The 72,089-nt window shown below is 43.9% G+C and overlaps 1 protein-coding gene across 1 annotated transcript; it reads left to right on the top strand.

Annotated features, from left to right (window-relative positions):
* The first annotated feature begins 21,156 nt into the window (after positions 1–21,156).
* Positions 21,157–43,912, top strand: PSAT1 (phosphoserine aminotransferase 1). The gene is made up of 9 exons (XM_077474888.1): positions 21,157–21,334; positions 24,400–24,460; positions 24,554–24,623; positions 28,435–28,640; positions 29,306–29,478; positions 30,572–30,741; positions 33,409–33,537; positions 35,958–36,095; positions 42,373–43,912. Exons 1-9 carry the CDS (start codon positions 21,275–21,277, stop codon positions 42,473–42,475), a joined length of 1,110 nt encoding a protein of 369 aa, XP_077331014.1. The 5' UTR covers positions 21,157–21,274; the 3' UTR covers positions 42,476–43,912.
* Positions 43,913–72,089: the final 28,177 nt, after the last annotated feature.

Genomic DNA, 72,089 nt, shown 5'->3' with positions numbered 1-72,089 from the left:
TAGCCATACAGGGGTATACATAAAAACTAAAGTTATCCTCTATGTTGTGTTCAGAAGGCAGTACTGCAGTTCAACCTATTAAAATGAATGGAGCTGTGCTGTAACAGTGAGACACACATTAGGATTGTGGTTGTGCAAGTGGTGGAAATTCCAGGGTCGTAAAGGTCACACTTGTGACCAGATCCTGGAGTTCCACCACTGTGGGGGATCCAAGAGCCCAGGCAGTGGCTCCCCAGCAGCTGAAGGAATCTGAGTTGCGAGTGTCTCTGTCTCACAGCCCAGAGCCAGCGCTGAAAGTTCCCCCCTCCCCTCCCCCAGGCACGGACAGGAGAGAGCTGATCAGCTTCTTCTCCTCCCGCCCTCTCCTGTGTCTCCCCCGCCCACATTTCCCAGCAGTGCTATGCCTCGGAGAAGGGGAAGTGTGGGCAGCCAGTTTGAAGCCCAGCAGCCGGAAGAGGAAAGGAGTCGACAGATGCTCACCATCCATCCACTGTGAGTGAAGTCTCCTCCTTCCTTCTCTCTCATGCCTCCCAGTGATTACTACTTTAAGAGGTACTCATATGTAAGGGGTGCTCTGTGGACTCTGATGAAAGGGGGGCTTTGGTGAGCAGAGACCCCTTTACATCAGAGTTCCCCTTTATACCAGTGTTCACAGCACCCCCCTTACATTGACCCCCTCCTTAAATCAGGGTTCCCCTTTACACTCCAGATTAAAAAAAGATCCCTGTTACAGCATAATGCCGCATACACACGATCTGAGTTTTCGTTGGAAAAATCTTGGATGATTTTTCTGTCGGAATTCTGCTCAAGCTTGGCTTGCATACACACGGTCACACAAAAGTTCTCTGAACTTTCGACTGCCAAGAACGCGGTGACATACAACACTATGACAAGCTGAGAAAATGTTTAAGTTCAATGCTTCTGAGCATGCGTAGAAATTTTGCGCGTCGGAATAACTACAGATGATTGGAATTTCTGAAAGGAACTTTTTCCGTCGGAAAAATAGAGAACCTGCTCTCAATCTTTTGCTGGCAGAAATTCTGCCAGCAAAAGTCCGATGGAGCATACCCACGGTCGAAATTTCTGACCAAAATCTCTCATCAGACTTTTGCTGGTGGGATTTCCAATTGTGTGTAAGGGGCTTAAGTGGAAATTCTACAAACTCTGATGTAAGGGGGGCTCTGCCAACTCTGATGTAAGGGGACTCTGCAGACTCTGATTTAAGGGGTGCTCTGCAAAGCATCACAGCCTCACCATGTGTGCAAAAATGTGGCTCAACCGTGTTTCTTACCACCCCCTCAAACTGCAAGTGTAAATAAGCCCCAAATAAACATGACAAATGCGCCAAAGAAATACACGCACCTTTTTGGGTGCAGAGTTTGGTGCTTTTTTATCGTGTGTTTTTAGCACAATTGCTGTGTGTTTGGGGTGTCATTGACAAATAATGGCACTGAAAGTGTGATGCATGTTTGTAGTGCATTTCTTTATGCGTTTCCGCAACACATAGGTGTTAAAGGGGTCTAAGGCTAGGTTCACATCTATGCACCTTTTAATGCATTTGCAGATCCACAGAAATGGACTACAGTCCATTTACCCTTATTTCTTATGGGTCCCATTCACATATTTGCAGTTTCTAGCAATGCATTTTTCTGAAATGTTACAAAAGTATATAATATGTAAAAAGAAAAAGAAAATTTTCAAAACGAATAACAGATTGCAAAAAAAAGTAGGACAAACCCGCCAATAATCTTCAAATATTATATATATGTGTGTGTGTTTTTTTTTTTTTTAAATATCTTGATTGATAGTCTTTTCTACATATATTTATATACATATATAAAATAATGTCCCTGTGTTGTAATTAAGAATGAACACTGTTCATCTTCAAAAAGGTGAGTATGTGTAACATTTAAGAATGGATGCATTTCAACTTCAAGAGAAAAAAAAAGGCATGTTATAATTAGGGATGAACTGTTCATCAACAATTCCTCAAATGTACAATGAAAATTCACTATAATCTGTTCATACTTCAAACATAATATAAGCTTACTACACTCAAGTGGTCTATATTTAGTACGTATTCCTTAACTTTAACAGCCCCTTTTAACTACTTCAATACCGAGCACTTACACCCCTTTTCTGCCCAAGCCAAATTTCAGCTTTCAGTGCTGTCGCTGTTTAAATTACAATTGCGCGGTCATGCTACACTGTAGCCAAACAGAATTTTTATAATTGTGTTCCCACAAACAGAGCTTTCTTTTGGTGGTATTGAAAGGCGGTACTTATGGGTGGCACTGATGGGCACTGATACACAAACAGAGCTTTCTTTTTGTGGTATTTGATCATATCTGCACTTTTTTTTTGCTAAACAAATAAAAAAAAGACCTAATTTTTTTTTTAAAAATACGTTTTTTTTGTTTCTGTTATAACATTTTGTAAATAAGTAAGTTTTCTCCTTCACCGATGGGCACTGATAAGGCGGCATCAATGGGGTGGCACTGATAGGCGGCACTAATAAGCAGCACTGATGGGCATTGATAGATGGCACTGATGGCCACTCGTGTGGCACTGATGGGCACTGATAAGCGACACTAATGGGCACTGAAAGGCTGCACAGATGGGTACTTATAGGTGACACTGATGGGCACTGAAAGGCTACACTGATGGGTACTAATGGGTGGCACTGATAGGTGACACTGCTGGGCACTGAAAGGTTACACTGATGGATACTTATGGGTGACACTGACAGGCGGCACTGCTAGGCGGCACAGCTGGGCACTGATACGTGGCACTGATGCACTGATAGATGGCACTGATAGGCATCACTGATGGTACTGGCACTGGTAGGCATTGGGGATAGGCACTGATTGGCAGCTGTCTGGACACTGATTGGCATTTCCCTGGTGGTCTAGGATGGCATACCTGGTGGTCCAGTGTGGGCATCCAGTAAAGAGTCAGAGGCTCTCTACCGAGATCAGTGTAGCAGTGTGTCAGACTGACACACCACAGATCATAGTAATGCCCGCTCCACAGGCGCGCGAGAGTGGACGTTCTGGAGGGCCATCATATGACGTTCACCCAGAACGAGAGACGCACCGCCCTCCATCATTTAACAGTGGGCGGGGTGGCAAGTGGGTGAGAAGAAATAAAACAAAAAAAAATTAATTCTCTGTCCCTTTCCCACCTCCCCTCCCTCTTTCATCTCCTCCCTCCCACCAGCTGCCCCTTCACTCTCCCTACCCTCCAACCTTTCCCATGTGGGTTATCTCATACTAAAATAAATTAACCATTAACTAATAACAGGGGCATCTAAGGGGAAAATCTACTGCCATATGTACTTATAAGGGGATCACTAGTAACCTTAGTCAGTCTCTTGAGTAATACATCTAACCTGCCCATACATCTTTAAATTTATCCTTTTGATCCTTAACAATAAATACCCATCGTTCCACCTCAATTATTGCATTAACCTCTTTTTTCTATTCCATTCTCCTGCTTCCAGAGCCTTGGTATTAATGATTTTGCTGCATTCAACAAATAAGGTGTAATGCTTTTTTTTTCACTTTTTCTTAACTTTTTAGAACACGGCATCCCATGAAACAGAAAATGTAAAGGAGTAACTTCTATGGGTCTAATTGTCAGTTGTTTAATCCATGGTGCAAATGAATCCCAAAATGGTTTAATCTTGGGGCACCCTATATGAATGTACGTGCCCCATTGTCCACAACCTTTCCAACATCGATCATCTCTTGTCGGGTATATCAGTGCTAGGCGTACGGGAGTCTAATACATGCTAGTTAAGAATTTAAATGACATTTCCCGGATTTAGGAATTTATAGGGAGGAGTGGTTCCCTTTAATCAATCTCTTAACTAAGGATGAGCTTGGTGTTCGCCCGTTCGGCGAAGCCAGAACTCTGTGGGCCGTTCGCGACATATTCGTGTGGCGCTCATGGCCCACAATGCACTGCGCCATCACAGTGTGCAATTAATTTGCCTCTAATCACAGCCTTGTGGGCTTTCCATACTACTTGGTTATGCACATCTCCAGTATAATTTTTCTCAAAATATGTTGTCAATTACTGTATTAAGACCTCTAAAATGTCCTTATTGTCTAACAGGACTTCATTCATCTGCCATATCTGCTCTCTGTTTATCTATAATTGGGCGAATCATTATTGTTATAGGGGAGTGATCTAAAATAGTAATAGATTCAATAGTAGCCGAGCAAACATTACTCAAAGAAAATTGATCAAATCACAGAAGATCAAGACAAGAGTATGAGTTATGTACATTTGAAAAGTAACTATAATCTTTCTTCCTAGTATGTAATACCTTCCAACTATCTACAAGATGCAGCGAATGTAAGGGTTGTTTGATGTGTTTTAAAGCCCTAAAGGAGATTGAAGTTTTACCCAAAGATGTGTCCAACCTAGAATCGAATGCCCTGTACACACGGTCGGAAATTCCGACAGAAATGGTCCAATCAGATTATATTGTCAGAGAATCCGATCGTGTGTGGACTCTATCGGACATTTTCCCTCCGGAAATTCAGACAGAAAAAATTTGAGAGCAGGATCTAAAATTTTCCGACAAAAAAATCTGATCAGACTTTTTCCGATCGTTTGTAGAGAATTCCGATCGGACAAAGTGCCACGCATGTTCAGATCAAATTACGAGACCAAAGCTATTGGCTAGTAGTCTCTACATAATCCCGTCGTACGCAATGAATGTCACCATGTTCCGAACGCACGGATTTTCCGACAACTTTGTCCGACCGTGTGTATGCAACACAAGTTTCGGACAAAATCCGTCTGAAAAAATCAGATGGATTTTGTGGTCTGAATGTCCGACTGTGTGTACAGGGCATAAGACTAAATCAAATTTCCCCCCCAATAACAGAAAACCCTCTCTAAACTTTTCCAACATCCCCAGTGTCTTGGAGAGGAATTTCACTGTATTTGCATTAGGAGCGTAGATGGAAGCAAAAGTGTAACAATGGTCCTGCAAGCTCCCCTTGATAAACAAGTAGCGACCTTCTGGGTCAATTTATACAGACACGAGAGACAGGGGGTACAATCTTCAAAAAGCGATTGTTACTCCCCCAGCCCTTGAATAAGGGGATGGTGCATGAAACCATTGATCATAAATCTCCAAAGGCAAATGGAGGGTCGACCCTGCCACGAAGTGCGTCTCCTGCAGAAAGATAACATTTGCCACAACACAACGCAGTTCGTGCCAGAGACAAACTCAAACCTCTCACGTTATATGACACAATTTTTAGTGTATCACTCTGATGGGTTTTGGGATTCCCTGCAAAGGTAAAGCATAATGGACTACTATGCATCGCATAGTAGTCCATTATGAGTCACTTACCTGACACAGGAGCCAGCGAAGTCACCGCTGTCCCCTGTAGTTCCGAGCGTCCATCTTCTTGGTGGGTCTCGCTGCTCCGGCACTGTGATTCGCCGGAGCAGCGATGATGTCACTCCCACGCCTGCGCACGGGAGCTGACACTCGCGGCATATCGCTGCGATCTGCGGCTTACCCAGTGCGCCTGCGTGCCGCTGTCTACCGCGCATGCGCCGTAGACAGCGGTGGCTGTCTTTAGGTAAATATCTCCTAAACCGTATAGGTATTTCTTGGACCTACAGGTAAGCCTTAATCTAGGCTTACCTGTAGGTCAAAGTGGTTTGTAAGGGTTTACAACCACTTTAAGTATATGTTCTATATTTGCTCTCCTATACCTAATGCCCCTCCCTTCCATAGTCCCAGGAGAAAAATGATCCCCATGTCATACTATGGCCCACTTTGAACCACCATCTCCCCCCCAAATGCACCTGTAAAACACAAAAACAAAAAAACAAAAAAACACACAATACCAAAATCTCCTACCATGTAGGATATACCAACTAAGAGTTATAAGAGTCTGCGAAAGGGCATATCGCCCGTACCCGGTGCCTCCCACCCATCTGCAATCTTGCAGAATATAAAGCTCCTTTTACTGGGACCGACCTATTTGAAAAGAAAAAAAAAATCAACTACATTCCTAAATACAACGTTTTCTTGCTCCCCCGGGAGATGATAAAAAAAGTCAAACAATATTTAGTTTCTTGCGATTGGGTATGTATCACTGCTTAGCACAGCCACTCTCTTTTACCTAAACTCCACAGAGTCAGCCTCTACCCTTTTTTTTTTAGATTCCTGCATATATCTCTTCTTGGAACCTGCTGGCAGCGTTCTGGGGGCTGTATATGTGGCATTGACCTATTCAGTCTCCAACCTGGAAAATCAATTGTTGGTAAATCCAGTGTTTACACAAAATGATGTAAATCATCTTAGTCTGTAACACCGTCTTCTTACCATTCCGAGAGGCCATTAAACAGAATGGAAATCCCCAATGATAGTTAACATTTGCTACACACAGTGCCTCTAGTAGAGGTCGGACCACTCTCCGTTGCATGAGAGTGCACCTTGATAAATCCATAAACAGGGAAATCTGACCCCCCTCAAAATCAATAGATTTACTACGCGCCGCCTTCATAATGGCCTCTTTCCTTTAATATTTATGTAACTTACAAATAATATCTCTTGACCTTTTGTGTTAAGGGGTGCTGACATCATCTAATTGGTCCAAAAACATAACCACCTCATGATTTTTTTTAATTGAAAAACAAACTTTATTGAAAGGAGCAGAAAACAGGGTAAAAAGCAGACATAGCAAACATGCCATCGGTACAGAGGGTAACATAGGCCAACATGGCCAAGACAGTATCGCCTATATGAGTACATTAGATTAGCTGTGCTGTAGAAAAATAAACACTAAACATTGGCAAAGTCATGATAGAGCCATTGTGTATCAGCCGGGGTAGGGGGGGTAAGCAGAGAGAAAGGAAAAAAATAAAGAAAAAGGGGAGAAGTTTGATACAAAAGTAACTGAAAAAAAGGGGGGGGGGAAGGAGGAGGAGGGGGAAATAATAAGAGGAGGCCCAATGGGTGGAAGATACACAGAAAGGGAGAGGCAGAGGGGGGAGGGGGGTAAGGGATCAATATAGCAGCAAATCAGGTACATGTCTCCCCATCTTCCAACCATCTACCCCAGATCTGCTCATATTTAAGTGGACATCCTCTATGTGCATAAATCAATTTCTTATATGGAAGGGTATCGTTAATCTCCTTCTTCCAGCACTGGACAGTGGGGGGGAGGGCCTGCATCCAGCCACGAGCAATCCCTTTTCTCGCCAGGAACAGCGTTTCATGTAAAAAGGTGCGAAGAGGTTTGTCAGCGTCTAACTCCGGCAACAGACCAAGCAGGCACATCTTCGGGTCAAGGCTAGCAGGAGAGCCCATCTGATCATGGAGAAAGCAGATCATCTGTATCCAGTATGTTTGGACAACCGGACAGGACCATATGAGGTGATAGAAGGTGCCTGGGGTGTGGTCGCATAAGCGGCATCCCGGATTATACATTGGTTTAAACCGTGCTATCCTCTGGGGAGTCAAGTATGTCCTATGAATGATGTACAACTGCGTAAGGCGGTCCGACAGCTTGGGGGAAACTCTCTTCACATCCCCCAAGACTTCATCCCACTCCTCATCCTCAATTATTCCAACATCCACCTCCCATCGGGTCTTAGCAGCATATGCCAATTTCACGGTGCCTGGGAGACGGATGGTGGAGTAGAGGGCGGAAATCAACCTGGTTGGCTCATCACCTTTAATGATATCAACTATAGGAGGGACTGTCAGGGTTGGGTTGGAGCCGGCGAATTGGGTCTGTAAAGCATGTCGGAGCTGTAAGTACCTGAAAAGGACATGATTAGGGAGTGAGAATTCTTCCTTCAACGTTTGAAATGATTTGAGCCCAGCGTTAGTCATAGTTTGGTGCACGTATAGGATCCCATAACGTATCCAGACCGCGGGGTCTGGAACGGACAACAGTTCGGGCAAATGAGTGTTAAACCAGAGAGGTGTATAGGAATGGACCTGCGGGGTCCCGATTTTTTTCAGGGCCGTCCGCCAGATCCTCCGGTGATGTGTGAGCATGTCTACTTTGTGATGGGGGGAATGTCCTGACAATGGGGCCCGAAGGACCGACTGAAGTGGGGTATGGGCCGGGTCGCCCGGACATGGGCAAAGTAGTGTCTGGTATCTTGGTAGCTCGCTCTTGTCAAAATGATAAAAGTGGGACAATTGGGAGGCAAGATAGTAATCCTGGAAATCTGGAAGAGCAGCCCCTCCCAATGTCGTTGGATTCTTCAGAATGTTCCAAGACAATTTGTGTCTGCTGTGACCCCATACGAATGAATTAAGAATTGACTCGATTGTTTTGAAAAACTTTTGTGGTATGTATAGGGGTGCATGCCACACCAAATAAAGTATCTTAGGTAGAAGTATCATTTTGACCAGACTGATGCGTCCCATAACACCTAGAGGTAGTCTGGCCCAGGTTTGTGTCTTGTTCTTGATCAGGGTATACAGGGGTTCAATGTTTAGAGGCACGTAGTCCGTCAGTGTTCTAGTGACCTGCACTCCTAGATACTTGATCACAGAGACTCTAGGGAGATTCAGAGGAGGGGAAGTGGGTACAGGGGGGAAATGATCAAGTGGGAGGATCTGCGATTTGGACCAGTTAATACTCAGACCCGAGTGACTACCAATACTGTCAATGGTGTGAAGGGCTGCAAGAAGGGAGGGACCCGAATCGGCTAAGTAGAGGAGTGTATCGTCAGCGTACATCCCGATCTTTTCCTCCAGACTCCCTATCTTAAGACCACGGATTCTGGTGTCTGCACGAACCATAATAGCAAGTGGTTCCACAGCCAAAGCATATAGCATGGGAGAGAGGGGGCAGCCTTGTCTGGTCCCTCTCTCCAGCGGGAACTGGTCAGAGAGCCAGCCATTTACTAACACCTTGGCCTTAGGGGATTGATACAGGAGCTGGACCCATCGAATAAAATTGGGGCCAAGTCCAAATCCCGAAAGGCACTCCCACAGGTAGTTCCACTCCACGGAGTCGAAGGCCTTGGCAGCATCTAGAGCCACCACGACCCGCGAGCCGACTTCATCATGGGATCCCTGAATATTCATGAGTAAACGGCGGATATTCATGGCAGTGTTTTTTCCTGGCATAAAGCCAGTCTGGTCTGGGTGGATCAGTGAAAGGATGACCTGGTTAAGGCAGGAGGCAAGAATCTTAGCCAATATTTTAATGTCAACCTGTAGTAGGGAGATGGGTCTATATGATTCCGGATAGTGTGGGTCCTTCCCGGGCTTGGGAATTACTACTATTTGAGCTTCTCTCATAGAGGGGGGTAGGATTCCCGTGTCAAATATCGATTCATATAGATTGTGAAGTTTAGGGGTCAAAATTTCAGAGTAGGTGGCATAAAATTCAAGCGGTACACCTCATGATTTTTAATTGTATCTTGTATCTGCCATCACTTGCCTTATATTATCCTTGCTATTTTCTATTATCTCCACTTTCTGCCCCATCGCCACTGTGTCTTCTTTGAGCCCCTCTACTGCTTGCTTGCAAGAATCTTCCACTGCAGCTAATCAATTGTCGAATGTCACTTTTTTGTAGGGAGGGCTTTTATATGTTTTCTTATGTCCCAATCCAAATCTCCATTATTTAATTCTGTTTGAGCCACAGGTCTATCATTATCCATATTAAACACATCTGAACTTGGATACTGCACCTTTAATGTAGACCCGCTCTCTTGATTAAAAGCCTTGGATCCCTCTTTAAGTAGGGGGCTGCCATAGGTTTCTACTAGAGCACCATTGTTCTGTGCTGGAGATCTCTCTTCTACTCGTCCAGGCGTCTGGGTACCTCCACTAACTGCCATTGGTTCCGTCACCGTGCCCCCCCCCCCCCGCCGGCTATAGAGGGTCCCCTCCACAGTACTGGAGAGCTGCGGCTGGACCCCTGTGGTCCCCGGTCAACAGCCAAGAATCCACATCCAGCCACTGGGGATCCACGACTATGAGCTCCAACGCCTCTTGCTTCCTCAGCACCACGGCCGACTTCCAGCGGGTGTCCGCCGGACTTTGCTGCACTCCCCTTTACTTTTCCTTCCTCACGGTCCAGTGCCATCTTGTCCGCTTGCTCAATGTCTGCCCTGCTATGTGTGTGGAGAGGTAAGCTCATATTCCTCCCCCTGTGCTCTTCTTGTAACTGGCTGGTTGTAAAGCTGCTCGGCGGCGTGTAGTCATGCTTTGGCCAGCAGGGGCTACTATTTGCCGCTACACTCTGCTTAGTGTCCCGGGGATCAGAGAGCTCTCAAACAGCACGTCTGCTGTCTAAAAAGTTCAGGTCTAAGCATGTAGGACCTTTACAAAATAATCTAGAGTGGGTGACTGGGGACAATGAGAAGACAAATGTCTTTAATACCTTCTTCAGCTTTGTGTATACAAAGGAGCATGGGGGAGCTCATGTCCATCATATGGATGGTATTGACACAGCCCCAAATGATGCACAATGGCTCAAAATTAGACATGATCCGAACAACCCCCAGTTCAGTTTGCTGCAGAACTTTCGAGCATCGCATTGTATTGTATTTGGCTCCATCCATCTTTTCATGAACTCTGACCTGCCTCCCTGCCCCTGCTTAAGAAAAGCTTGGTGTGTTCAGGGTGATGTGCACTGTTCGTTTTCCGCCACACATAGCGCTTTGCTTTTAGGTCAAAATTTTAAATTTTGGTCTCATCTAACCAGAGCACCTTCTTCCACATGTTTGCTGTGTCCCCCACATGGCTTCTCACAAATTGCAAAAGTGACTTCTTATGGGTTTCTTTCAACAATAGCTTTCTTCTTGCCACTCTTCTATAAAGGCCAGATTTGAGGAGTGCACGACTAATAGTTGTCCTATGGACATATCCTCCCACCTCAACGGTGTATCTCTGCAGCTCCTCCAGAGTTACCATGAGCCTCTTGGCTGCTTCTCTGATTAATGCTCTCCTTGCCCAGCCTGTCAGTTTAGGTGGACGGTCAGGTCTTGGTAGGTTTTTCAGTTGTGCCATACTCTTTCCATTTTGGGATGATGGATTGAACAGTGCTCTGTGAGATGTTCAAAGCTTGGGATTTTTTTTATAACTTGACCCTTCTTTAAACTTCTGCACAATGTTATCCCTGACCTGTCTGGTGTGTTCCTTGGCCTTCATGATGCTGTTTGTTCACTAAGGTTCTCTAGCCTCTAAACCTCTGAGGGCTTCATAGAACAGCTGTATTTATGCTGAGATTAAATTACACACAGACGGGCTCTATTTACTAATTAGGTGACTTATAAAGGCAATTGGTTCCACTACATTTTAGGTAGGGGTATCAGAGTAAAGGGGGCTGAATACAAATGCATGCCACACTTTTCAGATATTTATTTGTAAACAATTTTGAAAACCCATTTATCATTTTCCTTCCACTTCACAATTATGTGCCATTTTGTATTGGTCTATCACATAAAATCACAATGAAAAACATTTACGTTTTTGGTTGTAACATGACAAAATGTTGAAAATTTCAAGGCAAATTAATACTTTTTCAAGGCATTTTATTGACCTGTTAGTTTAACTTCTATAGTTAAGACCACATAAATGAGTTTTTGCTAAAAAAAAAAAACATTTCCTGGCGCATCATTGCAGCATACAATGGGTTATGGCTCTGCCCCCACAACCTGATAGAACCAATAAACTATAAATCAAAGACAGACTCAGCTCGCAGCATTCTCCTTTTTGCCCTCATCTGATCAGGACTGGAGTGGCATGGTATCCTTTACCCCTTGTTTCCCCAGCCAGGTTCAGCCATTCCTGGGTGGAAGTCCTTCCTGTACAGCTTCTAAATGAGCTATGAGTAGGAATATAGAGGTCCAAAAATGTTGAGTTTATATATATATATATATATATATATATATATATATATATATATATATATATATATGTATATATTAGAGAGAGAGAGAGACTGTCACTGAAACAAAACTTCAGAGCCTGCGATGACATGCACTGCTGATAAAACTAATTGACTGCTCGAAGAATAGACTTTCGGATCAAACCAGTTTGAACTGACCAAATACTGCTGAAATCTCTTTTTTTCTGTAAGTCACATGGTGTTAACACCAATTTAACTATTAGCTTGCTATTAAAAAGATATGGACACTAATTGGACTAAACTATACAGGCCCACCTAGATCACGCATAGACCTTATGCATATTCATGACTATAGCCTGTAGTTGTAACGGCAGAAAGACACTTTCACTCAGTTTATATGAGCTGGGTTACTCTGCACTGTATTTCTCCAGTGCAGTGAATAAACACACCTTTCTCTTTCATCAATTTGGACTTACTATCTGATCAAGAAGGTTTTGTTTTAAGACTCCCTAACCTGACTTAACAGCTATATGGTTGGAGCCCCATTCTGGTGGTCTGGGAACATGGTTCAGCCTCTCCTGGGTGGAAGTCCTTCCTGTACAGCTTCTAAATGAGCTATGAGTAGGAATATAGAGGTCCAAAAATGTTGAGTTTATATATATATATATATATGTATAATATGTATGTATATATGTGTATATATATATATATATATATATATATATATATATATATACACACAGTGCCTTGCGGAAGTATTCGGCCCCCTTGAACTTTTCAACCTTTTGCCACATTTCAGGCTTCAAACATAAAGATATAACATTTTTATTTTTTGTGAAGAATCACCAACAAGTGGGACACAATTGTGAAGTGGAATGAAATCTATTGGATTTTTGAAACTTTTTTAACTAATAAAAAAATGAAAAGTGGGGCGTGCAAAATTATTCGGCCCCCTTGCGTTAATACTTTGTAGAGCCACCTTTTGCTGCGATTACAGCTGCAAGTCGCTTGGGGTATGTCTCTATGAGTTTTGCACATCGAGAGATTGAAATTCTTGCCCATTCTTCCTTGCAAAACAGCTCAAGCTCAGTGAGGTTGGATGGAGAGCGTTTGTGAACAGCAGTTTCCAGCTCTTTCCACAGATTCTCGATTGGATTCAGGTCTGGACTTTGACTTGGCCATTCTAAGCCCCTGTACACACGGTCGGACATTCTGCCAACCAAATCCGTCGGATTTTGCCCGACGGATTTTGTCCGTCGGATCTTGTCTGAAACTATTGCATACACACGGTCGGACTAAGTTGTCGAAAAATCCGATCATTCAGAACGTGATGATGTAATTTCCTTACGATGGGACTACGTTCAGGCTAGTAGCCTATAGATTTGATGTAGGAATTTGATCTGAGCATGCGTGGCACTTGGTCCGATCAAAATTCTCTACACATGATCGGAGTATGTCCGATCAAACCAGTTGGTCGGAAACTATTTCCAACAAGTTTGAAAATTGGGTCCGACGGATATTCCGACGGAATCAGTCCAATGCATACCACACACAGTCGGATTATCCGACAACACGGTCCGATAGGACATATTCCGATGGATTCTCCGACCGTGTGTACAAGGGCTAACACATGGATACGTTTATTTGTGAACCATTCCTTTGTAGATTTTGCTGTATGTTTGGGATCATTGTCTTGTTGGAAGATAAATCTCCGTCCCAGTTTCAGGTCTTTTGCAGACTCCAACAGGTTTTCATCCAGAATGGTCCTGTATTTGGCTGCATCCATCTTCCCCTCAATTTTAACCATCTTCCCTGTCCCTGCTGAAGAAAAGCAGGCCCAAACCATGATGCTGCCACCACTATGTTTGACAGTGGGGATGGTGTGTTGAGGGTGATGAGATGTGTTGCTTTTACGCCAAACATATCGTTTTGCATTGTGTGCAAAAAGTTTGATTTTGGTTTCATCTGACCAGAGCACCTTCTTCCACATGTTTGGTGTGTCTCCCAGGTGGCTTGTGGCAAGCTTTAGACGAGACTTTTTATGGATATCTTTGAGAAATGGCTTTCTTCTTGCCACTCTTCCATAAAGGCCAGATTTGTGCAGTGTACGACTGATTGTTGTCCTATGGACAGACTCTCCCACCTCAGTCCGATCAAACCAGTTGGTCGGAAACTATTTCCAACAAGTTTGAAAATTGGGTCCGACGGATATTCCGACGGAATCAGTCCAATGCATACCACACACAGTCGGATTATCCGACAACACGGTCCGATAGGACATATTCCGATGGATTCTCCGACCGTGTGTACAAGGGCTAACACATGGATATGTTTATTTGTGAACCATTCCTTTGTAGATTTTGCTGTATGTTTGGGATCATTGTCTTGTTGGAAGATAAATCTCCGTCCCAGTTTCAGGTCTTTTGCAGACTCCAACAGGTTTTCATCCAGAATGGTCCTGTATTTGGCTGTATCCATCTTCCCCTCAATTTTAACCATCTTCCCTGTCCCTGCTGAAGAAAAGCAGGCCCAAACCATGATGCTGCCACCACTATGTTTGACAGTGGGGATGGTGTGTTGAGGGTGATGAGATGTGTTGCTTTTACGCCAAACATATCGTTTTGCATTGTGTGCAAAAAGTTTGATTTTGGTTTCATCTGACCAGAGCACCTTCTTCCACATGTTTGGTGTGTCTCCCAGGTGGCTTGTGGCAAGCTTTAGACGAGACTTTTTATGGATATCTTTGAGAAATGGCTTTCTTCTTGCCACTCTTCCATAAAGGCCAGATTTGTGCAGTGTACGACTGATTGTTGTCCTATGGACAGACTCTCCCACCTCAGCTGTAGTTCTCTGCAGTTCATCCAGAGTGATCATGGGCCTCTTGGCTGCATCTCTGATCAGTCTTCTCCTTGTCTGAGCTGAAAGTTTAGAGGGACGGCCAGGTCTTGGTAGATTTGCAGTGATCTGATACTCCTTCCATTTCAAAATGATCGCTTGCACAGTGCTCCTTGGGATGTTTAAAGCTTGGGAAATCTTTTTGTATCCAAATCCGGCTTTAAGCTTCTCCACAACAGTATTACGGACCTGCCTGGTGTGTTCCTTGGTCTTCATGATGCTCTCTGCGCTTTCAACAGAACCCTGAGACTATCACAGAGCAGGTGCATTTATACAGAGACTTGATTACACACAGGTGGATTCTATTTATCACCATCAGTCATTTAGGACAACATTGGATCATTCAGAGATCCTCGCTGAACTTCTGGAGTGAGTTTGCTGCACTGAAAGTAAAGGGGCTGAATAATTTTGCACGCACCACTTTTCAGTTTTTTATTTGCTAAAAAAGTTTAAATTATCCAATAGATTTCGTTCCACTTCACAATTGTGTCCCACTTGTTGGTGATTCTTCAGAAAAAATTAAAATTTTATATCTTTATGTTTGAAGCCTGAAATGTGGAAAAAGGTTGAAAAGTTCAAGGGGGCACTGTATATATATTAGAGAGAGAGAGAGAGAGCGAGACTGTCACTGAAACAAAACTTCAGAGCCTGCGATGACATGCACTGCTGATAAAACTAATTGACTGCTCAAAGAATAGACTTTCGGATCAAACCAGTTTGAACTGACCAAATACTGCTGAAATCTCTTTTTTTCTGTAAGTCACATGGTGTTAACACCAATTTAACCATTAGCTTGCTATTAAAAAGATATGGACACTAATTGGACTAAACTATACGGGCCCACCTAGATCACGCATAGACCTTATGCATATTCATGACTATAGCCTGTAGTTGTAATGGTAGAAAGACACTTTCACTCAGTTTATATGAGCTGGGTTACTCTGCACTGTATTTCTCCAGTGCAGTGAATAAACACACCTTTCTCTTTCATCAATTTGGACTTACTATCTGATCAAGAAGGTTTTGTTTTAAGACTCCCTAACCTGACTTAACAGCTATATGGTTGGAGCCCCATTCTGGTGGTCTGGGGAACATGGTTCAGCCTCTCCTGGGTGGAAGTCCTTCCTGTACAGCCTCTAAATGAGCTATATGTCTCGAACCCCATTCTGGTGGTCTGGGGGACATAGTTCATCCTCTCCTGAGTGGAAGCCCTTCCTGTACAGCCTCTAATTGAGCTATATGGTTGGAGCCCCATTCTGGGGGACATAGTTCAGCCTGTCCTGGGTGGAAGTCCTTGCTATACAGCTTCTAAATGAACTATATGGCTGGAGCCCCCTTCTGGCCGTGCAGGCCTCTCAAAGAAAGATTTAAATACGTTTTGCGTAAGTGGCAGTGTTTTCCCTTTGCTTTCCATATGTTTTTTCCTTTCCGTAATTTTCCTTTCCTGGTGCATCTTCATGTCAGCAATACAGATTTCCACCCAAATGATGTGAGTTACAGAGAATGCTGTGAGCCGGGTCTGTCTTTGATTTATAGTTAACCAGTCCTATCAGGTTGTGGGGGCGGAGCTACAATCCGTTGTATGCTTCTATAAAGCTGCACCATGAAAGGAAAATTTACAGAATGGTGAGTAAAAAATTTTCAATTTTTACGCAAAATTCAGCATGGATTTATGAAAGACAGAAGTTGTCAGACAAATCTCATTTCTATTCATAAGAAGGTCCAAACCTTGGACAGAGGGGTGGCTGTGGATGCGGTATACTTGGATTCTGCAAAAGCGTTTGACACAATGTGTAAGATAACGTCTACAGGCCTGCAAAGATAAGTTTGTAAATGGATAGAAAATTGACTATTCAGAGAGTAGTGGTTAATGATTCAAACTCAGAATGGTCTAGGGTTGTTAGTGGTGTACCCCAAGGTTCAATGTTGGGACCCTTACTTTTTAGATAAGCTTAAGAATAGCATGCAATGCCAAGTTGCCGTTTCCAAAGCAAGCAAAGTCCTTTCTTGTATTAAGAGAGGTATGGACTCCAGAGAGAGATATAATTTTGCCCCTGTACAAATCATTAGTAAGACCTCATCCGGGATATGCAGTTCAGTTTTGGGCACCAGTTCTCAAAAAGGATATTGGGGAATTGGAAAAAGTGCAAAGAAGAGCAACCAAACTGATAAGAGGCATAGAGGAGCTCAGCTATGAGGAAAGATTATAGGAACTGAATGTATTCTCTTTTGAGAAGAGGAGATTAAGGGGGGATATAATCAACATGTATAAATACATAAGTGGTCCATATAGTGAACTTGGTGTTGGGTTTATGCACTTTATGGTCATCACAGAGGACAAGAAGGAGGAAAAGAGATTTAATCTCCAAACATGGAAAGGTTTCTTCACAGTAAGAGCTGTGAAAATGACTCCCTCAAGAGTGCTCTGGCCAGCTCAGTAGATTGTTTTAACCACTTGGCTACAGGGCACTTTTACCCCCTTCCTGCTCAGGCCAATTTGAATGACAATTGCAAGGTCATGCTGCACTGTACCCTTATGACATTTTTATCACTTTTTTTTCACACATATAGATCTTTCTTATGGTGCCATTCAATAACCACTGTTTTTTTATTATTTGCTAAATAAACGAAAAAATATCTGAAATATTGAAAGAAAAAAAAACTTTTTTTCATAGTTTGTTATAAAATTTTGCAAACGGGTAATTTTTCTCCTTCACTGATGTGCACTTATGAGGCAGCACTGATAGGCGGCACTGGTGGGCACCGTTGGGACTGAACTGATAATCAGTGTCAATGTCCCTTTCATACAAGCTTGTTATCAGCTTTCCTCCCATCTCCTTCACTGATGTGCGTTGATGAGGCTGCACAGATGGGCAATGATGATGAGGCGGCACTGATTGGCAGCACTGGTGGGCACTGTTGGGACTGAACTGATAATCAGTGCCAATGTCCCTTTCACCCACGCTTGTTATCAGCTTTCCTCCCATCTCCTTCACTGATGTGCGATGATGAGGCGATGATGAGGCTGCAATGATAAGCGGCACTGATAGGAGACACTTGTGGGCGCTGATTGGCAACACTGGTGGGCACTGTTGGGACTGCACTGATAATCGGAGCCAATGTCCCTTTCACACAAGCCAATTATTGTCTCTCCTTTCCTCAAGCTGTCAGCATCCCTTCCTCTGAATCAACTGTGGGTATAGAATTGAGTATATAGGATTGTATACATTGTTTTCCATATTGTTTGAACCTGGGTGGACTTGTGTGTTTTGGTGCAGACTTTTTTTTACAGGCAGTTTTTGGCTCCCATAGCCTTCAATAGAATTACATGTTTTTAGTGCATTTTCATGCATGACAACAGACACTTCCTCCGAGCAACATCCACACTTCCCAAAAAATGCATTAAGGTGCACACCACAAACAGGCACTCCAGATCCGTCCTGGATGCATTTCTGCATCGCGCTTTTGGCATGTTCCAGTGAATTTTTGATGCGTTTCTTGATGCATTGCAGATGCTTTTTTTCTTCTTCTTTGTTTCTGCAGTTCAGTGCTTTTTTTTTCTGCCTCAAAAACGCATGGATAATAGGTAATATGGTTTTCAATGGCATAGTCCACACCAGTGCGTTCCAGAAAAAAAAGTAGAACGTGCTGCATTTTTCCTTCACTGGAGCACGTTCTACTTTTTTTTCTGGAACGCACTGGTGTGGACTATGCCATTGAAAACCATATTACCTATTATCCATGCGTTTTTGAGGCAGAAAAAAAAATCACCAAAAATGCACTGGAACACACATGTCCTTATTTAACCACTTAAAGAGGAAGTAAACCCTGATAGGTTTACTTCCTCTTTTTTTCCCTGCAAAGGTAAAGCATAATGGACTACTATGCATCGCATAGTAGCTCATTATGTGTCACTTACCTGACACAGGAGCCAGCGAAGTCGCCGCTGTCCACTGTAGTCCGCCGCATCCATGTTGCTTGTGGCGTCTCGCAGCTCCGACGAATCACAGCGGCGCAACCGCGATGACGTCACTCCCGCGCATGCGCACGGGAGTCGCGCCTCGCAGCTCCGCCGCTGTCATACGGCGAAGCCGCGATGACGTCACTCCCGCGCATGCGCACGGGAGTCGACAAATTTGGCAAATCCATTCTTGGATTTGCCGCATTTAGTGCGCCTGCGCGCCGCTGTCTATGGCGCATGCGCCGTAGACAGCGGTGCCCATTTTCGGGCAAATATCTCCTAAACCATATAGGTTTAGGAGATATTGCTTGGACCTACAGGTAAGCCTTAATCTAGGCTTACCTATAGGTCCAAGTTGTTTGGAAGGGTTTACTTCCTCTTTAAGGACTGGAAGGACTTACCTTCCTGATCAGGCCATTTTTTGCGATACGGCACTGCGTTACTTTAACTGACATTTGTGCGGTCGTGCGATGTTGTACCCAAATAACATTGATGTCCTTTTTTCCTACAAACAGAGCATTATTTTGGTGGTATTTGATAACATCTGCGGTTTTTATTTTTTTCAGCTATAGACAAAAAAATACCGTAAATTTTGAAAAAAAAAAAAAACATATTTTATTTTATGCTATAAAACATATCCAACAAAAAAAAAAACAAAAAAAAAAATTCTTCATCAATTTAGGCCAATAAGTATTCTGCTACATATTTTTGGTAAAAAAACAAAACAAAAAACCCCAATAAGCGTATATTGATTGGTTTGCGCAAAAGTTATAGTGTCTACAAAATAGGGGATAGATTTATGGCATTTTTATTTTATTTTATTTACTAGTAATGGCGGTGATCTGCGATTTTTAGTGGGACTGCGACATTGTGGCAGACAGATCAGACACCTAACATTTTTTACACTTTTTTGGGAATCCGTGACATTATTACAGTAATCAGTGCTAAAAATATATACTGACGTTGTACTAATGACTCTGGCAGGGAAGGGGTTAACATCAGGGGCGATTAACTGTGTTCCCTGGGTGTGTTTACTAGCTGTATAAGGGATGGGCTGCCTGGGACAACACACGGCTCTGTCTTCCTGCATAGCAGAAAGACAAGATCTCTAATCCCCTGACAGAACGGAGATCTGCCTTGTTTATTTCAGCAGATCCCTGTTCTGTCTCTGGGTGGGAACAGGCACCCGGACCCGCTGATTGGCTCCCCCACTAGCCAATCGGCATGCGTGCACGCCCACAGAACCTTGTGCACCTATGGCGATTCGCACAGCCGAGCCACCCTGCCATACTGTGGCAGCTGGTCGGCAAGAGGTTAAGGTGAAGAAAAAGAGAGAAAAAAAGGACCACTGGAACGCATCAAAAACTTGCATGCTGAAAAGCATCTGGGACACTGTACTGTGCTTCTATGGTGTGAACTGGCCCTTGCTGTACCAGGGTCTGGTGCGTTTTTGATCTGTTCCGGTGAATTTTTTATGTGTCTTAGGCTGGGTTCACACCGCTGCGGCAGCGAGAACCGGATGTGATTCGCACCGCACTGCAGTGCAAATCACATCCGATCTCTGTGCGATGCGAGTTCAGCCATACAGATAGTATGGCTGAATTCGCATCGCACCCGCCGCAAACTCGCAGGGGACCCTTTTTTTGGTCCGCAGCAGAATCGGATCACATGGGTGTTCACACCATGCGATCCGATTCCTGTCCGAGTTTGCAGATCGCACTGCGATATGCGGACTGATCTGGGGGTGTCATTAAGATTTCACTGACACTCCCAGCAGTCCGCATAGGGCAGTGTGAACTGCCGGCGGGAGGCATGTGATGCGGGAAAACGCCGTGGATTTGCGGCGTTCCCGCATCGCTCCGGTGTGAACCCAGCCTTACTGCGTTCCAGTGCCGAAAAAAAATGCAGCATGTTCTACTTTTTTTGTGGAATTGAGACGCAGTGGAACTGCAGGCACTGGTGTGAACTATGCTATTGAAAGCCATATAACCTTCTTTGCATGCGATTTTGATGCAGAAAAAAAACGCACTGGACTGCTTGTGGTGAACTGGCCCAAAAACGTACTGCTAAAACGCACCAACTGTCCGCACATGCATAGGTTTGAATGTGAAGACTTTGCACCTGGAATATATTTATGCAATGTAATTGCAATGGGCAGGAAAAGGCGCCGCAGTTTACAGCGGGTCGGATCCCCCCAGAAGACATTCCTGACTTCCGCCATCCATCTCCATGTTTTCAGGTAACACATCAGCCCGCCCCCTCCACATGGAGCTGTGTTCTGTGTTGTTGGATGGTGCAATCTCTTTCCAGCCTTGCATCGCTGCCGGGCGATCACGCGCCGAGCTCGTGGACACTCAGCCAATCAGAAGGCGCGCTGTCAGCGTTTAGCCAACCAAAGCGCGGCGCTGGAAATCACCATGTGAAAGCCTCCAATGAGAAGAAGCCCATCTGGTGGCTATTTAGGTAGGGATACAAGCGCTGGGAAATTACTGCAGAAGCATTTATTGTGAAGGGTGAAGATTTGTGATCCGATCCTCCAACGTTTGCTGCAAATATGGATATCGTCCCACAAGTGCTCAATTTTGGAGCTGGACCTGCCAAGCTGCCACCCTCGGTGAGTCCCCCACACATCTGTATTATTCACATTGCTTAGGATCAATTGATGCCAAATGCAGCCAATCAGAGCCACATCTCATAAGTGACACAACAGTGAGAAGGTGCAAGCTGTCTTTTGATTGGTTGCTATGTGTTAATGCATTTAGCTACCTTTCTCTGTGTCAATTTTGGGGGGGGGGGTTACTAAATCTGGTGCAGCTGTGCATGGTAGCCAATTGGCTTCTAACTTCAGTTTAAGCTTTGGCAATAAAACATGGAAACTGCTTTCTATTTACAGCTGACCCACATTTTGCAGTTTTAGTAAATAACCCCCATAGTTCCAGCAAGGGTGCTAGCTGTTTTTTGATTGGTTACTATGTGTTCCTACCTGTCCCTGCATTGCACAGTTCCAGCAAGATTTTGTTCATTGATCCTGCAGCTTGATTTCATAATAAATGCTTCTGAATGTGTGAGCCGATATGAAAGAAGAGCTGCAAGGGGGTCTATAGACCCTGTGAACTGTGTTTGTCCTGCATGTAGACATGTTGGTAAGTTAATTGGATCCTGTCTAAATTGACCATAGTATGTATGAATGTGAGTTGGGGACCTTTAGAGTGTAAGCTCCTTGAGGGTAGGGATGTGATTGTGTTATATATATATATATATATATATATATATATATATATCTATTAAAAAAAAAAAAATAATTGCCGGCACTATATAAGTACCTGAAATAATGTAGACTCGATCAGACATGGTTATTTTGTTGCTCTTAGTACATCAGATTCCTGGCTATGGCATCTGCAGCGTGCTGTGAAAAAATGTGCACACTGCTTTGTTTTATTTATGTCTTTTGTAAGCCCGGATCTCCTTTCCAAGCGACGTCCGTTCTTAGCAGAACGAAGCATTTAGTGCAAAATGGGGTACCTGAGCACAGAAATGGTGCCGGTGTTGCTTTTCCAGCTCTATGAGCATCTCCCATTCACTTCTGAGAATCTACAGTCTGTATTTCATGTAGTCTGCTGTCGTGATTCCTTTCTCTGCATTCCACTTACTATTCTGATGGTGTCCCTGTGCTCCTATGTCCTGCAGCAGCAAGCCGCAGATTGTCAGTACAATGGCTCATTGGATGAGAAAATGAGCGCTTGGAGCAGGTCTGCTTGAACGATTTTCTGGAATGCATCTTTTTGGATGCGATGGACCGCACAGCAGTGCTTTTGTTCTGTTGCTGCAGATGGGAGACTCAATACAGGGAGAAGTTCAATTGCCTGTCAGTTTCTGACCAATCATAGGAGGAGCACACAGAGGGAGGTGTGGTCATGTTGGCAGGGTATTAGCCCAAGTAACAATGCATTTGCACTGTCAGCTTTTATTCCAAAGACTTGATCGTTAGCTGAATTTAGGCCCCCATACACACTATAAGATTTTCTACAGATTTTTGTCTTCAGATTTGCCAAAACCATGTAGTGCAAGGGCCTGCCTGGTTACATACACATTGAAACTCCTAAGGTTTGACCTCGTATTTATATGGTTTTGGTAAATCTGAAGACAAAAATCTGCAGAAAATCTAATCATGTGTATGGGGTCTTTGTCTGAATTCATAATCTCATTTCACAATGGATGATTGACAAAGCATATTACAAGTTGAAAAGAATGCACCATTTTATTAACAGTGACAGATATCAATTTACTATAGCTTCATTATTCCAATGCTTAAACCATATACCTAAATTAATATGTATTTTTAAACAAAATAATGAAGTCTATACCACACCGTATCATTTATCACTAATCCCGAGATGGTTCGATGCAGTGTTGTCAACCGCCACACCATTGCCTCCCAATGGCTTGACCCTTAACCTAGTCATGTCAACCACTTTCCGGCCCTTTAAGAGTAATAAAAGCCGGGAGGCGAAGGCACGCATTAAGGTCATGTGATTGGCTTGGTTCCCCATGATTGAGCTTTGGCGGCGTGGCCTGGTTGGAGCCTGGGCTGAGGCTCCTTGAAGGGTTTTGCTGTGATGTGACTTTTAGGACTCCCTTTCTTTACTACGTGACTTGACCCCTGTCACCTTGATCTTTAAAGGCTAATTCTACCTTTTTAAGACCATGTTATATGCTGCACCTAATGTTTAAGTGTAAAAAGGTGCCTAGAAGTCCCCTGACCGTGTTTTGAAATCGACATTTGCTACTCTCCACTGTCTTTTTTTTTTTTTTTTTTTTTATAATTTATATATATATATATATATATATATATATATATATATATATATATATATATATATATATATATATATTATAATGTTTTTTTTTTTTCCTCAAATGTATGTAAATATGAGATTCATTTTATTTTTGGCAAAAGGTGGACTTAGACTTTAAATGGGCTATGATGCTGGTGGTGGGGCTCCTGATCCTTCTGCACAATGCAGGCATCATGGAGAGCCTTGCCTATCCGCTTCTAATCGTGAGCTGTCAGTGACTGTGCCATCATAATTGTAGGGTGTGCCAGGAGCATACCGCAGGGTGGATTTGCTTTAAATCAAGTCAAATTTTAAATTGCTTTAAATCCTAACTTTTAAAGAGCAACAGTCATCTCTGTCCTGCAGCGGCTCCTCCTCTGACCCACTGACTCACCGACATTCCCATTCTCTTTAGTGGGACTGCTGGTGATGCGGCAGTGACACAACAAGGTGAGGGACATGGTGGCAGCAGGTGAGTTGGGCGCCACTAACAGGTAATACCATGATGGATCTGAAATGACAGGTGCTCTTTAAATGTAAGGACTTATTCTTGCTGGTAAATAGAATTGTTAATATTTGTAAACAAGATGATCATAAGCTGTCAGGTTAGTAAAACAGCAATTTTTATTTTTTCAATCGTACAGCTTGTAGTGTACATAGACTTAAAAAAACAACCAGCACTTTCCAAAATCTTTTTTACGAGTGCACACAATACCTGAGCCATCACTTGGGTTTCCCTTCTCTGTTGGTTTATAACTTTTGTTCCACTATATCCAAAAGCCTGGAAGAAAAATGTTCTGCTGAAGTGTTGATTTAAATGTTAACTTTTTTTTTTTTTTTGTAGGTTTTGCTGGAAGCCCAGAAAGAATTGATTGACTACAAGGGCCTTGGAATCAGCGTTCTTGGTATGTTCATTGCATGTTTTGTATGAAAGCAGGTAGTAGAGAACTGATGAACTTATAAAGGACCTCTAATTTGCACTTCTCATTTTAACACAGAAATGAGCCACAGATCATCGGACTTCACAAAAATCTTGAACACCACGGAGATGCTTCTACGAGCACTGTTGTAAGTATTTTACCTGTGCATATTCCTATAAACTTCCAAGCCTTGAACAATTTAACCAGTTGCCGACCGCCGCACGACGATGTACGTCGATAGCATGGCACGGGCAGGCATATTGGCGTACATGTACGTCCCTTGCCTCCCGCGGGTCGGGGGCCCGATCGGGCCCCCGCCCGGTGCCTGCGGCGGTCGGTATTCGTGCGGGAGCGATCCCGGACGAGGGGACGGCCATTCGTTCATGGCCACCCCCTCGCGATCGCTCCCGACGAATAGGAATCCCCCGTGACATCACTTCCTCTCCTGTAATGTAAACACAGGAGAGGAAGTGATGTATTCTCTCCTCCGTGTCGGTATTTTTCGTTCCGACACGGAGGAGAGCGGATCGGTGAGTTGCACCAACACTCTACACACACAGTAGAACATGCCAGGCACACTCACACCCCCCCTTTACCCCCCGATCACCCCCCCAATTACCCCTGCCCCCCAGTCACAGTGACACCAATGTCATTTTTTTTTTTTTTTTTTTTTTTGCATTGGTGTCATTTGTGACTGTAATAACTGTTAGGGCAGTTAGAGTTAGCCCCCTTTAGTTCTAATGTACCCCCCTAACCCCCCCAATAAAGGTTTAACCCCGTGATCACCCCCCGTCGCCAGTGTCACTAAGGCTGGGTTCACATTGCAGCGGTTTATGAGAACGAATGTGATTCGCACCGCACTGCAGTGCAAATCACATCCGATCTCTGTGCGATTCGAGTTCAGCCATCCGCCGCACCCGCCGCACCCACCGCAAATTCGCACGGGACCCTTTTTTTGGCCCGCAGCAGAATCGGATCGCATGGGTGTTCACACCATGCGATCCGAGTTTGCAGATCGCACTGCGATATGCGAACTGATCTGGGGGTGTCAGTAACATTTCACTGACACTCCCAGCAGTTCGCATAGGGCAGTGTGAACTGCCGCCGGGAGGCATGCGATGCGGGAACCCGCCGCGGATTTGCGGCGTTTCCGCATCGCTCCAGTGTGAACCCAGCCTAATAAGCGATCATTTTTCTGATCGCCGTATTAGTGTCACAGGTGACGCTAGTTAGGCAGGTAGGTATTTAGGTTCGCCGCAGCTTTTTATAGCGCCAGGGACCCCCATATACTACCGCATAAAGCCCCCTGATTGCCCCCTAGTTAACCCTTTCACCAGTGATCACCATATAACTGTTACAGGTGACGCTGGTTGGTTAGTTATTTTTTATAGTTTCAGGGCACCCGCCATTTATTACCTAATAAAGGTTTAACCCCCTGATCACCCGGCGGGTGTCATTTGTGACTAATAACTGTTAGGGCAGTTAGGGTTAGCCCCCTTTAGTTCTAAGGTACCCCCCTAACCCCCCCAATAAAGGTTTAACCCCGTGATCACCCCCCGTCGCCAGTGTCACTAAGGCTGGGTTCACATTGCAGCGGTTTATGAGAACGGATGTGATTCGCACCGCACTGCAGTGCAAATCACATCCGATCTCTGTGCGATTCGAGTTCAGCCATTCGCCGCACCCGCCACACCCGCCGCACCCGCCGCAAATTCGCACGGGACCCTTTTTTTGGCCCGCAGCAGAATCGGATCGCATGGGTGTTCACACCATGCGATCCGAGTTTGCAGATCGCACTGCGATATGCGAACTGATCTGGGGGTGTCAGTAACATTTCACTGACACTCCCAGCAGTTCGCATAGGGCAGTGTGAACTGCCGCCGGGAGGCATGCGATGCGGGAACCCGCCGCGCATTCGTGGCGTTCCCGCATCGCTCCAGTGTGAACCCAGCCTAATAAGCGATCGTTTTTCTGATCGCTGTATTAGTGTCACAGGTGACGCTAGTTAGGCAGGTAGGTATTTAGGTTCGCCGCAGCTTTTTATAGCGCCAGGGACCCCCATATACTACCGCATAAAGCCCCCTGATTGCCCCCTAGTTAACCCTTTCACCAGTGATCACCATATAACTGTTACAGGTGACGCTGGTTGGTTAGTTATTTTTTTATAGTTTCAGGGCACCCGCCATTTATTACCTAGTCTCACTAGTGTACCCCTAAATTTAGGGGTGTCTACTTTCCAAAATGGGGTCATTTGGGGGGGGTTTGTGCCATCTTGGCATTTTATGGCCTTCAAAACTGTAACGCCCTTAGAAAGCCTGAAGGCGGTGCTTGGTTTTCGGGGCCCCGTACGCGGCTAGGCTCCCAAAAAGTCCCACATATGTGGTATCCCCGTACTCAGGAGAAGCAGCAGAATTTATTTTGGGGTGTCATTTCACATATGCCCATGGCATGCGTGAGCAATATATCATTTAGTGACAACTTTGTGAAAAAAAAAAAAAAAAAAAAAAAGTTTGTAATTTTCCCGCAACTTGTGGCAAAATATAAAATATTCCATGGACTCAACATGCCTCTCAGCAAATAGCTTGGGGTGTCTACTTTCTAAAATGGGGTCATTTGTGGGGGTTTTGTGCCATCTTGGCATTTTATGGCCTTCAAAACTGTAATAGGTAGTGAGAAGTGAATTCAAAAATTTACGCCCTTAGAAAGCCTGAAGGCGGTGCTTGGTTTTCGGGGCCCCGTACGCGGCTAGGCTCCCAAAAAGTCCCACATATGTGGTATCCCCGTACTCAGGAGAAGCAGCAGAATTTATTTTGGGGTGTCATTTCACATATGCCCATGGCATGTGTGAGCAATATATCATTTAGTGACAACTTTGTGAAAAAAAAAAAAAAAAATAAAAAAGTTTGTAATTTTCCCGCAACTTGTGGCAAAATATAAAATATTCCATGAACTCAACATGCCTCTCAGCAAATAGCTTGGGGTGTCTACTTTCTAAAATGGGGTCATTTGTGGGGGTTTTGTGCCATCTTGGCATTTTATGGCCTTCAAAACTGTAATAGGTAGTGAGAAGTGAACTCAAAAATGTACGCCCTTAGAAAGCCTGAAGGCGGTGCTTGGTTTTCGGGGCCCCGTACGCGGCTAGGCTCCCAAAAAGTCCCACATATGTGGTATCCCCGTACTCAGGAGAAGCAGCAGAATTTATTTTGGGGTGTTATTTCACATACGCCCATAGCATGTGTGAGCAATATATCATTTAGTGACAACTTTGTGTAAAAAAAAAAAAAAAAAATTTTTTTTTTTTGTCATTATTCAATCGCTTGAGGCAAAAAAATAAAATATTCAATGGGCTCAACATGCCTCTTATCAATTTCCTTAGGGGGTCTACTTTCCAAAATGGGGTCATTTGGGGGGGTTTTGTACTGCCCTGCCATTTTAGCACCTCAAGAAATGAGATAGGCAGTCGTAAACTAAAAGCTGCGTAAATTGCAGAAAACGTACCTTAGTTTGTAGATGTGACAACTTTTGCGCAAACCAATAAATATACAATTATTGACTTTTTTTTTACCAAAGACATGTGGCTGAATACATTTTGGCCTAAATGTATGACTAAAATTGAGTTTATTGGATTTTTCTAATAACAAAAAGTAGAAAATATCATTTTTTTTCAAAATTTGCGGTCTTTTTACGTTTATATCGCAAAAAATAAAAATCGCAGAGGCAATCAAATACCATCAAAAGAAAGCTCTATTTGTGGGAAGAAAAGGACGCAAATTTTGTTTGGGTACAACATTGCATGACCGCGCAATTACCAGTTAAAGCAGCGCAGTGCCAAAGTGTAAAAAGACCTCTGGTCATTTACCAGCAAAATGGTCCGGTCTGAAAGTGGTTAAATTGCAAAAATAAATTCAATACAATCTCGTTGGTATCTTTTTTTTTTTTTTTTTTTCTCCACCCAACAGGGATATTCCAGAGAATTACAAAGTCCTTTTTCTCCAAGGAGGTGGAAGTGGGCAGTTTAGTGCCGTCCCCCTTAATCTTATTAGTTTAAAGGAATCGAAGTGTGCAGACTATATAGTTACCGGTGCTTGGTCCGCAAAAGCAGCCAAAGAAGCCGAGCAATATGGAAAGGTCAACATTGTGCACCCCAAACTTTCAAGCTACACTGGTAAGCAAATCTACATATCTAGACGTCCTTTTGGTTTAGTTACAATAAGCGATTGGTGACTGTGAAAGGGTTTAGTGGCTTTTAAATTATCCAGTGCCCTAGAAAGAAAAAAAAAAAAAAGCTAAGGCTGCACTAGCAAATAAATCTCTGCTCCGGAGAGGTGCGGGTGTGTTTTTTTTTTTTTTTTTTTTTTTTTTTTTTTCCCTTTAAATTTAACCCAACTATTCACTTTCAAATTGGAAGTTGTAGGTTGGAAAGAAGTGAGGAATACAATGGGCCATCTAATCTGTTGTGATGTAATGAACTTAGCTTCCACATAATCTACAGCTGACCGAACAAGAGTATAATTAAGTTTAGGGAGATATGAAGTGTATAAAATGTACAGATTAAAATGCAAAATTAGGTGAATTTAACTAGAGCAGCAAGAAACTGGAGTAGTGTTTAGCAACCCATCTGCTTCTATATTTCATTCTCCGACCTTAACGAGCTGTAGATAGAAGCTGACTGGTCGCCATCCACAACTGCTCCAGTTTTGAGAAATGGCCAATGTGAAGTGAGCTCTTTTTTTTGTTTTTTCAGTAGAACGATTCTGGAAGCAACACTTAAATAATAAAATGTTTAAAAATAAATTGGTCGTGTTTGAAAATGTATTTCATCTTTTTCAGAAATTCCAGATCCAAACACGTGGAATCTTAATCCAGAGGCTTCCTATGTGTACTACTGTGCCAATGAAACCGTTCATGGTGTGGAGTTCCAGTATATTCCAGATATAAATGGCGCTGTTCTAGTCTGTGATATGTCATCAAACTTCCTATCTAGACCAGTTGATGTTTCAAAGGTTTGTAGGTTTTCCTGTAATAGATTGTGGCCATGTAAAATGATTAGCTGTAATTGTGTAGGTCAGACCATTACTCAACAGTTATGATTAAAGGAAATTATCTATCCTATTACTATCTATCCAAAAAAACAAACGTATCATACTTTCCTCCGCTGTGCAGTTGGTTTTGTGCAGAGTGGCCCAGATCATCCTCTTCTGGGGTCCGCTGGCAGCTCCTTCCCCCGCATCGTATAACCCCGTAGGAGAAGCGCTCTCCCAGGGCATTTACATCCATGCACAGAATGCACAACTCAGCCCGGCACCCATGTCATTGGATTTGATTGGTGTGAGCCAATGGCTGCACTGCTATCGAGCCGAGAACCCCGGGCAGAGAAGGTGAGCGTGTCTCTGCCAAGGAAACTAATGGGGGGGAGGGAATGCACTAAGGTGAGAAAAGTTTACAAGCCCTTTTAATAAAAGTCATTTTTAGGAGCCCTGCACTTTTCAAACTGAGGCGTTTTTCAGGCACTTTTGGGCTAAAAATAGCACCTGCAAAGTGCCTGACTTTGGACCTCAAACGGACCAGAAGATGCACAGGACTCCTGTGCAATTCGCATGGAGCCGCTCTGGAGATCTGTGATCTGACTTGCCTGCATCCAATTTTCTATAGTTTGAACCCAGCCACAAAGCTGTAACAAACTAATTTAATAAAAAATGTAAGAAGCAGTGACCCAGTGCAGCTAATCAGAAGTCACTTTACTGAAAACAGACTAGTACAGTGTGGATTCTAATAGGCTTTGAGAACATGACACATGGGGGTTATTTACTAAAGGAAAATCCACTTTGCACTTGGAAGTAAAGTCGCTGTAGATCCGAGGGGGACATGCAAGGAATACAGCATTTTAGCTTGCACATGATTGAATGATAAAATCAGCAGAGCTTCCCCTCATTTCAGATTTACCCCTTAGATTTAGAGCGCCTGGACTTCCAAGTGCACTTGCAGTGCAAAGTGGATTTGCCTTCAGTAAATAACCCCCATATACTATAATATTCATTAGGGTTGGGCTAATAACCAAAAACTGTGTGCTTTCTAAACCATTACTTTCCTCCTTAGTTTGGACTTATTTTTGCTGGCGCTCAGAAGAACATTGGATGTGCTGGTGTCACAGTTGTCATAGTCCGGGAAGACTTGTTGGGCTTTGCAGTGAAAGAGTGTCCTACAATTTTGGATTACAAAATCCAGGCGGGAAATGGCTCCTTATATAATACTCCTCCATGTTTCAGGTAAACTCAGCATAACTACTAGTTGCACGTAACACACAATTTTTATGAATAATATGCTGCTTTTTCTTCTAAAACCCTTTTTTTTTTTTTTTTTTTTTTTTTTTTTTTTCTTGCATGCAGACCAATGGTAAGGCTTGGTTCGTATATATGCAAATTGGAATGCGTTTTTAACCACTTCAAATTCGAATAACATGTGAATAGAACCCGCTTTTAATGGAGTCAGTTCACACATGTGCGTGGCAGCGGCGGTGTAGGGGTGTGGGTTTTTTATTTTTATTTTATTTTTTTAAGGGTTCTGTGCAATATCGGGTAAACATTGCATCGGACTGAAAAAATGTGCATGAACCCAGCCGAATTTCCCCCCAAAAAACAGAATGGTATGGTAAGGGTATGTGCACACTGCTGCTTGTAATGGGTTTTTCCATTTAGGATGTCTGCAGAAATGATAGGATCGTTATTGTAGATCTTCAAAGATCATAAATCTATGCGAGTCGTTTTGGTCTAATAAATTGAACTTCCTCTCTACTGTGAAGTGCATACTTTGTTACACTAGACTTTTTTAATTTATTTTTTTAACACTACATTAACAGACCTTGTTTCTAAAGTCACCCAGGACCAATGTATACAAACGCAATGCAAGTACAATAGAAAGTACTCAAAACTTGATTTTTCTTTTTGCATGTAGAGCCAAAATTACTATAATCAATAGACTATAATTAAACTTTAAAAAAAATAAAAAATAAAATTTGGATAGTGGAGGGTGATTTGATAACCTGTCAGTGGTTTTTTTTTTTTTTTTTTTTTTTTTTTTTTTTATAATATATCTCTGCATTTAGGCCTAGTTCACACCTATGCATTTTTATTTTTCAGTTTTGGAGAAATGCGCTACAGTCCATTTAACATTGTTTCCTATGGGCCATGTTCACATCACGGTGTTTTATGTAAAGTGGCAGGGACCAACAGATTGTGTTTTTGGTTCCATAGATTTCAATGGATCAAAAGTGTATTGAAAAAACACACAATACACCTGTCATATGCATCAACTGCAACCTGCATAGGTGTGAACCAGGCCTTGGAATTGTGCTAAACTAGCAAAATCAAGTGTTTTTACAATGATTATCAGTATAAGCAGCTATTCTCTTTGATGTAGCAAAAATTTGGTTTCTTAATAAAAATGCAAGACCGAAAAGCTATTAACCACTTACGGACCGCCCGACGCAGTTTTACAGTGCCTGTTTGAAGGAGGATATCGTTATGGCAGCAGCTAGCTGCCATAACCCCAGTATCTCCATCAGCGGGCGGTCCACTACAAGATAAGTGGTCTGCTGCGTGATCACCGCCACTGCCCCCCCCCCCGGAGCTGTCGGCAGCGGCGGAGGCGATTTGCGTCCTCCTTGATGGCTCAGTATGGAAACGAGTGAGGGGAAGGTGGCCCCCACCCGTCTCCATACAATTGCTGGGTGGAAGCAACGTCAAAACGTCACTTCCGCCCACAGCTCTTAAAAGGCCAATTTTTTTTTTTTTTTTTTTTCCTTGCATTTTAGTCTAAATATGAGATCTAAGGACTTTTTTGACATGTATATAATGTTTTGGGGGTTCTAAGTAATTTTCTAAACAAAGAAAATGCAGCGCACAAAGCAAAAAAAAATAAAAAATTATAAACCCATTTAAAGTAACACATTCATGTGTAAAAGTCCAAAACAGGTACTGAAAGTTCAGTGAATCCACAACAGATCTCCCTCCACTTCATTCAGCAGAGCTAAGGATAGCAGGGGTCCCATCACCGTCACCCAACACGACAGACTCGTGCCATCAGTGCAATGATAATGCACAAAGAAAAACCACTCTGCTCCACTACTCCTCACAAGCAGTACGCTGGAACCAGAAATCTCTCCAATCATGAACGGATATTTAGACTCCCATGCAGTTCAGTCATGTGGATAGAGAAAAATAACAACGCTCATTGCGCAAATATCTTAAACGATGCCCAATTTATTTAGGAAAAACAATTCCACTCACATTAAAGTTGATTAAAACAGGCACACAACTGAAGCATCCAGCGCCCCTGATGATGATGCACTTTGAGTGATGAAACGTTGGGCAGAGCCTGGCTTAACGTGGGACCTGGACAGACTGCACTATAGCGACGATCACTGAAGCGCTGGACGCTTCAGTTTTTTGCCTGTTTAATCAACTTAAATGTGAGTGGGGAAATTTTTTTTTATTTTTTCCTTTTCCTGCTTTGTGCGCTGCATTTTCTTTGTTTATATGGTGCATATTGTTCCCTGCAATATAGTGCGAGCTGCCATATATATATATATATATATATATATATATATATATATATATATATATATATATATATATATATATATATATATATATATATATATATATATATATATATATATATATATATATATATATATATATTTTTTGAGTCAGCGCAACAATCTCTATTTGTATCGCAGTAATTTTCTCGCAAAAAAAACAAAAACTGAGAAATGGAAGTGCCTGCACAAGGACCATCATAGCAGGGTCACCAGGTATTTAAAGAAAAGAAATGTAGAATTAAATTTTCCAGTTAACAAAGTGTTGTTGTGACCACTGCTGCAATCATCTGTATATTTTTATTTGGCTAATGTAGCACACCTATTTAATTTTCAGCATCTATATAATGGAACTTGTGCTGGAATGGATTAGGAATAATGGAGGAGCTGCATGTATGGAGAAGATGAGCATCCTGAAATCGGAGATGATTTATAATATCATCGATGAATCAAATGGACTGTTTGTGTAAGTGTGTTTGGGGGTTTAATTTTCTCCTCTATCCTGTGTTTCTGTTCAATGCATTGAAGGTGATAGTAGGGGTGCAACGGATCGTCACCGATCCGTGATCCAAACGGGTCACCCTGTTCGGATCAGCACGCGCTGCGATCCGCGGAGCACTCCGCTGCCTCAGCCTTAGGAAAGACTGCAGCTTCGGCCTAGCTCCGGAGTGGCGGCCATCTTTGTACACCCGGCGGCTGTTTACAATGTGAGCGCTCCGTCAAATGACGGAGGGATCACTTGTGAACAAACCGGTCTCCCCTCTGTGTACAGATCTGTACAGTGGAGGAGAGAGATCGGATGACAGCAGCACTGTGGGCTGGATCTGTAGTGCCCACAGCGCTGCTCCTAACAATTGCAGTCACAGCCATCCCTCCATACTCTGCCAATACCCTGCGATAACCAGCCATACTCGGCCAATATTACAGTGGGGACTATATGGTGGTGGAATTTTTGCAAATTCAATTATTGAATAATCCGATCTGTGACTCTTATCCCAGGAACGATCCAATCTGTAACTCACATTGCCCTATCGGATCAAAAAACTCACAGACAATGTGATAATGTTAAGCTGGCCATATGCTGTTTGAAGTTTGTATGGTTCCTGAGAAATCTGATGCATCTCTTTGCTCAGTGGATGCCTCCAGTTGGAAAATCAAAGGAGCACTGTGTAATTTGTTGCAGCTGCTCTTCAGTAATTTTGACAGCCAACGGGGCTGCTTGTCAAAATACAATAACCGCAGAAGGAGATTTTCTCTTATCACCTACACCCTGAGTTGAGCCTCTCTGCATACAGTTTAAACTTTGAGTCCAGCTATAGGGGCTTTCATAATGCCAGGAGTGATCTCTGAAGATTGAAGCCCAATGTATTACAGGAAATGTGGGAAGGATATGTGGTGAGATCATAATTTGCAGGTTGGAAGACAATGTGGGGCCAGGGCAGGTGGCACTTTTAGAGGGGTAGCGACATGGATGGACTGCCCGAGGCTCCCTCTAGCATGCAGTGTTATGCTTGCGCGATGTATGCTCTGTGTGCTGGCATCTGGCTTTTTTTGTTCAGCTGGAACTACCTCAGGTACTGCCCTGCACTTGCCACATTCTCCTGTCACTTGTTGACACAGAAACCTTGCTTCTGTGTTTAGAGGTGACGGTGCTCCTCTCTCTGCGGCTGCCTGCACTGAACCTTCCCAGTTCCTGGTCCCATTCCAGTGAGAGCAGAGGATTTGGTGGGGATGTGCACAGCCACACTAGCCTGGGAAAAGTAGCCTGTGTCCCTGCAGCCTGAACGCTCCTACAGAACATGGCCAGATTCAGGGAGTTGGTTAGGCACCCCCCAGATTTCAGTTGCACGCCCCCAGGTATATGCCTCTCTCATGGATGATGCTGTGCCAGGGTTGCACGTAGTCTATCAGCAGAAGATAGAACTACAGCAGCCATCACTCAGTGCCCAACTTTCAGCCAGCGCACTCCCCTTGCCGCCACCTCTGCTCCTTGAACAGGAAAACTAGTAACAAATAAACAAATCTGACTATTCTTGTTGGCAAAGTCTATGCAACAATTCTGCATAGTTGCAGCTCAAATCTGGAGATGGTCACACCTTGCTGAAAGTGTTATCTCAGAAAAACGCATAATTAAAGGGGTTGTAAAGGTAAATGTTTTTCACCTTAATGCATTCTATGCATTAAGGTGAAAACATCTGACCATGCCAGCCCCCCTAGTTTTACTTGCCTCGCCCCCGACTTCCTCTTCACCACTCAGCCTGGCCGCTGATTGGCTGTAGTGGATGGATTGAAGGCAGTGCAGCCATTGGCTCGCGCTGCTGTCAATCACATCCAATGATGTGGCGTGCTGGGGGGCGGGGCCATGTGATACAGCGACCGGCTATAGCTGCCGGCTGTATCACGGGAGCGCGCCCACAGGTGCTTTTCGCCATGCGAGGGAGCTCGCATGAATGTGAGAAGTACCTGCGGGAAGAAGCAGAGACAGCTGCCGAGGGGCCCCAGAAGAGCAGGTTCGGGCCCACTCTGTGCAAAACGAGCTGCACAGTGGAGGCAAGTATAACATGTTTGTTATTTTAAGAAAAAAATAAAAAATACCTTTTACAATCCCTTTAAGACGTTTTTATCAGGGAACATTTTAGTTTGTTGCAGGGCTTGGGAGCACTGAAAAAAAATTCTCCTAAAATGGTTTTTAGCATTGCCCTGCTGTTGGACAGAATTGATACTTGTTACAATGTACAATCTAGCCTGTTTAAGAATTTTGCTAAATGGTTATATTCTCCAACTGAAGAAATAAGAGCTTGCTAACCTTCTCCTTCTCTCTAAACCCCCCCCCCCCCCTTTTTTTTTTTTTTTTTTTTTTTTATTTATATTTTTACTTGATTTCAGCTGTCCAGTTGAAAAAAAGAGCAGGAGCAGAATGAATATTCCATTCCGCATTGGAGATGTCAAAGGTGATAGTAAACTAGAGAGAGAATTTCTGGACAAAGCTGCAGCACTTGGCATGTTGTCGCTTAAAGGGCACAGGTAAATAAAATGGGGTGTGTGGGATTTTATTTTTCTTCTGTATTCATTTTCAGGGTGGGTGAGATTTGCTAGTCCTCTAAATTCTGGAACCCACAGTAATCTCCATAGACTATGCAGCATGTTTGATCCTTTTTTTTTTTTTTTTTTTTAACCAAGAAAAGGTTTATTGAACATATGCAAAAAAAAGATTACAGAGGAGTAGTCAAACCAAAAACGGTGCAACAGGCACCAAACAGAAAAATTAGGATATATTCCATATCTGACACAGCATAATAGAATCGCAATATACACAGTACCATGTCCATCAGCAGCACACACATAGATACAGTAAATAAATCGCCCAGGTATGCCCAGGGAAGAGGTAACGATCTCATCATCCAGAGTGATCCCAAAGGGCTAGTCCTCGCAGCTGTCTGCGCTCTCCAACCACCTACCGTATATACTCGAGTATAGGCCGACCCGAATATAAGCCGAGGCCCCCAATTTACCCCCAAAAAAACTGGCAAACTTATTGACTCGTGTATAAGCCGAGGGTGAGACGTGTGTCCGTCCATCCCTGTGTGTCCGTCCATCCATCCCTGTGTGTGTGTGTGTGTGTGTCCATCCATCCATCCATCCCTGTGTGTGTGTGTGTCTCCATCCATCCATCCCTGTGTGTGTGTGTGTGTGTGTGTGTGTGTGTGTGTCCAGCCTACCTGTGTCCCGAGCCTTTGTCCCGAGCCTCCGTCCCGTGCCTTGCCTCCTTGCCTCCGTCCCGTGCCTTGCCGCCGTGCCTTGCCTCCGTCCCGTGTCGTGCCTTGCCTTGCCTCCGTCCCGTGCCGTGCCTTGCCTTGCCTTGCCTCCGTCCCGTGCCCTCTTCGTCGGCGCCTCGGCGGCCATTGTAAAATTCAAAAGCCTCCGCCTTCGCCTGTGATAGGCGGAACACTGAATTTCCCAGCAGCCTGTGTTCCGCCTATCACGGACATCGTATCATCCTCGTCCGTAGTACGAGGATGATACGATGTCCGTGATAGGCGGAACACAGGCTGCTGGGAAATTCAGTGTTCCGCCTATCACAGGCGAAGGCGGAGCCGGAGGCGCGGCTTTTGAATGATAGAATGGCCGCTGTCTGTCTGCTCGACACGCTGATCGAGCGGGCAGACAGCGATGACTCGAGTATAAGCCGAGGGGGGCACTTTCAGCCTCAAAAAAGAGGCTGAAAATCTCGGCTTATACTCGAGTATATACGGTATCCCATATTTTGTTGAATTTTAGCGGGCACCCTCTGTTGGAGTATATAATTTTTTTGAAAGGCAGGGTGCGGTTAACAGCCCCCTTCCACTGCTGAAACGTAGGAGGATCCGGCCTAAGCCACATTTGTGCTATCTGCATCCTAGCAGTAAAAAGAGTCTCCTGTAAGAAGGTACGCAAGTATTTACTTTCCTCCTGAAGGGGGAGGAGTCCAAGTACACACTGGCGTGGGCAGAGCGTAAGAGGAGAACCCATATGATCATGTAGGAATTGTATAACCTGTGCCCAGTACCTGTGAACGGGGGGGCAGGTCCATATAAGGTGGAAGAACGTGCTGTTTCTGTCGCCACATCTGGGGCATGTAGGATCAAGGTCAGGCTTATATTTGGCAAGGCGATTGGGAGTCAGATAGGAACGGTGCAATATGTAAAGATGGGTCAGTCTGTCAGACAATTTAGGGGATACCTCCGTCGACACCGCCAGCATCTCCTCCCAGTGATCATCCTCCACCCGCCCAATGTCAGTCTCCCACCTAGCTTTAAGAGTATACGCATGAGTTGTAGCCCGGGGGGTGAGTAGGTATGTGTACAAGGTGGAGATAATTTTTCGGGGATCCTCACCGAAAAGCAACTTTGCCAGTGGGAGGTCCGCGAGAGCAGGGGGTGCATTCCCGAATTGCGTCTGCAGGGCGTGACGTACTTGCAGGTATCGAAAAAAATAGATAATTAGGGAGGCCAAATTCCTCCTTAAGGGCCTGGAACGTCTTGACGCCCCGGTTAGTAAAAAGTTGGGATAGATATATAATACCTCTGCAGATCCACACTTTATAATCTGGTACTTGCAGCAGCTCAGGCAGTTCAAGGTTATCCCAAAGGGGCGTGTGTGTATGTAGGGAAGGAGCCTCAGATCTGGACATCGCCAACTGCCAAACCCGACAGTGGTGTGTGAGCATGCCGCGTCCAGGCCCCGAGCGATGGACATTTCTGTGTTTACAAAAAACTATTTGGAAGGGATGCGCGATCACGTCTGTCGCCGAGGTGCACACCAGATACGAGTACCGCAGTTTATCGTACGTGTTGAGATAATAAAAGTGGGAAAGCTGGGAGGCCAGGTAGTATGCTTCCAAGTCAGGAAGCGCAACACCCCCAAGGCGGACCGGACATTTGAGGGTCTGCCAGGCCAACTTGTGCCTGGAAGAGCCCCAAACAAACGAATTAAGGATCGATTCCATGTCACGGAACAGGTGGGATGGCACCTGAAGCGGGGCATGCCAAAACAGATACAATAATTTAGGGAGAAGAATCATTTTTAATAAGACCCAAGCGGCCCATGACCCCAAGAGGGAGTCTGGACCACACCTGGGTCTTCTGTTTCAACAGAGAAAAAATAGGTGCAAGGTTAAGGCTAACATAGTCCGTCGGGGAGCGAGAGCAGTACACTCCCAGGTATTTAATCCTGTCCGTGCACATAAGAGGCTGTAGGGCCTGCATCTCCGTGGGGACAGAGACATCTATGGGGAGAATTTGGGATTTGGACCAATTTATGCGTAATCCAGAGAACACCCCAAAGCGTTGAATCACCTCCAGCGCCGCCGTCAGCGAGGGGCCAGCGTCCTCCAGATACAGTAGCATATCGTCCGCGTAGAGACTTGCAACCTCGGACACCTGGCCTAACCGAAGGCCGCGGATGTCCGGGTGCGCTCTAAGGGCAATAGCCAGGGGCTCCACCGCCAACGCGTATAGCATGGGCGATATGGGGCATCCCTAGCATGTTTGATCCTTCACTCTTTTTCTATAAAGAAAAAAATTAGTTGACCCTGTACACACTTATGTGGTAAATCTTTGTTCAAGCTGCCTAAACCAATAGATGCACTCCTTAGTGCTTTGTTTTAACAGGTAATTTGGACCAATAATAGTTGTTTTATTTTTTTTTTTATTTTTTTTTTAAGTAGAAAACTTGTTCTATCAAAAAAAACAAATGGGCAGTCTGATCATAATAAGCACCTAGTATGAAAACCATGTGTAGATTATAGTGTTCCGTCACTTGTTAGTTTCTGCAGCAGAAAATTATTGGTAGAGTTGATGCAAATTTGCTGGATGCTTCTATTATGATTATTTGATGCTAGCCACTATAAGATCCAGGGACCCCCCAGAACAGCTGGTAGTGACGGACAAAAAAGGCTTAATCCGACACATTTCAACAGTAATTATCAATACAATCTTCATCAGGGATATTGTACCACTATCAAAGATGGATAAAAAAGTCATTTAGTGCATATGGTATTTGGAAATTTCCCAGAACCTATCATTTCATATACAATAATACAGCTCTTAATGGTATATAAAAAAAAAAAACTTAATTAAATGTCAAATGCCAGATATACATTTACTGGACAGTTTACTCTGGAACACAGGCCTATAATCTCAGGAACATAAATTGTAGTATAACTTTGTAAGACTGAGGTTGATTTACTAAAACTGGAGAGTGCCAAATCTGGTGCAGCTGCGCATGGTAGCCAATCTGCTTCTAACTTCAGCTTGTTCAATTAAGCTTTTAAAAAAATAACCTGGAAGCTGATTGGTTTCTCTACAGAGCTGCACAAGATTTTGAACTCTCCAGTTTTAGTAAATCAACTTCACTATGTATGTATTCTGATACAGAGGAGGCTCAGCGTATGCGGCTTCAGGAGTGTGCTACATGTAGAATGCAGGGTTCAGCCTCTCACAGGCTGTCCACATTTCAATTCCACCCCTCCCCCTCGGCTCTGACCTCCTGCACAACTTTACCCAGCAGTGTAGCCCCCCCCCCATTGGTTGGTATCTGTCCCCTGCCATGAGTATGGGCAGGCAGGAATCTTGAGCCACGGAGAGGAAAGCTGTTTGTAAATGCAGCAGGCTTCTATATTTGCAAGTCAGGGGGGACCGGAGGGTAAGAGCTGGAATGTGGTGGAACAGAGTTCAACCAGGTTGCGGCTGAAAAGGGCTGGGTGCAAAGGCCACGTGAAATAGCCTGGCGGGGCCTTGTGTTTGAAATGTGGTATAGAGGGGTACATACAGTATTTTCTTTGCTTAACTGTCTAGCAACAGGACTTCCTCCTCCTCCTTTCCTTATTTGCAGGTTTCAACATAACCCATGATCTGGCCAGACTACATAAAATGTAATGCAGTTTTGCATCTACAATCGACTCCTGCTCAACTGATTGCTGTACATTCTTGCAATTTTTGTTTAACGTGACATCCCAGGCTTGAATAATTTTACAAAAAAAAAATCACTTGCCAGCACAAATTTTTCCTCAAGTGCCCTAGTTTGCAGCTAGGATATGTTTCACCCAATTTTATAGACTGCCTAGCTGCTGTATAGAGAATACACCTAAACCCTTGGACAAATGTCACTGTCTGCCTTAGTTTTGGAGCTGTTTCTCCTCAAATAAACCAATAATCTTGCTCCTCCCTACTGGGCGCACTTTTTTTTTTTTTTTTTTTTTTTTTTTTTAATGGCTGGCAATGGCTCGCAAGCTTTGTGTTATTTATAGCTCACCAGTGGGGAAAATAAATATTTGATCCCCTGCAAATTTTGTAAGTTTGCCCACTTAGAAATTAAGGGTCTAATTTTTATCATGGGTGTATTTTAAGAGGCAGAATATCGCCCAACAATCCAGAAAAAAACACAAGTTTCAAATATTTATGCAATGAGTTGCAGTTCAGTGAGAAATATCTTGATCCCCCATGCCAAAGATGACTTGCTGGAGAAACCCTTGTTGGCAAGCATGGAGGTAAAATGTTGATTACCAGGTTTACACACACCTCTGGAGAGGGATTTTGGTCCACTCTTCTTTACAGATCGTCTCTAAAGCCTTATGGTTTCTTGGCTGTCACTTGGCAACTCAGTTTCAGCTCCCTCCATACATTTTCTATAGGATTAAGGTCTGGAGACTGGCTAGGCCAATCCATGATCTTGATGTTCTTCTTCAGCCACTCCTTTTGTTGCCTTGACGGTATGTTTTAGGTCATTGAAAATGGGTCTTCCAGCATGACCATGTTCTAGCTGAGAGAAGAAGGTCCTCATCCAAGATTTTACAATACATGGCCCCATAATGCAGCAGAGTCGGCCTGTACCTTTAGCAGAGAAACAGCCCCAGAGCATGTTTCCACCTCCATGCTTGACTGTAGCGATTGGTGTTCTTGGGGGTCATAGTCGGCATTGTGATTCCTCCAAACACGTTGAGTTGATGCCAAAGAGCTGAATTTTGGTCTCCTTTGACCACAGCACTTCCTCCCAATCTGTCTCTGTATTATTTAAATGTTCGTTCGCAGACTTTAAACAGGCCTGTGCATGTGCATTTTTTTGCTTTATTTTTTATTTTTTATTTTTTTTGTTACCAATGGTTTGTTTGCCTGTGGTCCCAACTGCCTTGAGATCATTCACAAGAACTTCCTGTGTAGTTCTGGGTTGATCCCTCACTTTTCTCATGATCATCCTTTTCCCCATGAGGTGAAATCTTGTATGGGGCGATTGATGGGTTATTTTGTATTCCTACCATTTGCAAATAACGGTTGTCTCCTCACCAAGCTTCTTGCTGATGGTCTTGTTGCCCATTCCAGCCTTGTGAAGGCCTACAATCTTGTCCCTGATGTCCTTTTGACAGCTCTTTGGTCTTGCCCGTGATAGTGATGTTTGAATGGAATGAAGACTCTGTGGACAGGTGTTTTAGTAAATAACCCCCCTTATGTGTATAAAGGCAAATCCACTTTGCACTACAAGTGCAAAGTGCACCTGAAACTGCACTGAAAGTGCAGTCACTGTAGATCCAAGGGGGGACATGCAAGGAAAATGAGCAGATCTACCCCTCAGATTTACAGTGACTGCACTTCCAAGTGCACTTTGTGCGAAGTGGATTTGCCTTTTGACAGGACTGATCTGTGTACCCCGTGTGTGTGTGTGTGTGTGTGTGTGTGTGTGTGTATATGTATGTATGTATGTATAGATAGATATATCTAGCTTTAATAATTTGTGTGTGGGTTTTTTACATTTTTATTTTTGTTTATAGATCAGTGGGAGGAATCCGTGCTTCACTATACAATGCAGTGACTGTGGATGATGTTGAGAAGCTTGCAGAATTCATGAGGCATTTCAAGGAGACCCACCAGTGAAGAGCATACCTGATTTATTTTTATTTTTTTCTGTCTTTTTATCCCTGTACAAAATATGGCACTTGATAGCTAAGCTATTTTCATAATGTATAAAACCATTTGTAAACTTTTTTTTTTTTTTTTTTTTTTTTTTTTTTTGGTATCAAGGTAAAACTATTGTCATTCCTCTTGTTTTCTCTTTAAGAGCAGTGTTGGGTATCACGCTTTAGTGTTGTGATACTATAGTGTGTTACACACATTTTTTTTTTTTCATTCTTTTTATATGCTAATCATGGTGTGTAGGAACTAGCGTGGCCTTTTTTTAATGACTGTTAAGAACCATAGCTGAAGCTGGTGTACTATGGAGTGGAGTGTGGTCATTTTTTAGTTTGAACCCATGATTACAGAAATTGAGTAATGGACTTTAGGGCTATTTCTAGTTCCTTGATTGTCATGCTCCAAGCCTCATTATTTGGAGAGCAAGATACTTGGTATGCAGAACAGAACATGTTTGGGCCTGTGACTTGTGGAAAAGCAATTGGAGTCACAGAAATTGATATTTTGTGATGACAGCTACATTTTACTAGTCTCGCCTCCAATATTTTGTTATCAGTTGAGCAGTGTCTGTATGACTCCACAGTTCATTGGGCACTGGCCTTGATTTATACTTCTGAATTCATTCCTGTAATCTTAGCAGATCTGGTTGGCCACATCTCCCTTCCTCAACGCTACAGGTTTGATTGAGGATTCTTGTAGGAGCTGAAGCAATTACTTGGCTGCACCATCAAACACTTGTGTGGGAGCGGTAGGAAACATTTCCTCTAAGAGGAAAACGTATTTAAGTTGGGTTTTAAATGGTGAACCTGGAGGACATGCCAAATGGCCATGGAACTTGCAAATTCTAACCAAAGTGGTCAGTGGCAGGACCAGTATTTTCTGACCTTTATGGATTTGAGTTGGCGTGCACACATACCAGTGGATGTTTGTATAATGACTGAAAGAAAAACATGCATGAACAGTAACATTCATTATTTTTCACACAGGGTGTGGGGTGTGTGGTTTTTTTATTTTTTATCTCGCTGTAAAAACACAAAAAAAGCTTGCAAGCGGGAGTGCTTGGTGACAGTCACTAGGAGACCTAAGAGTATATAGGAGAATAGTAACATGGACTTTGCAGTTGCCACCCTCTGCCTACAATCCAGTCGTCATAACAGTGTATTGTATTTTACCATTGCTTTTATACATAATTTTACTCGAACTAGTTGCTGTATATTTCAATTTGTCTAAGGCTGCTTTGGTCAGACCACTCCTCCCCCCCCCCCCCCCCCCCTTTTTTGTATACAGCCCATTCTCTCCTGTAAGTTTTTGTCTGTAAATAGAGGTCAAAATGTATTTGTCTTGAGACAAACCCATATAATTTTTTATTTAAAATTAACCAAATAAAAGGTTTCTGTGGTATATTGTTGTTTTCATTTTACTTGCAAATTGTGCCCATTCTGGGCATAGGATGGGTTAGGTAGACAAGGTTGTATATTGGCAACACTACTGTATATCGCCTTTGTCAAGAACCCAGCATATTCATTTGACCAGTAATCCTGCATCTGAGATCCTAGAACCACCATTGTTGCTGATTAGAAAGGTTGACAATGCCCCAAATGATATACAGAATGGGTAGACTGGCAGCAGCTTATGCTCTCACTGTTTTGTTCACCCCATGTGTGTTGCACAGCATTGCTGGTATTTGCTTTCTAGTACGCTGTACACTAATTTTGGCTATCTTGTTTGCATCTTGCATAGGTACACTATTACCAAAAGTATTGGGACTTCATCCGTGGGATCAATATTGAGTTGGTCCACCTTTTTTGCAGCTATAACAGCTTCAACTCTTCTGAGAAGGCTGTCCATGGGGTGGAGGAACTTGACTGGCCCTGCAGAGTCCTGCCCTCAACCCGATTTTTTTTTTTTTTTTTTTTTTTAACGTTTTTGGGATGAATTGGTGCCCAGTCATGTTCCAACAGGAAGGAGCCATCCACAAACTGTTCCTGCAAAGTTGGGAGCATAAAATTGGCCAAAATGGCTCGCTATGCTGTCACCTTTTAAAAGTTCCCTTCACTGGAACTAAGTGCCCAGGCCCCGAAAAACAACCCCACACCATAATGCTCCCCCCCCCCCCCCCCCCATCAAATGACTTGGACTGGTGAACAAAGGAAGGTCAAAAGGCAAGGATGAGCGAGTTTTGGGGTAGCGGAATTTGACCTTAACCCGATTAGATACCTTTTGAGATGAATTGGACTTGAGACTGCGAGCCAGGCCTTGTCATCCACATAAGTGCCTGACCTGACAAATGCGCTTCTGGGAAGGCTGTCCACAAGGTTTAGGGAGTGTGTGTCTATGGGAATGTTTGACCATTCTTCCAGAAGAGTTGAAGCTGGTATAGCTGCATAGGGTGGGCCAACTCCATATTGAACCCTACGGACTAAGTCTGGGGTGCCATTAAAGTTGGTGTGTAAAGGCAGGCGGGCCAAGGCTCTCGGTACTGTTGTGCAGTTTAGCTAGATGGTCCCAAAAATGGCAGTCTTTACAACTGGATATTTTGTTGCACAGATAGATCTCATTCACATGGGTATATCCATACCTGTGCAAAGGGCTGTCTTTGCTTGCACAGGACACAGATGTGTGTGGTGCCATTCCGGACATTAGGATGCAGCCACTTGTCACAATTTTGATGACCATGTGGGTTTATATCCCCCAAACATGGTGTGCATTCAGGGACATGCACCTGCATGGCTGTCAAATTGGGACCAGTGGCTGTGTCCGTGCATGCATGGACCATCTGTGTATCCCATGTCGGCAAAGAGGGCCCTTTGACCATGTGTATGTATAGGCCCATTCACATCTGTGTGCATGTTGCATCGCAATCATAGGTGTGAATGAGCCCTTATAAGGAAACCACATTTTTCCATATTCAGCTATAAAACTCTATCTCCAATTTTTTTTATTTATTTTTTTATTTCTTCCTACATTTAGGCAAATGCATACTGCTACCTATCTTTGATAATAAAAAAATAAAAATCTGTGTTAGTAAATTAAATTTTTTTGTATTATTGACAGCCTATCTTATTTCTTGAGGCTCTTTTAAAATGCCAGGACATTACAAATACACCCCAACTGCCTTTTTTTTTTTTTTTTTTTCTTCACTTTGCTGGTACAGTGTTGGTTACTGAAACAGCAGTGTTTTGAATGGGTTACAATCATAACGGCTGCGATTTACTATTGTGAACAGGGTGCTGCGATTAGCCCAGGTACCATGCAATAGCTGTGGGCCAGCCAAAGCATCACTATAGGAATAGCGGATATTATGAATACATTTCATTCATAACCACTTTGTTGGCAATGTGCTCACACTGGGTGGACACAATGGTCATGGCAATGGTGTGCTGCACACCCCGAGAAGCAGGAGACCATACATATGTGAACTTGTCTGCCTGTGCCACCCTTCTGCAGTAGATGTACTGTGGTTGTCAGCCAGCGGTTAATCTGCAGTCTTGAAATTTTGTAAACTGAAGATCCCCACACATTGACGTATTCAGGAGGCCCTGTGAGTCAGCACTGCTGTTGCATGTTTCAGAGAGCCTGCTTTCTGAACTAGAGATGCCAAAAGTAGCAGTTTTAAAAGGTAGAGTCAGTACAGAAATCATTGCTTGCAGCAGGGTACTGCAAGATACATAGAGGCTTATCTAGGAAAGGCAAATCCACTTTGCGTTACAAGTGCAAACTGCACTTAAAATTTCACTGGAAGTGCAGGTGCTGTAGATCTGAAATGAGGGGAAGCTCTGCTGATTTTTATCATCCAATCATGTGCAAGCAACAATGCTGTAATTTTTTTATTTTATTTTTTCCTTGCATGTCCCCGTCGGATCTACAGTGATTGCACTTCCAAGTGCACTGTTAGTTTGCACTTGGCGTGCAAATGGCTAACCCCATAGTCCTTAGAAATTAGAAATAAATGGTAGAGAAGAAACTGCAAAGTGTGCAGGCAGGCAGCACTTGCAACATGAAAGGACATTTTTCTAGTAAGCATATGTTGTGATGTACTGTCTGTATTGCTATTACAATGCTGATCTAAAATGTTTGTTGTGACCATTAGGGATGAGCTTCGAGTTCGAGTCGAACTCGAGTTCTACTCGAACATTGCCTGTTCGCCTGTTCAGCGAACAGTGAACAATTTGGGCTGTTCGCAGCAAATTCGAAAAGCCGGAACACCCTATACAAGTCTATGGGAGAAATCTATAAAGTGCTCATTTTAAAGGGTAATATGCAGGTTACTGTCCTAAAAAGTGTTTGGGGACCTGGGTCCTGCCCCAGGGGACATGGATAAATGCAAAAAAAAGTTTTAAAAACGGCCGTTTTTTCAGGAGCAGTGATTTTTAATAATGATTAAAGTGAAACAAAAGTGTAACATTCCTTTAAATTTCGTAGCTGGGGGGTATCTATAGTATGCCTGTGAAGGGGCGCATGTTTCTGGTGCTTAGAACTGTCCCTGCACAAAGTGTCATTTGTGCAGGGAAAAAAGTCTTTTAAAATCACTTGCGGCTAAATTGTCGGGTCTCCGTAATACAGAGAACATTCAATGAGTGTTCTCTGTATTAGCCGACAATTCATTCATTCATTGATTAAAAAAAAAAAAAAAAAGCGTGGGGGTTCCCCTAAATTCAATTACCAGGCCCTTCAGGTCTGACATGGATATTAAGGGGAACCTCGTGTCAAATTAAAAAAAAAAATTGATGTGGGGGTCCCCCTAAAATATCCATACCAGACCCTTCAGGTCTGATATGGATATTAAGGGGAACCCCTCATCAAATTTTAAAAAAAATTGACGTGGGGGTCCCCCTAAAAATCCATATCAGACCCTTTATCCGAGCACGCAACCTGGCAGGCCGCAGGAAAAGAGGGGGGGGACGAGAGAGCGGCCCCCCCTCCCTCCTGAACCGTACCAGGCCACATACCCTCAACATTGGGAGGATGCTTTGGGGGTCTGTGACCCCTCAAAGCACCTTGTCCCCATGTTGATGAGGACAAGGGTCTCATCCTCACAACCCTGGCCGTTGGTTGTGAGGGTCTGCGGGCGGGGGGCTTATCAGAATCTGGAAGCCCCCCTTTAACAAGGGGACCCCCAGATCCCGGCCCCCCCCCCCCTGTTTGAAATGGTAAGGGGGTACAAAAGTACCCCTACCATTTCACAAAGAAAGTGTCAAAATGGTTAAATAAGACAAACACACTTTTGAAAAATTCCTTTATTAAAAATGAAAAAAAAAAAAAAAAAGATTCCAGCGGTGCTAATCCACTCTTGCTATCCAGCGACGGATCTCCGGGGTCCAGCGATGGATGATGATATCCAGCGACGGGGGATCTCTCAGTCCAGCGCTGTCCATACATCCTTCTTCTGTCTCCACTCCGGAGACACTGCAGAGAGCCCAGCGCTGACGTTTCTTATATTAGGAGGGTGGGGCCACCCGTCACCTGACCCCGCCCCCTCTGACGCTGGTGAAGGGAGCCAGGGGTTCCCCAGTGATGTGTGGGTGACCCCCGTCCCCTCTGATGTAACGGAAACCTGCGTTACATCAGAGGGGGCAGGGTCACCCACACGTCACTGGGGAACCCCTGGCTTCCCTCTCCAGCGTCAGAGGGGCGGGGTCAGGTGACGGGTGGCTCCGCCCTCCTAATATAAGAAACGTCAGCGCTGGGCTCTCTGCAGTGTCTCCGGAGTGGAGACAGAAGAAGGATGTATGGACAGCGCTGGACTGAGAGATCCCCCGTCGCTGGATATCATCATCCATCGCTGGACCCCGGAGATCCGTCGCTGGATAGCAAGAGTGGATTAGCACCGCTGGAATCCTTTTTTTTTTTTTTTTTTTTTTTTCATTTTTAATAAAGGAATTTTTCAAAAGTGTGTTTGTCTTATTTAACCATTTTGACACTTTCTTTGTGAAATGGTAGGGGTACTTTTGTACCCCCTTACCATTTCAAACAGGGGGGGGCTGGGATCTGGGGGTCCCCTTGTTAAAGGGGGCTTCCAGATTCTGATAAGCCCCCCGCCCGCAGACCCTCACAACCAACGGCCAGGGTTGTGAGGATGAGGCCCTTGTCCTCATCAACATGGGGACAAGGTGCTTTGAGGGGTCACAGACCCCCAAAGCATCCTCCCAATGTTGAGGGTATGTGGCCTGGTACGGTTCAGGAGGGAGGGGGGGGCCGCTCTCTCGTCCCCCCCCTCTTTTCCTGCGGCCTGCCAGGTTGCGTGCTCGGATAAAGGGTCTGATATGGATTTTTAGGGGGACCACCACGTCAATTTTTTTTTTTAAATTTGACACGGGGTTCCCCTTAATATCCATGTCAGACCTGAAGGGCCTGGTAATTGAATTTAGGGGAACCCCCACGCTTTTTTTTTTTTTTAAATCAATGAATGAATGAATTGTCGGCTAATACAGAGAACTCTCATTGAGTGTTCTTTGTATTACGGGGAGCCGACAATTTAGCTGCAAGTGATTTTAAAAGACTTTTTTTCCTGCACAAATGACACTTTGTGCAGGGACAGTTCTAAGCCCCAGAAACATGCGCCCCTTCACAGGCATACTATAGATACCCCCCAGCTACGAAATTTAAAGGAATATTACACTTTTATTGTTTCACTTTAATCATTATTAAAATCACTGCTCCTGAAAAAACTGCAGTTTTTAAAACTTCTTTTTGCATTGATCCATGTCCCCTGGGGCAGGACCCGGGTCCCCAAACACTTTTTAGGACAGTAACCTGCATATTACCCTTTAAAATTAGCACTTTAGATTGTGAACGTTCGAGTCCCATAGACTTTAATAGGGTTCTAAAGTTCACACGAAGTTTAGGTCTGTTCGCAGGTTCTGGTGCGAACCGAACAGGGGGGTGTTCGGCTCATCCCTAGTGACCATACAACTCCGTTTATTGTGTAATTGGACCTAACGGGACACAGATGACTGTATATTCATGACTAATTGATCTAAGCTGTAACCTTCAAGGTAAATGGACAAAGGCCAAATCGGCAGAAGTTCCTACCCATGCATAACCTCCCCAGTTTTTAGGTGATAGCTATGCCTATCGATGTCTCACCGAAGATTTTGTTGGCTTTTGAATACTTGGCCTATTCCTAACATCCCTTCTGGGGCAGAGGAGGGCTTCATCTGGATTGGTTGTTATGGCTCATGCTGGATCCTTAGGGAAGTGATCTCCAGGGTACAGTGTAGCAAAAAAAATTCTGTTACGGGGTGCTTTTCAGATTCAGGGCACTGATTCTCCAGAGAGGGAGTAGATTCCCTGAAGTTATAAATTGGCTACAGAACCTCAGCAAGCCATTTCCTTGCACAGGAAGAAGGTGGATTGGGCTGCCCTTTTGTGGTCAGATGAGACCACTTAGTCTCATCCTGCCAGATGAGAGAGAAGCTCTCAAGAATTGAGAATATGCTGTAGATGAGTCCTTACTGAGGGAAATCTCAAGGTCTGGGGCTGTCTCAGACATAAGACTGCCAATTAGGCTCACCTGGAGAATGTCTTTTAACCTCCTGAAGCAATTAATTCAGCAGTACCCCATTAAGGAGGAATTCTACAAGCAATTAGGTCCTGTGGCTGCCGAACCTCCTTTTTTTTAATACGAAAGACGATGACCATCCCGGGGCATGAGTTCCTAGTTTTTAAAGACCCGATGGATAAGGGAGTAGAGGTGCTTCCTTCTCCCTGGAAGAAGAAGCTCTGCAGCCAGCAATGGCTGTGGTAGGGGTCTGCCAAGCACTTAGTTTGGGCAAAGCATATACTCCATTCCAGATAAGCGATTGAGAAGATCTTGCTGTCTGGTTGGTAAACCCTTACATATACCCATGAAGAGATGAAACATATTTATGTACAGAATGCACATAAGATTCAGCGCTCAATGTATAATGAAATCACCAGTATCCTGGACCACCTTTATTGGTTCTGGGACCCATCCATCCAGGTACATCTAAAAGAGCAGGGTGCAAGGGGGCATGTCTACGCCTAGGGGTTTGCGATAGATGCCCTGATAACTCATTGGGATCAGTTTTTCCTGATTTATGCCTTTCCTTCACTGCAGCATCTTCACTTTTACAGGATAAAGTTGGAGGACTTCTGATTGTGGCCAAGAAGAATGTGTTTTGTAGACATTGTAAATCTCTTGGCAGGCGAGCTGTGGCTGTTTTTTAGATTTACCAGATCTGCGTTCATGAGTTTATAAACTTCAACAAGTCACTAGAATAAAATGATCTGTCCTTAAAAATGAAGTCAGGCTGATCAAGATGCCTAGCTGATGAGAGTATCCTCGGCCATGCTGATGCACGTGCTAGGTCATAGGAAGGAATTTACAGGGCAGGAAGAGGGAAGGAAGGCAAAAGATAAGGCAATGGATTCAGAAGTAAATAGTGGAGAAGAAACAGCGGAAGCAAGTGGAGCAAAAGCCACAGAAGAGGCAACAGGGAAGGAACAATCATAAGACTGCTCAAATTGGCACTTATTTGCAGATAACCTTCCAATGCCTGACTAGATCCCAGATGTTGACTAAATTGTGAACAATTGGCATCTATATAAAAGTATGCTGTAGGTAAGTCCATGGCAAAAAGCCTTCCATCTAACAAACAACATTAAAAGAACAGACTTGACTTTTGGGGCTGTTCTGAACCGGCAAAGTTACAATACATCCAGTGCTAGAACTTTCCTGCTAAATTGCACTTAGGCCCGCCATACACAGTTCAAATTCAAAGCGTTAATGGGCAGGCTGAATGTACCAAGTTGATCAACCAACTTGGGTAAAACCAACCTGCGGGAATTATTTTGCAATTATCGCTAGCGACTGCTATAGGCACTAGCAATAATCGATGTGGGGGAATTTGTGTGAATTTGCAAAACAAATTTGTGCTGTGTATGACCAGCCTTAGTAAACCACCATAAGTGTTTACTTTCACCTAATAAACATTTGGACTGTACTTTTAAAGTGGATGTTAATCTGGTACAGTAGAGGATGTCAAGTCATCTGTGCCGTCTTGCCACAAAGAGTTTATCCAGCTCTGAGCAATCCTCTTGTCTTTTTTTAGTAAGATAAAAAACAACACACAGATAAGTTTGTGTCGCCACATCCACATCTCATTTCTTTCCCTCATGAAGGAGCCGAGAGCAGAGTGTGTGTTACAATTCCAGCTTCAGGCTGGGTTCACACTATTGCTAATTGGATGTGGAGGATCCGCATCCAATTCACAATAGCAGGAGATTTTAATTCGGCTCTCTATGGAGCCGGTTCACATATCTCCGCTGCAGCTCTGATGCGATTTTACACAGGAGCCCTGTGTGTCTTTTGGACCATTTCAAGTCCGAATTCAGCCCAAAATTCTGTCTCAAATCAGATCTGAAACAGTGAACGGAGACGCGCCGGACCCCTGCTGTGAGCCACATGCAAAGATAGTGTGAACCCAGCCTTACAAACCCCCTACTTTCTTCTCCAGCTCTCCCAGGATTGGCTGCTGCACACCTCAGCATGATTGGCATGCTGAAGTCATGTGGTGCCTTTCCTGAGTTTTGACTGGATGTTGCTCACCATGGGGCATGATCAGTGTGACTGAAGAGTAGGAGAGTGTAGAGGTGGATGGGGAGTCTTGTGACATCATGACTCCACCCACCCAGCTCCAGCAAAGAGACCCACCCACTGATTCCAGAGTTTTGTGGGGCTCCTACTGCTGAAGGGGGTGACATTTGCAAGGTAGGGATACATGCAGGAGGCTTGCATGTATATATACATTAATACTGTGTCATTAGTTTATACTGGGTGAGTGATGGGTTTACATTCACTGTAACCGATTGCCGACCGTCTCACTCGATATACGTTGGCAGAATGGCACAGCTGGGCAAAATAACATATGGTTATATTGTTCCCTTTAAGAGCCAGCGGGGGGCAATCCCTGCCGGCCACCCGTGATCATGGGCATGAGAGTCAGCAAGGGGATTTGTGTGTGTAAACACAAATCCCTGTTCTGTCAGGTGAGAGGAGACATATAGTTTGTTCCTAGTAAGTAGGAACAGCAATATGTCTCCCCCAGTCAGTCCTATCCCCATACCATTAGAACACATCCAGGGAACACACATTTAACCCCTTGATCGCCCCCTAATGTTAACCCCTTCACTAACAGTGACATTTAAACAGTAATAAGTGCATTTTTATAGCTCTGATCACTGTATAAATGTCAGTAGTCCCAAAAATTTGTCAAGTGTCCGATCTGTCTGCCACAATGTCGCAGTAGTGCTAAAAATTGCAGATCACTGCCATTACTAGTAAAAAAAAATAATAATAATAAAAATGCCATAAACCTTTCCCATAGTTTGTAGACGCTATAACTTTTGCGCAAACCAATCAATATAAGCTTATGATTCTTTTTTACAAAAAATATGTAGAAGAATATATATTGGCCTTTTTTCTGGATATTTATTAAATTAAAAAAATGAAAGTAAAAAATATTGTGTTTTTTTCAAAATTGACACTCTTTTTTTTGTTTATAGCGCAAAAAATTAAAACCGCAGAGGCGATCAAATACCACCAAAAGTAAGCTCTATTTGTGGGAAAAAAAAGGACACAGGCATAGGTTGCCAGAAATAAATGACTAGTCATGCTGCCTGCAGTAGAAGGACCAGCCGGAAATAGAGAAGTCACACAGGACAAGTGAGATTTATACAAAGTTTGTCCTGGTGCAGCTCCTTGTCGGGTGTCCAGAGGCAGCCAGCACCTCTTTCTCCTCTCTACCATCGGGCTGCTGCTGATTGGACAGGATGCTCAGGGCCGTCTTTAAGGCAGGGCAAAAGGGGCAGCTTCCCTGGGCCCTGTCATTGTTGTGGGGCCCAAAGCAGCTGCCTCATACTTGCCAACTACCCCAGTGTAAATTCCCTTGTCCCTTGAAGTTTTAGTCCTGTGCTGTGTCCCAATATCTCAGTGTTAAGTGATGGTACTAATGCTGCCCAGCTCTGCCTTATTGTTGTCTACAGATGTGTTTACATGTAAATTCATATGTAAATATTGGCAGCATTACTAAGTAAATAGATGTGGCTGGCAGCATTGATATGTAAATAAAGGTGGCATTCATATGTATATCATGCTCCCCTGCATTGAGGAGATGATGTGCTGTAACCTCTAGAAACCAATCAGTGATCAGTATTACTTCACAGTAATCTCTAGCAACCAATTAACAATCAGAAATAATTTGCTGTAACCTCTAGCAACTAATCAGCGAGCCATAATGTGTGCTGTAACCTCTAGCAACCAGTCATTAAGCAGTCATGATATGCTGTAACCACTGGCAACCAATCACAATTTCTGCCTGATCTGATACAGTAAACTGATTTTAAGTCTAGCTGCTATTTATTGTATGTCTCAGAGCAGGTGGAGAGCAAAATTGCATGGGGGGGCCTCCCAAGAAAGTTTTTGCTCAGGGTCCAATCAATATTAAAGATGGCCCTGAGGATGCTGCAGTACTCCTAGGGTGGAGGCTGCATGTTTTGTGTCCGATGATTGCAGAGTGTGCGTGCTAGAAAGCTAACGTCTGCAAAGCTATTTGCCGACTTTAGAGAATAGATTAAGAGAATAGGTGCAGGAACTCAACCTTGCCACACTTTGGAGGGGAAGGGGACTGGATGGGGACGTCCCTCTGCATCAGATTGTGAGTGTGGCCAAACTTCACTAATGCCCCGTACACACGGTCCGAAATTCCAATGCAAAAAGTCAGATCAAGTGTGGGCTCTATCGGACTTTTTCTGTTGGATTTTCCGACACACAGTTTGAGAGCAGGATCTAAAATTTTCCGACAACAAAATCCGATCACATAAATTCCGATCATGTGTAGACAATTCCTACAGACAGTGCCATGCTCAGAATAAACTAAGAGACAAAAGCTATTGGCTACTGGCCCCTTTATAGTCCCGACGTACATATTTGATGTCACCTTGTTCAGAACGATTCGATTTTCCGACAACTTTGTGTGACCGTGCATATCTGACCGATTTTGTGGTTGGAATGTCTGACAGTGTGCAGAAGGCATAACAGTGAGGCATTGTTGCATGCCAGGAGTTCAGGAATGCACTATATACAGACTGCAAGGTTCAAGAGTGCACTACGTACAGAGTACAGGGTTGATGAGTGCATTACATAAAGAGTGTAGAGTTCAGGAGTGCACTATATACAGAGCGCAGGGTTGAGGAGTGCATTATATACAGAGTGAGGCTGCAGAGCCTAGAGGTGGCCGAACTACGTCTGAAAGAAAAAAAGCTGGCTCTTCAGGGGCAGCTGCTTTGGGCCCCACAACAATTTGCCCTGTGTTAAAGACAGTCCTGATCAAGATTGTGTCAGGGAAGTATCCTTTGCCTACATACTGGTGTTGATAAGTGCACTACATTCAAGTTTGTAAAATTAAGGAGTGCACTACATACAGAGCGCAGGGTTGAGGCGTACACTACATACAGAGTATAAAGCTCTGGAGTGAGCTGCATTCGGTGCACTGTTGAAGAGTACGCTACATGCAGAGTGCAGGGTTGGGGAGTGCACTAAGTACAGAGTGCAGATTGAGGGGTGAGCTACGTACAAAGTGCATGGTTGAAGGGTGTGCTACATACAGAGTGCAGGGTTGGGGGTGCACTATATAAGAGTGCGGGATTGAGGGGTGTGCTACATACAGATAGCAGAGTTGATGGAATGCGCTATATACAGAGTGCAGGGTTGAGGAGTGCGCTATGCACAGAGTGCAGAATTGAGGGGTTTGCTTTGTATGGAGTGCAGGATTGAGGAGTGCACTTTGTTCGGGGTGCAAGGTTAAGGGGGACGCTTTGTACAAAGTGCAGGGTTGAGGGGTGCGCTGTGTACAGACTGCAGAATTGAAGGGTGCCCCAGAGTGCAGAGTTGAAGGATGCGCTGCATACAGAGTGCAGAGTTGAAGGTTGCGCTATGTACACAGTGCAGAGTTGAGGGGTGTGCTATATACAGGTTGCAGAGTTGAGGGGTGCACTATGTACAGAGTGCAGGGTTAAGGGGGACGCTTTGTACAAAGTGCAGGGTTGAGGGGTGCGCTGTGTACAGACTGCAGAATTGAAGGGTGAGTTGAAGGATGCGCTGTTTACAGAGTGCAGAGTTGAAGATTGCGCTATGTACACAGTGCAGAGCTGAGGGGTGTGCTATATACAGGTTGCAGAGTTGAGGGGTGCACTATGTACAGAGTGCAGGGTTTAGGGGCGTATTGTGTACATTCAAGACCCCCCCTCCAAAATCAGAGCCCCCCCCCATATTTCAGTTTAGACCCCCCCACCCCTTCAAAACAAAGGGGTGGGGGGGTCTAACACCCCCACACCAAATCCTCTCACACCACCTTAAAAAAGTAAGTGAGGCTGCAGAGCCCGGAGGTGGCTGAACTCCAGCTGAAGAAAAAGCCGGCTTGCAGCTCGGGCTCCATGGGCAGTTTCTTTGGGGCCCACAACAATGGCTGAGCCATGGCCAGCTGTCCCCTTTGACCCATGTTAAAGACAGCCCTGATCACGAAGTATCCTTTGCCTACATACTGGGGTTGATTTACTCAAAATAGTGAAAAATCTGTTGCAGCTGTGCGTGGTAGCCAATCAGCTTCCAACTTCAGTTTGTTCAAATAAGCTTTGACAAAAAAAACCCTGGAAGCTGATTGGTTTCTCTGCAGAGCTGTATCAGACTGGGCTCTCTCCAGTTTTAGTAAATCAACCTCAACATGTGTTAACAGGTGTCCCACTTTATCATTTCACAAAGTTGGGATGTATGCGCAATCACCAAGATGGTAGACTCAGGTTATGGTACAATGTCTTCAGGATGAAGATGAACCCAGCCACTTAGACATTTGCAATATACAGTATATTTATGTCTGCATGGGTGTTTTTTAGGGCCCCTGCAGAGTAGCTGCCATGATATGGTAGCTGTTGTCAGGGCCAGAAGAGGTCCAACAGGTTACTGAACTGGACCCTTTATTTTTCAGTCTACAGACTGTGTAATGTTGCTGGTTAATTTTGCCCTAGCTAGGTTTCACCGTCAATGACTTGCAGCAAACCAGCCAAAACAGAAAATTGCTTTCATTGCATAATAAAGGGAACTTCTTGGAGATACCGTAATTCCAAGAACCCAAAGAGCATAAATACTGTGAAACAACATAATAACTAGGCAACTGTGAACAAGAACACTTCTTAAGAAATGTGATAAAAGCAAGGGCAAGGTATACCATGACAAATGAACTTTCGTGCCAGAAGCTATCAAACTGAAGCAATTAAAACGTGTAAGGGCAACACATGTATGCAGCATGCATATATTTACGCATGTAAGCACACGTTAAAGAAATTATTAACTGAGCCAAGGCTAATGTACACTCTGTGAATACCAACATTGGGAGATTGCAGAAAGAGGAAATGTACTATTATGCAGATATTTATATAGCAGGGTGTAGTGGTGGCTTCTGCTGAGCTTTTGAATATTGTTGTACTTATGCTACATAAATCCAGTGTGTATAATCGGCTTAAGGGTATCTAAATAATGAGACTAAGGACTGAGGATTAAAGGGAACCTGTCACTTACATGAGACCCAGACTCTTCCTCTGTGTACATCATTACATGTTATTCTGTGAAGATGCAATCTTAACAGATATAAATATTTTTAAATGTACGAATAGTTCCTTTACTACAGGTGGAGTATGCTCATTGTCCTATTGACCGATATGAATATGTATGGACAGGAAATAAATGATGATAGTGCATTGCAAACATCCAAATGAGTGTCAGTATTTTCATGCATTTTAAGGTACACTCCAGTCCAACATGGAAATGTTAGCATTTAAACACACAGGTAGCACAGAATGAGCGTAAAAGTAAGTTTGTGAGAAAACAAGACAGTGGGATTGATTTAATAAAGGAAAATAAGCTTTCACTTTCCAAGGGAATTTTCCCTTAGCTTAGTGAATGAGGTAAAGCTCTGCTGACTTACATCATCTAATTATGTGCAAGCCCAAATTTTTATTTTTTATTTTCCTTGCACATGAATGGATATTCTTTGCAAACGGAATTTTCACCACAATCTGCAAAGTGAACAGCCCATCTGCCTTTAGTATATTAGTCCTGATGGGGGTTATTTAATAAAACTAGAGGGTGCAAAATCTTGTGCAGCTTCCAGGCTTTGTTGCCAAAGCTTAATCGAACAAGATGAAGTTAGGAGCTGATTGTGGCTACCAAGCAGAGCTGCATCAGATTCTGAGTGCTCCACTTTTAATCTCCCCCAATGTGTCGGCTTTCTTGTACACTCTTGCCTACACAAATAAGCATGAGAAAGAAGTTGCACAGAATCATGTGACATAAGCCTGCAGCTATAATTGGAAGCCATTTACTTTGTCAGTCTCATATGTATGCATCTGGGTGTTTAAACACTGTTGAAAGTGTTATTTCCCACAATATATACATGTGTAATTACTGAGTGAATTTTAGCACAGGTTACGCAAAAAATTATATATAAAGTTCATTTTCACCTATGTATTTTAACACATCAGTGCATGTACACAGGTTAGTTATTGTTTCAAATGGTGCTACTTCACATATGTGGGATGCATTGGCATGTATTTTTCAATTTTGATCCATCAACTTACTTTAAGGAACTTATTGATGGCAATGGCAGCTCAGGAAAATGCAGGATTGTTTATAATGTATGTACAAACACCTGAAGACAAGCACTGAATTCAGCCACAAAGCCAAAAGTACATTTGATGAACTACAAAGAGGGTGCATTTTAGTGATACAGTGGCAGTTGGTGACCTTTCAAATTTCATAAAGAAAGAAAGGTAGTTGTAGGCAAAGGTCAGACAAAAACAACACCTTATTTACTCAAAAAGGCTAGGAGAGAACCTAGCATCTGCTCTGCAGCAAACAAAAAAGCCCCAGTAACACAAGAGCATGTTGCCTTATGAGTTTATGTGAAATCTCCATTAATAGCTGTAAAATATTGTAATTATGAATATATTTCATTTAGCTTGTATCTATAGAGGGCTTGTAACATAGCTTCACAATAGTGTCTGTTATGCCGCGGACACGGCTTTGCAGTGGAGGTCCACCGGACTTTCCGAACGAGCGGACCTGCCCACACATGACCGGACTTTTCTGGCGGACTAGGTCCGCGGACAATACGCCAGACTATGGCGGGAGTTTGCCGGACTTTTGAAATGAACGGACTTGCCCACACACAGAGAAAAGTCAGTTCATTTTGAATGCGGCTCCAGGTAGACGGGACTAGCGCAGGAAGTAAATGTCACTGCCTCCATCGGCGAGATTGACACCTCGCTGGCCCCGTCACCTGGTATGGACTTAAAGGGGAAGCCCTACGCCGAAAAAATGGCGTGGGAGTCTCCACAAAGTCCATATCAGAACCTTATCCGAGTATGCAGCCTGGCCGGTCAGGAAAGGGGGTGGGGACAAGCGAGCGCCCCCCCTCCTGAGCCATACCAGTCTATGTGCCCTCAACATGGGGGGGTGCAGCCCCCCACCCCAAAGCACCTTGTCCCCATGTTGATGAGAACAAGGGCCTCTTCCTGACAGCCCTGGCCGTTGGTTGTCGGAGTCTGCGAGCGGGGGGCTTATCGGAATCCCGGAGCCCCCTTTAATAAGGGGGCCCCCAGATACCAGCCCCCCCACCCTATGTGAATGAGTATTGGGGTACCATGTACCCCTACCCATTCACCTGGTGAAAAAAAGTGTAAATAAAAAAACACAACACATGTTTTTAAAATAATTTATTGGACAGCTCCGGTGGTCTTCCGTATTGGGGGGTCTTCTCGGCGGACTCCTGCGCTATTTTCTGCTCTTTTACTAGCGGAGGAGCCTGGCTTTCTTCTTTGTCGTTGCCGCCATCTGGGGGTCTTCTGACATCTGGGTCTTGTCCCGCTCTTCTGGGGTCTTGTCCCGCTCTTCGTGGGTCTTGTCCCCCTCTTCGGTTCTTCTGCCGGGCCTCCGCTTTCTTCTTCCAGCTCTTTTACTAGCGTTGGCCCGGTCTTCTGTCGCTGCGGCCTTCTCTTCTTCTTCCTTGAAATGTTGACTCAACGCTCTCTCTGGCCGCAATGACAGGGACGCGTTGTGCGGCGACTTATATAGGGGCAAGGGGCGGGGTCACCGGGTGATGTCACATGGTGACCCGCCCCTTATGATGTCACAGTCCCAGCATCCTCCGGGACTGTGACATCATAAGGGGAAGGGGTCACCATGTGACATCACCCGGTGACCCCGCCCCTTGTCCTTATATAAGTCGCCACACAACACGTCCCTGTCATTGCGGCCAGAGAGAGCGTCGAGTCAACATCTCTGGGACTGTTTTTTTTGTACTTTATTTTACAGGTGAATGGGCAGGGGTACATTGTACCCCATACTCCTTCACATAGGGTGGGGGGCCGGTATCCGGGGTCCCCCCTATTAAAGGGGGCTCCCGGATTCCGATAAGCCCCCCGCCCGTAGACCCCGACAACCAATGGCCAGGGTTGTTAGGAAGAGGCCCTTGTCCTCATCAACATGGGGACAAGGGGCTTTGGGGTGGGGGGGCCACGCGGCCCCCCCTTCCCCAAGGCACCCCCAATGTTGAGGGCATGCGGCCTGGTACGGCACAGGAGGGGGGGGGGGGGCGCTCGCTCGTCAACCCCCTTTCCTGGCCGGCCGGGTAGCCTGCTCGGACAAGGGTCTGATGTGGACCTGGGGGGACCCCCACGCCGATTTTTTTTCGGCGTTGGGGTTCCCCTTTAAGTCCATACCAGGTGGCGGGGCCAGCGACGTCTCCTTTGAGGGCCCCCCGCCTACCTGGAGACCCGCTCGAAATGAGCGGACTTTCCTCCGCGTGTGTGGGCGAGTCCGTTCATTTCAAAAGTAGGGTGGATAGTACGGCGGACTTAGTACGCCGTATTAGTCCGCTGAAAAAGGGCCGTGTGTGGGCAAGTAGCCCGTTCGGAAAGTCCGACGGACAGTCTGGCGGGAAGCCCGCCAGACTAAGTCCGTCGGATAGTCCGCTACGTGTGTACGCGGCATTACAGTGAAGGTTCAAGTACAGCTTGCCTGCAAATGCACACACAAAAAGAAACGATCCGGAATTGGATTATGTGAGCACATTTCCCCTCCTTCTGGCGGGAGGGGAGGGAACCTCTAATAAGTGTAATTGAATTTATTGATGCATAGTGCTTATAAGGGTTGATTCAATTGTAGTATGGTAGGTTATGTGTAAGCGCTAACTCATGTGTGAAATGTATAAACTTTTACTGTACCCCACACTGTCTGTGATGCTTTTTACAAGAGGAATAATAAAGGTGAAGAGTTGCAGTGCATTCCGGATCCTTTTTTTTTTACTGTGAATCTGCAGGCAAGCTGTGCTTGCACCTTCACTCTCAAAATGCAGGCTTTTCCTTGTGTTTGTATTGTTGATCACATTCAAGCCAGCTCGGTGAGTGTAATCTTTGAACATTTATATACTTGTAGTTTCCCACTGCTATTTTACATTGGAAGATAACTTCTTCACAAGACAACAGTGTTGGGGACAGATACAGTAGAACTTTGTGGGCCCCCACGGATAACCCACTCAGAATAGAACCAAGACAACGGTTACAGACTAGTAATACTGATGGCTCAGAATCGTTGAAACTGCTATTACGCAAGGTGGAGCCGTTAATGGTGAAAGGAATGAGAGCCTATTGGGATGAATGCACATTGACTGAATATTTGACTACTGCAATGATCCCAAGGGGACGCAGAATCAAAAAATTTCCTACATTTGACATTGCAGATGAAGACCATAAAAAGAAGTTTCTTGATACACTGACTGCCTGTTTGTTTGATCTTATGTGGATTATTGTTGCAGCAAAACCCCAGGAATCTGATAAATTACAGAAAGAAATAGGGGAGATACAAAAGGTAATTACCCCTCTCAAGGACACACGACTGTTTGAGGACTTAGATATATGCCTGAATGATAAGCTGGATAAAAAGTAGAATGAAATCACTGCTATAAAAAAAAGAATAGCTCACAATGGATCAAAATCACTGAAATTAATTCTGTTTATATATGGAGGAATTATATTATATACAAATTTACACTTTTCCTTAGATGGGTTAATTTGATGTGGTTCACATCACCCTTATGGGATTCTTCCCCGGGGATTGCCTTTTCTGTTGGTTTTCCATCAGTGCCAAGGGGGTCATCGCCTCAGCTCCTGGGGGGCTGATTACCCTCCCAGCTGACCTCCAGCTTTCCACACCTGTGCCCAGACTCATAGTTGGTCTGTAAGTATGAGTGGGGAACTTATAGACATACCAGATTGAATATTTGGTTTTTAACATTTTTATAGACACCTATCCTACATCTGCTCCTGAAGAGAGGAAGTTAGCCATGAAACGCGTCGAGCTATTAGATGACCCTTTGTTTACATCTCAAAATTGTTACCAACATTAGGTTCTACTGGATCTTACCAATTCAAATAATGTTTTTTTTTTAATGGTGGAGACACGCAATAATGAGTTTGGTGTTTTATATAATGATATCATTGTGAACCAATGGGTTGCTATGCTATTATGCTACCATGTTATTATGTATTTTGTATAGAAACAACTCTACCTATTTTACATTTTTGTATGTATTATGTTACTATGCAATATATATGGTCACAATTACCCACCAGAAACATTCATGACGTGATGCCTCCCTGGCTGCATGTTTCATATAAAGTCCCAAACCCCTCTCCCATGTATCTCAGCAATTAGGGATGGAGGCACATGCATTGTGCCTCATATAAACTCCCAAACCCTCTTTTCTCCTTATTTATGGAGGATGCCTCAACGGTTCCAACAGGGATTGAAGAAACAGAATGGTTCAGGTAATGCCGGCAAAAGGGTGAGCTTTTCAGAGACAGATAACTTTGATCCAACAATGGGAGCTGCCGCAAGTACACAAGGAGACTCTCGTGTAAACGAGAATCACCATGGTGGCACCAAGAAAAAGAAAAAAACATTGCTCAAGAAAACAAGATGAGGAAGACAAAAACACTGAAGAAAAGGGTGGCTATGCCTTGAGGGACCTGAGCCGGAGGGAACCTGTAATGTTTTAAACTACTCTAGAAAAGAACTGACAACAGGGGATATTGCCCTGCTATCCAAGAGACTAAATTTCTGTCCAAAAAGACATTTTAACCTCTTTGACACAATACTCAATGTGAATAAATTTGTGAGAGCAATTACATTACACAAACATTATTATTCTGAAGATGATGTTAGCAGTAATGATAGAGATAGGTCTGATTTATATCTCTTAATAATTTAAGCAAGGATCCTAGTATTGTTAGAAAAAGTTCAGATAGAAAGGGACTAATTATCATTCAGGATGCTACCATGTATAAAGATGAGGCCTTGTGACAGTTATATGATGATGAGACCTTTGAGAAGTAACCCTACAAAAATATATAAAGAAAAATCAACAGCATTAATAGGAAAAGGAGTGAGAATAGGGGTTCTGGAAAGAGGAGGGTGAAGTTTTGGTGTCTTAATTTCCAGTAATGGCTGTGTTCTACCATCTCCCTAAGACCCATAAGGGTCTTGATCCTTTAGTATGGAGGCTGGGATTGGGTCCTTACGTGAGAGGCTGGGCCAATGGGTTAACACTCAATTACAACCTTTAGTGAAGGATTTGCACAGTTTTTTAAGGGATACCAAACATATACTGGACATTCTTGAACCGTTTCAAGGGAAAAAAATATATATTTGGGTGACGAGATGTGACCAGCCTGTATTAATGAATCCCTCACAAATTAGGCCTTGAAGCCATCAATTTCTATTTGGATAGATATAGTAGCCTTAGGTGCGTCCAGAAGGAGTTCATCCTTGATAGTTTGAGTTATCTTCTGACATACAATTTTTTCAGATTTGATGGTGAGTTCTTTTGCCAGAGGTGTGGAGTGTCCATGGGCGCTAGGTTTTCCCCATCTCTTGCCAACCTATACAAGGGTTGGTGGGAGAGGGCACACATTTATGGTGAAGGAAATCTGTTTTACTGTCAGATAAAGTTTTTCCATCGCTACATAGACTACCTCATTTTTGACATAGAGGATTATGATTTTTCTCTGGAACGCTTTGTTGAATATCTTAATGACAACACACTTAATCTAAAATTGACAGCAAATAAGGATGAACATACAATATCCTTTTTGGATGTTCAATTAACAGAGAGAAATGGAAGGGTGATGACAGGCATATACAAGAAACCCTTATCGACAATACAGTCCTTAGAGCGGATTCGGGTCATCCTAGACACACAATTGATTAGGGGGATCCCAGTGGGACAACTACTAAGAGTCCGCCGTATCTTGTCAGAAGATATGGACTTCAAGCAAGAGTCGTAAGCGATGTGCTACCGTTTTACTGAATCCAGTGAAACCAGTGTTGAATAGAGCTCTAAATATTGCCAAAAGTACACCCAGAACATCTCTATTAAAATAAAGTAAAATGAAGAAGCAGGAATAAAGCATACCAGTTTTTTCCACTTCATATAGTTTGGAATTCCCTAAAGTCAGAAATATAGCTGAACAATACATACCCATATTTTATAGAGATGAGCTCTATGCAAAGGTCCTAAAAGGGGGTGTCAGGGTGGTCTCTAGATGAGCTCCTTCTTTGAGCCAATATCTATCTACCAGTCATTTTTCCACAACAAGCACCAGGGGTACACACTGATTGAAATTTAAAGGACACTTTAAATGCAACAGTGATAATAGCCCTTGTTGTCCTAGGATTATGGAGGGCAGCAGATTTAGATCAACTACTAGTGGCAAAGAATTTGAGATTAGATCTTTCATGAATTGCAACACACATAATATAGTATATCTTATTACATGCACAGAGTGTGCCATACAATACTTGAGACATACAACAAGGCGATTATGTGATTGCCTTAGAGAACATTAATATGACACCTTAAAGAAATATGACACAAACATAGAGCGACATACATGTTGGAAACACTATGAGTATACAAATACAAGCGATTGAAAAAGTAGTTACCCACAAGAGAGGAGCCATTTAGCCTTTTGTGTCAACATGAAGTGCAAATTCAAGTAATAAGCAGCACATACATATATGCAATGGCAACATTTCTATAGATATGTATGTGTTTTTATTTGGTTGAGATTCTACACACACACCAGAAGATACAGTGTCACTACAGAGTTGTAATGCTAATTGGATTTTCAAGTGTACATTTGGATCGACCTTTGGGAATAAAGGACGACTAGACTGCATATTGGAAACATTCACGGAGTTGGATCTTTATCGGGCACATCAGTCACTGTGGGTGTTAGTGCTTCACTGACATATGTAGCGAGTCCCTTACCAGTCATCCCTGTCCCTTTTTGCCAATTGAATCTCATTGACCTCCTTATTGTTACATTAAATATATGGGTCTGTGCACTGGGATGCAGGTGGGACATTTGCTGATCTGTGGGTCATTTGCACAGACTTTATGTGTTTGGTTGCTGGATAATGCTAACCCACATTATTTGTTTATCGTCCTTATAGGTTCTGGAACTATGAACGGAAGTGGAAGTACAGTATACGTTAGTCATGAGAGATCTCACAAATTAGCCTTGCTCCCTTTCAGCAAGTGGAAGTGGTGCTTGAGCCCGATATGCATTTGGGCCACTGGGCGGTTCGTGGTTGGATGCACTAATTGACCATATAGGGGTTAATATATGGGTATCACCATCATGGATGATCTGCAATTTGAGTGCGCCAATCACTCTATGATGTCATCTTCTATTTAAGTGTCTTGCAATCCAGAAGATTTTATATGTGTTTATATGATATTTGCACAGATATCTCATCCCCACATCTTATGATGTCTTTGGGAGAAATTATATTATCCATAGTCTCCAATGTCACTACCACCATTAACTGTAGATTCTTGTGTTATCAACATCATTGTGTTCTCCTGCTACAATGTGCCACCAGACACATTTTCAAGCTTGGAAAGGCTGTAGAACACTGGAAAACTAAAAAAGGATAAACAGAAAAGTCAGTGCTACTACCCATACACCACATAGATAGCAGAGCTCCCAGGTGCTCAATCCACAGTCGCTGGCTGAGTAGAGTAATGTAGAGCTCTTATTAAAGCACAATTATTATTTTTTCAATGGTGTGTATTATGTCCAGCGCTGTGGGGCATCGATGGGTGCTAGATTCTCACCATCCATGGCGAATCTTTACATGGGTTTGTGGGAGGAACAATTTTTGTTCTCTACCAGCAAACTCTTTGCCAGGCAGATTGTATGGTATGGTCTCTATATCGATGACCTGGTGATGGTGTGGGATGGTGACACTATAGGATTGCATGAATTTTGGAAATGCCTTAATGACAATCAGTTAAATTTACATTTTTCAATTGAGCATGATGTTTTCAGTATCAACTTTTTAGACATCCAACTACAGGTGATGTTTCAACATGCACCTATAGGAAACCATGCCCTGGTAACGCTACACTTTTTGCAGCCAGTTGTCATCCATCCCACACCATCAATGCCATCCCTTATGGGGAGTTTATTCGAGCTAAACTAAACTGTTCAACAGACTCAGCCTTTGAGCTCGAATGCAAGGTCATTCATCTGCGCTTATTGGACCGAGGTTATAACAAATCTGTTAAATACCAAGGACTGGAAAGGGTTTTGATAGTAGACAGAGAGGAATTACTGTTAGATAAGCCTAAAACCAAGAGAGAGTATAAAAATAAGAATACATCTTATAAAGCTTACAACTCTAGAAATAGAGGAATGGGCAAACCTATTATGTTTGTAACTACATTTTCCCAAGAATATCATCAAATATAATAATAAAAAGGAATCTGCCAATACTGTATACAGATAAAGATTTAAATAGGATATTGCAAGCAGGTTGCCATTTTTCTAGACGACGTGCGCCCACATTAGGTACTGCACTATCACCTAGTCTTTTCTCATCTAAACAATGCCCACCCACCTGGCTCTCCTATCCTGGAAGTTACCCTTGTAATACAAAAACCTGTAGGTACTGTAATTTGTGTCTTTTGGGTAAAATGTTTGTTGCCACAGCCACAGATGAAGAGTTCATTATACAGCAATACATCAATTGTGCCACAAACTATGTAATATACCTGATCACCTGTATTTCATGCAGCCTGCAATATGTAGGTTGCACCACATGTCCTTTGAGAGCCCATATAGGGGAACATTACTGTGACACAAATAACCCAAATGCTAGAAATATTTTGAATGCAACACGTCACTTTAGAGAATGTCATCAGGGTGATCTTTCCTCATTTCGCTTCAGAGGAATAGAACGGTTGTCTCACTCACCCAAAGGAGGTGACATGGAGAGAAGGCTACTGGGGAGAGAAGCATGGTGGATTTGTTGATTAAAAACGAGTTTGCCTCAGGTGTTAAACCTAAGGTTGGATTTGGATTTGCACTTACATTAAGAATGCTCTCCCCAGAGCCTCCGCTCTCTCTTTTCCTTTCTCTCTTCTGTTTTTTTGTCACATACTTGGATTATTATTTTCATCTTTTTTATTTAAAGTTTTTTTAATTTTATGGTGTGCTTTCTTATGCAAATGTCTATATACGTGTGTAGCACTAACCCCCGAAGGAGCTGCTGGTTATTTTTGAGCTTACCGTTACCTTCTGTTCTCCTTGTGGCGCGTCTAGGGGATGTCCCGTGGTAGATGGCCCAATAACTTGAGACTGACAATTTATCCACTTGAATGGATTTTATTTGCAAAATTCAGTCAATTGAACAGTCTTTCAACTTGGGATCAGAGGGTTGGAAAAGGAAGGTCAGGTACTCTTAATGTCAAAGTCCATAAGCGTTAAAGAACTTGCTTGCTTTGACTGCATCCAGAGAATAGCCATTCGCAGCTAGATGAACACTCAGGTTGGACAGTCCCTCTCTGACAAGGCCTAGCAGCCAACAAGGTGCTTACTTGGGAAAAAAGTCTTTGTCACAGACGTTGTTGCAGAACACGTAGGGAAACTAAGCTTTAGAACACTTGTAGGATACCTGGATCTTTCAGCCTGCTTAGCGATATCCACAAGACCGGATTCTCTCAGTTACTTCAGCCCTTCCAGGCTCTTGTTAAGAAAACCAACCCGTACGTGGTGTTCTTCTAAAGAGTCCTCCCCTGCTTGAAGCACACTGGGCCTCTCCCAAACCGGAGACGGCACCCAACCACCTCAGAATCCTCCTTTAGTTTCCTTGCCTTGGGCTAGCCAGCCCAGAGACATTAAAGTTGGGTGGATCCGCACCCCAGGCCATAGCCTTACTGGGGGCTGGTCAGGAGGACCAGGACCATGTAATCAGCACTTCATACTGGACCAGAACCCCCAACCATGTAACGTCCGCATCTTAAATACCCTCTCCCAGAGGGCACAGTGAGAGGGCCACTCCCACTGACCTGGCTAAGAGAGAGAGTAATTTAAGCGCCTGACCAGACCATAGTTCCATGCCTGAACATCTCACAGTCCAGTCACACTGATACAGAAGTCAAATTTAGACAAATAAACCCAAACCAAACTGCAGTTTAGGTAAAGTTTTACTTTGAAAGACGCATAGCGCGTGCTCTTCAGGAGCCGCCTCTACACATGTGTGAATGTATGCACATGTGTGTGCATGCGTGTGTGTACATACATGTGCATATTATCACTACAAGGTGTGTGAAAATTAGTGGCATACACATGGATCACCGTATATGTATTGCAGCTGATTCTCTTTTTTGGATAATTGCCTGTGGTCAATTAAGAAAATCAGTGGGTGGAGCCTGTGATCTTTAGAGAAAATATTTATTTCAAAGTTTTATGTCTATAATGTGGTTATGACTAATGACTTATAGGCTGAAACGTGTCAACTGACTTAATCTGCGTTTATTCACTGTGGCTATTCAATAAAATCAAGAAATTGTAAGAGCAACAACCGAAGTGTGGATAATTTTTTCTACAAACCAAAAAGGAGCCTATGCCAGTATACTACCCACCCCATCCAACAACACAAGTTTTGGGTTTAAATGAAATAACAAATGTTAATTGAGTCAGTCATCCCTGGTATTCAATTTTTATTTAACTTTAGACTCAAAGTAAGTCAATAGGGGTTGCTTTACTTAAAGTGGTTGTTAAGCCACTCTGAGCTCATTAGACTATCCACTCTGTCTCCTAAACCTGTGTACCCATGTGTGTGTAATTTATAACAAAAATGCAGATTATGCCTGATCTCAGAGCTCTGTTTGGAGCTCACGTGACCATCCACCTCTCTCTTCTGCCCGACTGACGTCTGCAGGGGGACTGGCCCAAAATCCCCCGCTGATGGAAGTTGGGAGGAGAGGAGGAGAGAGCCAGTTACATGAGTGTGAAGCGGCGCTCTGAAATCAGGTATAATCTGCATTTTTTTGTCCATTGTGAGCATTGACGCTTGCCTCTGTATCACCCTCTAGTGTGCTATTATTGTGAGTGCAGGAAAATGAAACTCTGACTCATGTTTAAAACCTGTGAATTTTAATATGGGTCAGTGCTATTATAGTTCAGGGTTGGATGACTCATGCAGGCAGCTCCCTGGTGCCTCCCCCTGGTTCTGGAAAGTTGAAGAACATTCCGGAGACTGGAGGGCAGAGGCTAGAAGGGTTGTCCTACATATTTAGGGTAGCTTAGCCAATCCCCAGGTGGTGGGCCTGGCAGGAACTAAGTGAGCCCTTCAATATGAATGAGTCATGACAGCAGGGGAGTCAGTGGAAGATGGAGACAGAATACTGAGGGAACTGTCGGTGGCCCTTGAGGCAAACCCCCTAATCTGAGGGGGTGCTCTTTCTTGGGACAGGGGCTCAGGAGCTGGCCTGGGAGGATCCTGACAACAGGAGAAGCTTGCAAGGAGTCTTCCCTGAGAGGATAGTGTGAGTATTACAACATGGTGCAGGGACTTACAAGGGGAGAGACTGCCATATGTAGCAGCTTTATCTGGCAGATAGTGGTGTGCCTAAATCTCTTGAAACCCTGCCCTGAGAGATCTCTGCAGAGTCAGTCTAGTTAGACTGGTGAAGAGTCAGTTGGGTAGACTGGAGAAGAGTCGGTTAGGTGAGCTGATGGAGAAGCAGCCAGGTGGGCTAGCATTTCCTGGAGTGGTAGAGCTAGGATCAGTGTCTACAAGTGAGATGGGGGTAATCCAGGATGCAGTTTACAACACGTTGTGCTACTTCTCAAAGGGACTGATAGTTCCTAGCCTGTAAGGGTCTGTTGCTGATATAACAGAAACTGTTACTAAAAGAGGAATTAATCAGAGATGTACAGATCAATGAAGAGAAATCAGTTAGAGTACAGAGTAAAGGAGAAGAATTAATTGGAGCTGTACATAGGGAGGAAGTGGTCCCTGGTTTTGTTGCTATAAAGTTGGACATCCCATAATTCTTCTCCCCATCCAAGTTATTGTAACAAGGTCAGACAGCTGACATCATTCTGTATATGGTGGGTTGTGTAGCATAGTGGGTGCAAGGTAGTTAAAGGTATTGGGTGCTAGACACTTCTAGAATGCAAAAGAGAGATTATTTCTCTTAATAAAAGTTTAGGGGAGAGAAGGTTAGGGTGAGGACACCCTTAGGTAGTTGAAAATTAAATTGTCAGACTCCGAGACTTCAACAGGACAGCCATGCAGGGAAAGGCATCCAGCGCGACGCCACATCTGCAGGTGTAGGAATGCTGTCTCCCATGGAATCAGTCTTTAACAGTTCCTAACACAAAGCGTAACAGTTCTTTAATTTCACTACAATTACTCCTTATAGTGCTTCAGCCCACTGAGCTCCCAGTCTCTCCCTGGACTAGATGATTCACTGCCACTGAATCTCTTGAGCTCCTCCAATCTTCATTGTGGTATCCTCCTAAAGCTTCACTTGTGCCTCTCTGCTGGGTCCTTAGCTTGGCACTCAAGATATATCTCAAGCTTCACCCCACTGGCTGCTTGATCCCTGGCTTGACATACAAGGCTGCTCTGCAAGCGTCACCTCTCCTGGCTGGGTTCCTAACCCACTAAAATCTCCTGATTCTTCACTGTCCCCAGTTGGTGAGAATGCTGCTTCGGTACTTGCTTTTGTTACTTCCTGTGGTCCCCGGTAAGGACGAGCCGAACATCCCCCTGGTCGGTTCGCACCAGAACCTGCAAACAGACGTAAACTTCGTGTGAACTTTAGAACCCTATTAAAGTCTATGGGACTCGAACGTTCAAAATCTAAAGTGCTAATTTTAAAGGCTAATATGCAAGTTACTGTACTAAAAAGTGTTTGGGGACCTGGGTCCTGCCCCAGGGGATATGGATCAATGCAAAAAAAGTTTTAAAAACGGCCGTTTTTTCAGGAGCAGTGATTTTAATAATGATTAAAGTGAAACAATAAAAATGTAATATTCCTTTAAATTTCGTACCTGGGGGGTGTCTAGAGTATGCCTGTGAAGGGGCACATGTTTCCCGTGCTTAGAACTGTCCCTGCACAAAGTGTAATTTCGCAAGGAAAAAAAGTCTTTTAAAATCACTTTCAATTGTCGGCTCCCGTAATACAGAGAACACTCAATGAGTGTTCTCTGTATTACGGAGCAGACAAATCATTCATTGATAAAAAAAAAAAAGCGTGGGGTTCCCCTAAATTCAATTACCAGGCCCTTCAGGTCTGGTATGGATATTAAGGGGAACCCCGCGTCAAATTTTAAATTTTTTTTACGTGGAGGTCCCCCTAAATATCCATACTAGACTCTTTATCCGAGCACACAACCTGGAAGGCCGCAGGAAAAGAGGGGGGACAAGAGAGCGCCCCCCCTCCTGAACCGTACCAGGCCCCATGCCCTCAACATTGGAAGGATGCTTTGGGGGTCTGTGACCCCTCAAAGCCCCATGTCCCCATGTTGATGGGGACAAGGGCCTCATCCCCACAACCCTGGCCGGTGGTTGTGGGGAGGGCTTATCAGAATCTGGAAGCCCCCTTTAACAAGGGGACCCCCAGATACCGGCCCCCCCGTTTGAAATAAGGGGGTACAAAAGTACCCTTACCATTTCACAAAGAAAGTGTAAAAAAATGGTTAAATAAGACAAACACACTTTTGAAAAATTCCTTTATTAAAAAAAAAAAAAAAAAAAAAAAAAAGATTCCAGCAGTGGTAATTCACACTTGCTATCCAGCGATAGATGATCAACCGGGGTCCAGCGATGGCTGATCTGATCCAGCGACAGGTGATTTTCAGTCCAACGCTGTCCATGTATGCATCCCTCTTCTGTCTCCACTGCGGAGACACTGCGGGGATTCCAGCGCTGATGTTTCTTATATTAGAAGGGCGGGGCCACCCGTCACCTGACCCTGCCCCCTCCGACGCTGGGGAGGGAAGCCAGGGGTTCCCCAGTGACGTATGGGTGACCCCGCCCCCCTCTGATGTAACGGCCCAATCTCCGGCCTAGGAGTCCAGGCAGTACAACACATGTCCACCCAGGCTGCTTTCCAGGTGGCACAGAATGCTGATCCCCTGA

This window comes from Lithobates pipiens, unplaced genomic scaffold (genome assembly GCF_037356315.1).
Source record: "Lithobates pipiens isolate NorthernLeopardFrog02 unplaced genomic scaffold, aLitPip1_a1.2 Scaffold_13, whole genome shotgun sequence".
Classification (NCBI taxonomy): Eukaryota; Metazoa; Chordata; class Amphibia; order Anura; family Ranidae; genus Lithobates; species Lithobates pipiens.
The sequence above is the reverse complement of the archived record's forward strand: the minus strand, read 5'-3'. Positions and strand labels throughout refer to the sequence as shown.

Excerpts from the sequence above, each read along its gene's own strand:
- PSAT1 (XM_077474888.1), top strand. The coding sequence starts at position 21,275 with ATGGATATCGTCCCACAAGTGCTCAATTTTGGAGCTGGACCTGCCAAG. Across the intron at positions 28,641-29,305 it reads CAAACTTTCAAGCTACACTG|AAATTCCAGATCCAAACACG; the intron begins GTAAGCAAATCT and ends CATCTTTTTCAG. Across the intron at positions 36,096-42,372 it reads TTGTCGCTTAAAGGGCACAG|ATCAGTGGGAGGAATCCGTG; the intron begins GTAAATAAAATG and ends TTTTGTTTATAG.